The sequence below is a fragment of the Rhamphochromis sp. 'chilingali' genome, assembly GCF_963969265.1.
Source record: "Rhamphochromis sp. 'chilingali' genome assembly, chromosome: 15".
NCBI lineage: Eukaryota > Metazoa > Chordata > Actinopteri > Cichliformes > Cichlidae > Rhamphochromis > Rhamphochromis sp. 'chilingali'.
In genome coordinates this window covers 15,868,269-15,934,921 of record NC_137942.1, presented here as the reverse complement: position 1 = coordinate 15,934,921, position 66,653 = coordinate 15,868,269, and the positions used below count along the sequence as shown (strand labels likewise).

General features: G+C 41.0%; 6 protein-coding genes across 7 annotated transcripts; 3 read left to right on the top strand and 3 right to left on the bottom strand.

Annotated features, from left to right (window-relative positions):
• Nucleotides 1-5,984: 5,984 nt before the first annotated feature.
• sdr42e2 (short chain dehydrogenase/reductase family 42E, member 2) lies at nt 5,985-17,007 on the top strand. Its single transcript, XM_080905881.1, has 12 exons — nt 5,985-6,107; nt 6,699-7,137; nt 7,777-7,872; nt 9,435-9,492; nt 10,626-10,744; nt 10,926-11,001; nt 12,536-12,618; nt 13,207-13,344; nt 13,450-13,515; nt 13,641-13,704; nt 13,806-13,879; nt 16,279-17,007. Exons 2-12 carry the CDS (start codon nt 6,706-6,708, stop codon nt 16,525-16,527), a joined length of 1,455 nt encoding a protein of 484 aa, XP_080762007.1. The 5' UTR covers nt 5,985-6,107; nt 6,699-6,705; the 3' UTR covers nt 16,528-17,007.
• Nucleotides 17,008-20,263: 3,256 nt separating this feature from the next.
• On the bottom strand, nt 20,264-27,783 carry cdr2a (cerebellar degeneration-related protein 2a). Its single transcript, XM_080904219.1, has 7 exons — nt 27,370-27,783; nt 25,193-25,305; nt 23,746-23,894; nt 23,422-23,598; nt 21,851-22,165; nt 21,420-21,696; nt 20,264-21,284 (listed from the first exon to the last, which is right to left on the bottom strand). The coding sequence occupies exons 1-7, from the start codon at nt 27,650-27,652 to the stop codon at nt 21,009-21,011; spliced, it is 1,590 nt and encodes a 529-aa protein (XP_080760345.1). The 5' UTR covers nt 27,653-27,783; the 3' UTR covers nt 20,264-21,008.
• A 121-nt stretch (nt 27,784-27,904) lies between these two features.
• mfsd13al (major facilitator superfamily domain containing 13a-like) lies at nt 27,905-36,009 on the top strand. 2 transcript variants are annotated; one of them, XM_080904220.1, is made up of 7 exons: nt 27,905-28,418; nt 29,762-30,076; nt 30,160-30,588; nt 32,154-32,308; nt 32,415-32,498; nt 32,989-33,132; nt 34,381-35,992. In XM_080904220.1, the coding sequence occupies exons 1-7, from the start codon at nt 28,251-28,253 to the stop codon at nt 34,520-34,522; spliced, it is 1,437 nt and encodes a 478-aa protein (XP_080760346.1). In that variant the 5' UTR covers nt 27,905-28,250; the 3' UTR covers nt 34,523-35,992. The 2 variants fall into 2 exon arrangements, with proteins under 2 accessions (XP_080760346.1, XP_080760347.1); XM_080904221.1 differs by lacking the exon at nt 27,905-28,418 and adding an exon at nt 28,546-29,096 and having other exon boundaries at nt 34,381-36,009.
• Nucleotides 36,010-36,186: 177 nt separating this feature from the next.
• Nucleotides 36,187-37,964, bottom strand: LOC308410681 (uncharacterized protein). The gene is made up of 6 exons (XM_080904222.1): nt 37,840-37,964; nt 37,436-37,732; nt 37,258-37,355; nt 37,109-37,156; nt 36,784-36,894; nt 36,187-36,654 (listed from the first exon to the last, which is right to left on the bottom strand). Exons 1-6 carry the CDS (start codon nt 37,922-37,924, stop codon nt 36,601-36,603), a joined length of 693 nt encoding a protein of 230 aa, XP_080760348.1. The 5' UTR covers nt 37,925-37,964; the 3' UTR covers nt 36,187-36,600.
• A 1,635-nt stretch (nt 37,965-39,599) lies between these two features.
• Nucleotides 39,600-44,751, top strand: LOC308410682 (ER lumen protein-retaining receptor 2). Its single transcript, XM_080904223.1, has 5 exons — nt 39,600-39,841; nt 41,884-41,984; nt 42,082-42,240; nt 42,357-42,609; nt 44,288-44,751. Exons 1-5 carry the CDS (start codon nt 39,751-39,753, stop codon nt 44,320-44,322), a joined length of 639 nt encoding a protein of 212 aa, XP_080760349.1. The 5' UTR covers nt 39,600-39,750; the 3' UTR covers nt 44,323-44,751.
• A 6,303-nt stretch (nt 44,752-51,054) lies between these two features.
• On the bottom strand, nt 51,055-53,529 carry LOC308411784 (lipid droplet assembly factor 1-like). The gene is made up of 5 exons (XM_080905814.1): nt 53,388-53,529; nt 53,019-53,132; nt 52,738-52,906; nt 52,504-52,649; nt 51,055-51,930 (listed from the first exon to the last, which is right to left on the bottom strand). Exons 2-5 carry the CDS (start codon nt 53,109-53,111, stop codon nt 51,862-51,864), a joined length of 477 nt encoding a protein of 158 aa, XP_080761940.1. The 5' UTR covers nt 53,112-53,132; nt 53,388-53,529; the 3' UTR covers nt 51,055-51,861.
• Nucleotides 53,530-66,653: the final 13,124 nt, after the last annotated feature.

Here is a 66,653-nt window from a genome sequence, read left to right as displayed (position 1 = left end):
TACCAGCCTAACACTGAGCTGTAAACACACTGAAGTAATGTGATAATGTTTGCATTTAGCTATAAAGTGCAGTGTCTTAGTTCAGCTCCACAGAGTGACCGCATGTGCCTAGACTCCTGCTTTCTTCTGCTTCCGTGATCCTCCGGTTCACGATCCCAAACGCTGCTTCACGATAATCGCCCGACTCTCTAACCTCTCCACCGTGCACAGCTTCCTTTCTCCCAGCGCCCCACTTTCCATCACACAAGTCATTGAGGGAGGTTACGCATAAAGTCACGCTAATTGATTTGGCTTAAAATCCTCTCGGTGCACTCTCCGTTCAAACAGCTTTTTCTCCCATGTGACCTCGCAGCTCCTGTTTTCTAAAATGAGCATGAAATGAAAGGATTATAAAGGCTTTTTTGAAATAACAACCTTCACTTAAGGCTTTTAGCAAGGATATTAAATCGCTGCTCTATTGTCTAGTAGATTGTGGGCATCATTAAATGGTGGTGTGTTATTGTCTCTCACATTGTAAAAGTGCAAACGTTTTCTGCATTTCTTTGGAAAGAGAAAATGCTCTGATTTTGCCTTTGATATTTATCTCTTTAGTATTTTAGCTGTCACTCGCGAGCTCCTGCAATATATACTCCTGTGCAGCTTGACAGGTTGGGTTTCAGAAAACCTTCCACCCACATGACACAGTGGCTCCATCATCCAGCGGTCATCTTCCTAAAGAGCTCAGAGCTGTCAGAGAGCTGCTTCACGTGCTTCTTGCTCTAAATTCATCACTTCAGCTATTTGAATCTCATTCATTATAAATCACTGCTGATGTTTTCACTGAAGTCCTGTTGAACAAGAACGTCGTTGTTTTTTTGTTTTGTTTTTTGTTTTTTTTTCTTAAATCAATACCCAAGAAGTAAACACATCACCCATACACCGACCTCTGCCCACGTGGTCACTTCTTTTTCTACAGCAAACAGGAGAAACTGGTTTGGCATCAGATCGTCTTCTCACAGAGTGACTTTAAGTCGTATCATTCAGTATCAAGTGAACTTAAAAAGAACAAGAAACCTTTTTGGCCTTTAAGGCTCTGGGTGTATTTATAAGCTGTTGTCTAGCGCCCCCTGCTGTTTGAGAAAACCTGTACGCCTGTTGGTGTTTTCTGGTGGATCGGTAGAGCCATCCTTTCCAAAACAAGTGCATTTGAGTAATATGTGCAAGCACTTGAACTAACAGCTGTTTCAGCTTCCCCCAAACCACCTAGAGCATCACCAGCACACATTTACTTTTCATTCATTTTAATCTCTTCTTGGTGTCACAGGAGAACTCCGCACAGGCTTTGCTGCATAATTTCACTCATGTTGAATCCGGAGTTTAACCAGCAGCCTCCTTTATAAATGGACAAACATCCAGTCACATCTGTAAAGAATCACATTCACACACTCTCCAGTGTGTTGTTGTGTGAGAAAAAGCACGCTGCTGGTTGTCTTTGCTCAGTTTCTAATCTAATTTATGCTGGCTAGCCTTTAGCTTTATTACATATTCATGAAGGTGTCTTGTTCACTTCTTACAAAGTGTCCAATCTACAAACATCCCAGCTTCACCAGCCATGATTTCACCTCATGACTGATGACATAACTGGCATGCCACTCGTTTGTCTTTTACTGTTTGCCTGTTTTGATGTCATCAAAGTTAAAGTGGAGTTATATATATACCAGAAAAATATTTTTATTAGTAGCTGTCCAAGAGGGAATTTGTCTAATCGTTATGCACACACACACACAAACACAGACGAACCTTTTGTCCATGCATACACACTTTCTCAAACGCACCTTTAACAGTCCACTGTGGACAAGCTTTATTATGACGTTTTGAACTCTTAAATCTTAAGATTACAGTTGATTTACATTTGAATTACACTGTCACTTGCAGATTTGACATATCTCCTTCTACTTTACATCCTACCGCTGTCCCTCTGCTCGCTGCACTGGAACTTTAATGAGCTCCTCATCCTATTTCCAGTCCTCGCCGTGAACTTCACCTCAGCGGAAAGCTCGGCAAGGTTGCAGACATGAGAGGTCTGTCTGTACCACGGCGCTCCTTCCCCTCACTGCTGCAGCAGGTCAGACAAGGTGAAGGCTCCCTGCCGACTGTGATTCATGGCTGTGCTGGACAGACTTTAATGAGAGTAACTCAAGCCTTTTTATATCACAGAGAGTGCTGAAATAGCAAATGAGCAGCTGGGGAAAGACGTACTCGTGTTGTATGGCTCGCTTTATGGTACTGGTTAAATTTCTTTTCTTTTGTTTAAAAAAAAAAGTAATTCTGAGCAAATGCACACCGACACAGACAATAAATCAAAGATTTATGTAACTGCAACTGGACTTCTTTGGTTCACGAAGAGCAGGTAAGAAGTGAATGACCGTATGCAATGCTCCCCACCTTTATTCACCCCTTTGGCTCAGAGCGAAAGGCGCGACACCATTAGGGATAAAATATCTGGGAGTCCTCATCAGATTGTTCCTGAGCGTCACAATGCTGAGGTCAAGGTTTCGAAAACAGAACTTTTATATTACGCAGTTTTTTTCCCCCTAATGCAGCTTATTCACTAGTCTTTAATGGATGATATATGTATAATAAAAATATTAAAAGCCACAACAAACTCCTTCACTCACTTCAACCACTAACAACTGTAGATACCTGCTACCCTCAGGCACAGGCCGCTGTAGCTGGTACCTCACCTACACCTGGGGGTAGCAGTCGCCTTCATTTGAACTGTTGTTGGATGACATGCGTTGTGGATGTGCTAAAAAAGAATCATTACCAGGTCTGGTTTGCTGATGACACGACATTACTCACTGTTACCTGGATGGCAAACAAAAGGTATGGCCTCTGTCCAGCGGTCTGTTTTTTTAATGGCTTTTGTTACGCATCTATACTTGCATGTAAATAAATAAATAAATGAATAAATAAGTAAATTTTAAAAATGGGTCCATGCTTCTACAAAATCATACAAAAAGCACCACAATCCTTTTAGTTTGTCTCCAAATTGCCCCGACACCAGACAGCTCCGGTCGTCTCGGCAGCTGCTTGAGACTTAAATAAATGAATAACTTAGTTAACTTTAGAAAATGTGTGCATGCTTCTACAAAAAGATACAAAAAGCACAGTCGAAACTTCAGTTGAACAAAATGAGGTCTGAATTAAATCAGCACATAATGCGCTCTTCTTTAAAAGACAAAGTAAGTGCACCACAATGCTTTTTACTGCAGCTTGTCTCCAAATGGCTCTGATATGAGACAGCTTCAGTCATTCGGCAGCTGCTTAAGACTCCTCCTCCCCACCTCTTTAATTACGTTCAGTGTATTCAATGTCTGCTAAATAAGAAATGAGCCCTCTATTTCTGTCCTCTCCAAAAGCCCAGGGCGAGGAGTGAGTGTTTTACCTGACCGGTTATCAAGTTAGAGATGTCATTCGATGCCTGACCCCACATTTTCTCTTTCCCTTTTTCAATGAAAATATTTTCTGTTATTTTCTCGTAGCGATCTGACTCACATAGGTAAACTCAAAGTGTTTGAATGCTTTACTCTCACTGTAATTACATTTTTATGGTTTTTGTGAGTTGTACCTGTCATTTTACACACTTAAAACACATTTATTCACTAACACTCAAAAATGTATTTGTTCAGACGTTATTGTGCAGCAGAAACTGAGGAACTAATGAACATTCGTCCACTGATGAATATTCATTCATAATAAAATTGCTGCCAAATGTCAGCTTGAGGAATTTCTTTAAAAAAACATAGGCGTTTACTACTTTTATTTATGTATGTATGTATGTATGTATGTATGTATGTATGTATGTATGTATGTATGTATGTATGTATGTATGTATTTATTTATTTATTTATTTATTTATTTATTTATTTATTTATTTATTCATTCATTCATTCATTCATTCATTCATTCATTCTGGTACCTTGTTCTAAATCCTTCCAAGTCTCTTTAATCTTGTCTTATGAAAAACCATAAGTTTACTACCAGCCAGTGAGTCTAAAACATGTACAAATAAATTCACAGTGCCTTTTATGACTCCTAGTCTTTATAATTAAGGAAATTTCTGATTGTGGGGATACAATACTAAATAATGGTTTAACCTTCCAAGTAAAGAATTGTTGGCAAAGGTCATTTGCTGATATGTAAAGCAGGTGCCCCTACTCACCGTGTACTAGAAACAACTCCTTGCATTTATCAAGAGATAAGACTTTCCCTTTTCTTTTTGTCCTTGATATTTATGCAGACTGCTGACTTACCGCTGCAATGACGGCAGGATGAGCAAACGCTCACCAGAAAATACACTTCCTGGCCACTTTCTTAGGTACACCTTGATAGGATGGATCACTTCTGCCTTCCTTACTCTCTTAATTCTGCATGGCACAAATTAAAAGGTGCTGGAAACATCATCAAAGGTTTTGATCCATGTTGACATGATAGCATCGCACAGTTGCTGTAGACTTATCCATGCTGTGAATCTCCTGTTCCATCACATCCCAAATGTTATCCTGCTGGAAGCAGGCATCAAAAGATGGGCGTAGGGAAATCTGATGTAAATTACCCAAAGAATTTTCTGGCTTACTTTCTATGAGTGCCATCGCTCTATTTTATAATGTCTCTTTTTTGGGAAAACACTGTGTAGGATGTGTCACGTCAAGCGGGTAAAAAGATACAAATTAAACTTCCTTCTGTGGCACTGAGTTAAAAAGCCTGTGCAACTTGACATCACCAGTCCACACCATTGTCACAGAAGGCAAAACAGGACAGCCTGGTTCATCTTGTGCTCTATCAGATGTTATTTCTTTTACTTTACTCGAGCTGCTCACAGATGCCCTGCAGAGTGTTTGCAAGTAAAGGAGGCAGCAAGAACACAGTTAGCAGTTACTTTTTTGGTTAAGTATTTGTTGATCCTTATTGCCTCTATCAGTTAGCCCTCAGAGCTGTATGGACAAAGTGCAGGTAAGTGGCTGTAGCTCAGGAGGTAGAACAGGGCATCTACTAATTGGAAGCTTGGTAGTTCAATCTTTGGCTGCTGAAATCTGCATGTCAAATATCCTGGAACCCAAGTTGCTCTTCCATGTGCCCATTGGAGGGTGTCTGTTAGACAGAAAGCACTTAGGCATAAAAAAGTGCATGTGTGAATGGAATATGTTGTAGAAAGAGCTTTGTGTACTCAAGTAGAGTAGAAAAGCACGATAGAAAGAACCAGTCTATTTACCACAAGACAGAAGGTGACCCTGGAGCTTTTAGATCATGAGGGAGGAATTAATTTTCCCAAGGGCCACATTAGAAACTACAATTTTTTTAGTTTTTGTTTTGGAGGACTTGCCAAGAAGACTGACTAATTTCAGCTCAACAGTAACATTTAATTTTATCTCTCTCTGACTGAAGACCTACTTATGGTTCATTTAAAAGTAGAGTGGGGGCAGAGCCTTCAGCTCCCACTTTGGATTCGGGAGACAGACGCCTCTTTTTATGATAAAGCTTTAAAGGGCTTCCCATGATGCACTTTGTATTTCTTCATCATTCACTTCATTTCACTCTCCTTGTGTGTATAGCCACTCTGCATTTAATCATTAGTTATTATTAAGCTCTGCATCCAAATTCTCACCAGAGGTGTTCCTCACAATTAATTATAATGTTTAAAATAATAAAAAAATATGTTTTTTGCAATCTGTAAGTGAAAATGTTGGGTTATTATATTAAAACTTTCTATTTGTAACTAATTTAAGTGTCACGTTTTTTCGCGTGTGTGTGGCAACCCCCCCCCCCCCCCCCCTCGCGTGTGTGTGTGTGGCAACCCCCCCCCCAACAACTTCCGTACATAAAAAACTGAAATGAGGTGCTTGCTCGTCCATCCGGCGCTTCTAGAAATGTGATCCTCGCTGCCGCGGGCCTGCGCACTGCCTGCGCACTGCCTGCAGACATTACGGTAGCAGATGTAAAGTGCAGGTGTGTGACAGGTGAGAAAGGTGACGCATCGAGAGGGCCCGACGGCGAGGTATAGACTGTATTATTGCATGAATCCACCAGCACGGGTACGGATGTGCGAGGAGGACAGGAGCAATCGGGTGAGTAGATGTGACATATAGAGATGACTATCAGGAAGGTATTTTTATTTAATTAAAGAGTGCACGTCATCGCTGTCGGACCTGCGTTTATTCATAGATTAGGCTCGTTTATTTTAGCGAAAAACACGTGATATTCTGCCTAATTTGGCGAAACATGAAGGGGTTATTAACTACAGGCCAAAAGCAAATAAAAAATACATATACACACATACAGTAAAAATATGTATCAGAAATTCTTCTTTCAGAATACCTCCCTCCCCACCCCCTTAAATATCCGTGTGTTATATGCAGTCTATAAAACATAACGTTATTATTTATGAGTGAAATGTCTGACCAGTTGTCATCTCTGACATCTTCTTTATCAAAACTCAACAAAGAGAAAAAAGTGGTGTTCAGGAGCACTGAGCTCTATTTTAAATAATGAAAGACTCTGAAGTGGTACAGCTGTCGGAACTTGAATGATGTGAAAACAAAGGGATTATAAATGACAGGACACTTTCAGAAAGTTAAGATAAATACTCATTACCGGTCAGTTTTTAATGATTCCGAAACAGTGAATATGCATTTTATTCCTCTTTAAAATCCCATCAGAGCATCCATGGAGCTGTGCAGTCCCAGCATGACTGAAAGCGGAGGCTCTCTGTGCCAGGTGAAGCAGTTTCCCTGCCAAAGCGTCCCCATTTGTCGCCTGCAGACCAACGGGCACCACGGGCACAACATCGCCCACCTCGCTCAGCAGCCGTGGGTCATCCATCCAGCCCCAGCAGTCGCCTCCGGCCCCTCTGTGGCTGTGAGAAACAGAGTAAACACCGCCACCGCTGCTACCTGCAGCAGCCCCGACTGTGTGGCCTCCAGACTGGGAGAGGAAAAGCACCGAGGTGTCCCAAAGGGGAAAGTGGTAGTGACGGGAGGAGGGGGATACTTTGGTTTCAGGCTTGGGAGACAACTGGCAAATGAAGGGTTTTCAGTAATCCTTCTGGACTTGAATAAGCCTCCCTGTGATATTCCCGATGGAGCGACATTCTATCAGGTATGGCTTTACTCTGTTTACCCCTCTTCTCCACACATTCCTTATAGCTTTGCCCTGGAGAACACTTAATACTATACTGCAGTGTAACAGCACAGGACACCTATTGTTTGATAACATCTTATAACACATGTCAGGTCTCTACATGGTGATGAAAAGCCATTTGAAGTCCAGGTCTGAAGCCTGTTGTGTCACTCATAGCACAGGTTTGGGTTATAAAGGTATGGTTTGTTTCCACCTAACTGACACAACTTCATGTGGAGACGAGGAAATGAATTCTAGTATTTCCTCGTGTTAGCGTGCCTCTTCGGTCCGTATGTGTCTTGGCTGGAAACAGACACGGGTGATTGATCTGTCTCGGCGCACCAGCTGCTGCCTGGGTCAAAGAGGGTGGAAGCATGATTCGGGTTTCACCTGTACTCCTCTTGGCACACTTACCTTAATTATAACTGTCCTTTCAGGGGTTAGATATTGACCATTTTACATGAAAAGCACTGGGTGTTAATGTTTTGCTGTTGTACATTTCAAGCAAATCAACAGTACAAGCCTACCTTCATCCTCCCAGAAGAATCTGATTAGGCATCTTTTGTGTCCTCAGAGTTATAACTAATTATCTGATTGTCTTGTTCTACTTTCTTACAGAGTGACATTCGAGATTATTCTTCCCTGTATAAAGTGTGTGAAGGGGTTGACTGCATGTTCCACACGGCGTCTTATGGCATGTCTGGCCCAGAGCAGGTGACTTCATGCCTTCCTCTGCTTTTTTTCCCCAACAGCCAGTCATTCAAACAAGCCATGTTTCACTTATTAAACCTCCTGTGGAGGAACAGCCTTGTTTGGTATGTCACGCTTTCTGTTCAAACCGTGAACACATGACAGGCTGACCTGCACGACTGGTTGTTTTTCCATGCTCTCTTGATGCAAATCATAGGAGCTGCTTAAGGCTACTAGCAGCAGGAAAAATAGCACCTCAAGGTTCATCCTCAGACTAAAGACAGAAAGTCAATATTTTAAAAACACATGTAACACCTGTTGTAAGTTTTAGCTGTGTAAGTCAAAAAGTGTTAAAAAGTATGAATTAAGTATGTACAAATAAATGTGCCCAGTGTTGCATATTAAACACAAGCTATGTAATTTTTATTTTCTATTTTTCTTTTACATTATCTAATATCATGCATCATATTTTTGGTGTGTACCCCGCCTTTCAGGAGTGGGTGTCAGTGACAGGCTCCAGCCTCCTGCCGCCCAAAAGCTGGACAAGTGCTTAAAAAATGTGTGGATATCCTCAATAGTTCATACGCTTATAAAGGATTCCAGCTGTGTGCCATAGCTATGAAATGAAGTGTCTGTTACGCATAAGATAACTACCAAGTCCTCAAAAGAAATGAGACTATATTTTGCTTTCCATAAGTTAAAATGTTGTTTTATTTTCTCAAATAATAACCTAATAACACAGAATTTCAAAGGATATTATGGGGGTTAATCTTGAGTTATTTTCTTGGCATTTCAAGTCAGTAAGTAACGCTAATCCTAATTTCAAGTTATTCACTTGAAATTTTAATAACAACCCCAAATTCGGACTTATGGATGTCTTTTTTTCAGTGAGGGAACCAAGTTTCCATAAAAAAACAGCAAAGCTCATAAACAAAGAACATTTATAAATGAGTACTCCTCCCGTTTAGCCATTCGGCTTCTGCTTTAGAGCTCATAAACACAAAACAACATATGACCACAAATTTCTTTTTTTAAATACTGCATTGCCCACCAAACAGTTTGACTGCAAACAGTTCAGTCTGACAGCCAGATAGCTCAGCTCTTTAATGTCAGCTGATGTAGCTTCTGACTTTTTCTGAGGCTGCTCTTTATATTGCTTATGCCTTGTTTTCTTCATCTACAGTGGCTAGCATTGATGTATACAAATACGTAGTTCATCTTTAGTCTCCATAGCCTTGGATTCCAAATCCAAATATAAAAAAGTCAGTGAGGAAAAAAAAATTGCCATCACATGGACACATTTGTTTGCTGCAGACTTGTATACTTGTATTCTTGCTCTTCTGTTGTACATCACTCAAAATCCAATCAAATTTTTCCTATTTTTGTGTCTATTTTTACTATATTTAATGCTATTTGGCTTCTATCTGCTCTCAAAGTTGATTTTCTTTCAAATCTAATATGAGAGCCTAAGTGAGATGGATGTAAAGTCATTATTGTGCAGAGGTGGAAACAAGGGCTGTATTATCTATAGAAGAGAAAATATGCAGTCAGGAGTAACAGCCTTCCTCTTTGTCTCTGGCTTTTAGTTGAGGAAAGAGCAGGTGGAGTCCGTCAACATTGGTGGAACCAATAACGTCATAAATGGTAAGAAAATTTTCTGTTTTTGCTGGTGTGCCCCAGGGTTCGGTACTGGGGCCTCTTTTATTCCTTATTTACATGCTTCCACTTGATCACATATATAAAAAATATAATATTAACCATCACTGTTACGCAGATGAGACTGAGCTGTATATTTCTTCCAAACCCAATTTCACCCTTCCACTCATCTCCCTTTGTGACTGCCTCATGAAGGTCAAATCTGGTTCACCTCCAATGTTTTCAAACTCAAGAGTAATAAAACTGAAGTTCTACTTGCCTGCACAGCTTCCACATTAACCAAATCCCACAAGTTTCCCATTAATATTGACAACTCCTCCATCCTTCCCTCCCATCAGGTTAAGAGTCTGGGTGTCATCCCCGACAGCACTTTGCCGTTTCAGTCTCATATTAATCACATCACCCAGTTCGCCTGCTTCCACTTACGCAACATCAATCGCCTCCGTCCTTTCCTCACCTCCCATGCTGTTGCTATCCTTGTCCCTGCTTTGATTGATTATTGTAATTCTCTTCTCTTTGATCTTCCCAACAAGTCCCTTTACAAATTACAAATTCTTCAGAATTCTGCAGCCCAGATCACAACTCGCACACCCTCCAGAGAGCACATCACCTCTGTTCTTCAACAGTTTCACTGGCTGCCCATAGATTGTAGAATCACTTTCAAAATATTGCTTTTCACATTCAAATGTATCCATATCCTGACTCCTCCCTTCTTGTATTATTTACTTAGGTCTTCATCCACCACTCACCTTATTATTCCCTCTCCCCATCTCGCTACTATGGAGAACAGAGGTTTCAGCTGCTCTGGAATTCACTTCCTCCTGATAGCAGGAATACTGGCTTGCTTCCCTTATTCAAGTCAAAACTCTAACCCCATTTTTTAATACTGCCTTATTCTCTTTAAACATTAAATCCAATTATTTTCTAATACTGCTTTTTTATTATCCTTTTTACTGTTTGTCTTTTATGCTTTGTTCGTTGACCTTGGGTTTTAGAAAGGTGCCTAGAGAGTGACATTTTATAAATGGATGCACACCTGCATAATACATTGTGGCATATTGAGCATTATGTCAGCATTCATAGATTTGACTCTCTTTGTTGTGATCCTCTGTCTCATACAGTGTGTAAGGAGAGGAGCATCCCCAGACTGGTGTACACCAGCACCATCAACGTGGTGTTTGCAGGGAAACCGATTGTGGATGGTGATGAGGCTTCGGTGCCATATGTGCCCCTTGATGCTGTGAGTACTTAAAATAACTGCATTCTCACCACCCTAACGATAACAAACCACATCACTAATGTTCCAGCAAAACCTTTGTCACACCAATAAAAGCTCTGCAATTCTACTAAATACACGTTTGCCAGCAATTTTCTGCACTTTAGGGGGAAATAATAAGGCGGTATTTATGTTTCTGTTGCAGCATATTGACCACTACTCCAGAACTAAAGCGATTGCGGAGCAGATGGTCATCGCAGCCAACGGGGGCTCCCTCAAAGGTTGTGAAATTGATAGCTGTGCCTCATCGCTGAATTACATGGGAAAGGACACATTGAGAGAAAATTGCTTTCTGTGTTTAAAAAAACCAAAAAGCAACAAAAATGTGTGTTTGAAAGAGTGAGAGAAAATAGACAGAGGCAACAGTTTCCATGGAGACTCGGTGTGCAACTCGATCATACAACAGTGATTGTGTTTTAAACTCGGCGCTGGCCAGAACAGTCTCATTAGTGCAGCAGTCACTTGACATTGATGTCTTAAACACACATGTAAAGTATATATTTGAGTGTATATAATGGCTCATTTTCTCATACAGTATTGTTGCTTTTTACATTGTGATTTATAAAGCCTTTCCTTCAGTGAAACCTGCACGCCAACAGTGAGCACCAACATGCAATTAAGCTTAAAAGCATGCATGTCTCATTATCTACTGCAGCTGGTCATGTGTTTGTGTGCGTAATAATAATAATAATAATAATAATAATAATAATAATAATAATAATAATAATAATAATAATAATAATAATAATAATAATAATAATAATAATAATAACAGGATGTCTGTACTGATGTCAGGAACAACCTAAAAGTCACTGAGATTCTAAGACTGGGTCTGCAAACTTTTGTTTTGATTCAGTTGATTCGCTGAGATTGCAAAATAAGTTTCGAATCCTTATTAATGAGAAGAGAGAGAGAAAAACCCCTCTGCCCTCCAGCTGACTCCATCCCTAGTATTGGCAATCAGGTCCAATCATGAGACCAACCACAAAAAATGAACGTAATCAAACACAAACACCATTTAAACATCTAATGAACAGCATACACATCTTTGTCTTCTTAAATTCATACGTGACTCCTACAAAGCCATTTTTAAGTAAATCTGCTCCACTGCACCTGCTCCACCTGATTGAGTCTATATGTAAGGTTTACTTAAGAACACTTCACAGGCTTATTTAATGTTCAGCCATAGTTGTTGTTTCTCCATGCTCTCCTTTTAATCGTTTTCTTTCCATTCACCTGCCACAGCTTCTCACTGGTTCTGCTGGAGGTTTATTCTTGTTAAATGGGAGTTTTTAATCCCACTCTTACCATGTCCTGGCTAAAAATTCTTTATATTGCAAAATTCCTTTAATTGGCATGATATAAATACAGTGAATGATATAAACATAAAATACATTCAAATTTATCTTGCAGAAGTTTTCTCCTTCTTTGCTTCTTCCTTATTATTATTATTATTGTTGTTGTTATTGTTGTTGTTGTTGTTGTTATTTGCCTTAAATCTGTGTTAATTAATCACACAACATATAAAACTATCTTGATACATTATAAGTATCATATAAATACATATAAATAAGCACAAGTCTTAATGCAGCCCTTTTCCTTGTTTCTGAGTATTTTAGTACTTGTAACATTGGTATTTTAATGCATGTACTTAGTCCACTACTTCTAGAGGAGAAAAAAAAATCCCAATTAGATTTTAATAAAGAAAAGCTTTAAAATATTTATGAAATGACATTTTGATCTTCCTTTGTGAAGGTGGAGGCCTGCTGCGCACTTGCATCCTGCGGCCCTGTGGCATCTACGGACCAGAGGAGAGAAGACACCTACACAGAGTGATGGTAAGGGACTAAAGCGAGCGTGTCTTATAGTGATGATGAATTACTTCTGTGCTGCCACTGGAAAAAAATGTTCATCTCGCGGTGTCTGAAGCCTCGCTGGCAGAATTATTCCTGTCTGAAGAGTTTGCATTATTGATGGAGCTCTTCTGGCATCCAGTTACGGATGCCTTTTCTTCCAGTGTCTCCTCTGCGAGGCGGCTGTCGGCACAGTCTGGTGAAGGGCTGCAAGGATTACATTATGTTCTGGGTTTACTACCGGCCAAGAGGCCAGAAGCGTTGACTTTTAATGTTCTGTCGGTTGCTTGTCTCTGTAACCACTAGTCTGGAATTGATGTGAAATAAAATGTATAATTAATCTGTATACATGTGGACTTAAATATTAGCAAACCCAGAGTTAGTAAAACTGACAGTAAAACACTGGGTTGAACATAAGGTTTTGAATTAGACCCATCACCTTTGTTGCAACTCTTCTCCCAGCTTTTGTGCAGATATCACCATCCAAAATGTTAGTTTGACACATTTTTGGGTTTAGTGTCCATGTTTAAATCAAGAAAACGATGCAAGACGAGCTTTTTGTCCCTTGCTCAGATGAACGTGGAGCGTCGGTTGTTCAGTTTCCGGTTTGGTGACCCCCGGGCTCAAATGAACTGGGTGCACGTAGATAACCTGGTACTGGCCCACAGGCAGGCAGCTGAGGCCCTCACGCTGAAGAGGAGCTGTGTCGCTGTGAGTCCACCTCAGAAAATTTAAACAGTAAACACGATGAGTTCCACTGCTCCGGCCTCACAGCTGCTTCGGTCATTTTTAACATGTTAACTGTTCTTTTTGCAGAGTGGACAGGCCTATTTTATTAACGATGGCGTTTCGGTCAATCTGTTTGAATGGTTGATGCCTTTGGTGAGTTGATGCCTCCGTCTGTCAGCAGACTTAAGGAAAAAGCTAAAACCAGCGATTACCTGAAGAGTAACTCTGATTCTGAAAGCTGCTCTTACCTCTGTTTTGAATTCAACTTTCTGTTGCAGTTTGAGAAGCTGGGCTACAGCCAGCCGTTGATAAATCTGCCGGTTTCACTCGTCTATTCAGCAGGTAGCTCTTCTCTCTTTCACTTTCACTATAGTTGAGTGAAACTTTGGTGAGCTGCTGCTAAATCTGTGTGTGTGTGTGTGTGTGTTTCTTCCTATTTCAAGCCATCCTGGTGGAATATCTGCACGTGGTCCTGAGACCGGTGATAACAGTGCCGCTCCTTTTCACCAGAAGTGAGGTAATTATGCAGCTTTCTTCTTCTATAAAGGTTAAGTCTGATTCTGAAAGCTATTTTTAACTCAAGATGTCACTCTATACTGCAGAACGTTACAGCACCGGCAAGCTCGGTACATATATCTACCTTGGAGATGAAGTTACCCGCTGTCTGATGAGAACATTCATGTTTAAGTCTCTCCAACGACAGAGACTGACTCCATTAGTATTTTCCGATCAGCCCCCCCAGCCCCCCCCCCCCCCCCCCCCCTCATCTGATGCTATCTCTTGCACATGAATTATGAAAAACTAAAGTGAGCCCTTTTTTAAATTCAGCAGATAAACGAACACTTAACTTTTAATTCTGTCTTTGTATCTGTGATGGTTTTGCGTACATTTACTTGACTCAAAAAACTATAAAATTAAAGGAGCAGCTTGGAGTACGACACGTCTTAAGGCGCCTCCATCACATGGTAAATGGTAAATGGCCTGTATTTATATAGCGCTTTTCTAGTCCCTAAGGACCCCAAAGCGCTTTACATATCCAGTCATCCACCCATTCATTCACACACTGGTGATGGTAAGCTACATTGTAGCCACAGCCACCCTGGGGCGTACTGACAGAGGCGAGGCTGCCGGACACTGGCGCCACCAGGCCCTCTGACCACCACCAGTAGGCAACAGGTGAAGTGTCTTGCCCAAGGACACAACGACCGAGACTGTCCAAGCTGGGGCTCGAACCGGCAACCTTCCGATTACAAGGCGAACTCCCAACTCTTGAGCCACGATCGCCTGTGAGGTCCTCATGAATGTGTGATGAGACAGAAACCAAAGCTGAGCACCATGGGCCTGCATGCGCAGCTCTCTCTCTCAGGCAGCTGCTGGCCGTGGGGATCAGTGGTTGCCCTGTAAATAAAACATAAACTGCTGTGGGTCAGACCAGGAAGTTTGAGGTGAAGTTTACAGGAAGTGACATCACTGCAGAGGCGGTTGCTATGGCTGTGCCACCTCTCGGCCGGTCTCAAATGATCCCGGCAACCCTCAGGTTGAGGCACGGTGTGATGTGCAGAGATTTTCCTCTTCCTGGTCTGTGAAGGCACATAGGAAGACAGTTTCAAAATTTGAATCAATCTGTTGTAAGGAGCAACTAAGCATCTGGTTTTATTCTTATATCTTATATAGAATTTCAAATGAAGTACCTTGAAGTGAATATTTTAAAATGTTGCCAACAGAAATGAACTGTTTGGTAAAGAAAAAAAGACAATGCATGAGACAGAGAAGTTTTACTGCTCAATAAATAAATAAATAAATAAATAAAAAAAATACAAAGTCTAAAAAGTTACACAAATACAAAGAGCACAAGAAACTGAGAGAAAAGCAGGCAGATGGGCAAAAAAAGATTCTGGTGCAGGATGTGAGGGACAACTGAAATTTTAAATAAAACAGGAAATAATCAAAAGACAAAACATGGTGACACAAAAACTCACATTAAACATGTATGAAAAATTTTAAACTAACACCACAGCAGGAAACCATCTTAACAAAAACTAAACAGGAACCACAGCCGAAATCACACTTAAAATCTAAAGCTCAACATCACCACAGCTGTAAGAGATCAAAGCAGGAATCCAAAACTCAGTCTGCAGAATGTTAAAATCAGAAAAAGAATTGAAAAGATTAACTAGGAATTCAAAACCCCAAAACATCACAAAACTACAAAACCATGATGAAGCACTAGTAAGAAGCCGAGCAGCTGCAGAAGGATATGTGTACTTTGTAAGATGTGTACTTTAGCCCAGAGAATACAAATGCATGGGTCACATTTCAGCTACATTTGATTATAGTCTCTGTCCTGGAGTGGTGCCTGTGGCAGCGAGTTACTCCTGGAAGACAAGATGTACTCCATGTGAGACAATCAAGGAAAAATTGAAGGCTTTTCGAAATGCACGGAGAAAAATACTGTATATAGTCAGGATAACTGTCAGGTTTGGCAGGATAATCAGGATTCAGCAGTTTGGTCTTAATGTGTGGATACACAACAGATTTGAATGAGTCATGCAGGAAAACTCCAAAGACCTAAAAGGTGTGTACCGACTGAAATCATTAAAGAAAATGTGACTCATGGATGGAAAAAAGAAAAGGGACAGTAGGAACTCTTTTTTGTCTCACCGGTGTCTGTTTGACCTCTTCTGTCAGTCTGTGTTCACATGCTGAAACCTTAGACTCAGAGGAAAGAAGACACAGTAACTGGAGGCATCCGTCAGTCACAGGTTATCACAATGTAAAACTAAGTTTGCCAAACTGAGGCTAATGTGAGCCGTTAACCTGACAGAATGACCTTTAACTTGGACGACTCTGATCGTATTAAGAAATACAAAAAACAACAAAAAAGAAGCTATAAATGCCTCATCTCTTCCGCTGCAGGTCAGGAACATCGCAGTGAGCCACACTTTTAAAATTGACAAGGCCCGCCGAGATCTGGGCTACAGCCCGAAGCCTTACTCCCTTGCAGACTCCGTGGAGCAATACCTGAAGTCTCGACCGCCTCGCAACACCTCGTCGCTTTTCAGCCTGTCCCAGACCTCCCGGCAGCCCCGGCGGCTTTTTCTGCTGCTTCTGATGGGTTTCAGCGTGGTGATACTCATGCTATGTTGCGTAATTTGTCAGAACTAAACATTCCTTCACTGATGCTCCGCTGCACTGCATTCATCTCAGGCATTGCAGTTTCAGATGAGAGACTCTGCTTTTACACAGCTTCTGTTAACTGATTACAGTGTGACAATGTAAGTGGTGACTGACTGATAATAACAAATCACCAGACCCAGCTAAACGTGCTCCAAAAATACGTCTCCAGAATACCAGGCTATGCAAGTTCTGTGTTTCCCCTTTTCAAAGACAGCCGCTGTTTTTATGTTTAGACCTCAGTGTGTGTCTGAGTTTAACGTGAGTCTAGCAGGCGGCTGAAAACTATTATGTATTATGTGAATGTTATTGACTTCTCTGGAATTTGACTTTATTGTGGTTTATTTTAAAGCAAACATTTAACTTTATATCACAAAAAGAAAATTATCTGAACTGTAAGTCGTTGTATTTAAAGCATGCTTCCAATTTGTAACATAAAGACTTGTGATTTCATAGAGTTCAGTTATTATTGTAGCTGCAAATTTTGTACACTTTTAGAAATAAAAGCATCTAGAAAACTCCAGAGACCATATTTACATATACTGTATTTGTGCAAAAGAATTGAGTCACCCTTAATTTCTTTGGTTCAAAGACATTATTATAGTCTTTTGCTGTAGCTATGCACAATTTATTTTTTCAGGCTTTCTGAAGGTTTTTCAAACTTTTTACTTGCACGTTGGCTTCCAGTCCTTGTACCTGACCACATTCACTGGCTTATGAATCATTCAAGCATAAAAAAGGCAGCTAACTCAAGAGACGAACGAGTGTTGTGTGAACACATAACAGACAGTATTAAATTGTATCGTCAGGACTTTGTTACTAGTAGCCTGTCATACAAAAACACATCATTTGTTCACATATCTTTTGCTGAATCTATTTAAATGGCCGAGATAACACTATCTGACCGACATAAAATAGTATTTGTGGACGAACAAGTTGATTCGTGAAGAGGTATTAGGGGAAAAACTGCCATATCTCAGCATGGAGTGCGGTCAGTTTTTAAGGAAATATGAGTAAACTGGTCAAGTCCAGAACGAAAGAAGTGGGAGGCCTAAAAAAATATGTTCAGCAGATGAACTGTATCTCAAAGTCTGCAAAGATCTGACAAAGGACCCGAGAGATACAACAGCTGCTATCAACTGTTCACTGAAGCCTCATCGAAAGTGGTCTTAGTGGAAGGATGGCTGTCCTTCCACTATCGGGATCAGTGTTGGTTGAAAGCTCAACATTGTCATGTTTGAAGCTGCCACATGGGGGAGCACTTGCACTGCATAAGAATGCCAAGGGTTACCTGCAGCGTTAAAATTCACATCGTCGCTTGGACATTTAATATGTTATTGATGACATCCGGTCCAATCTACCTGTCTACGGCCTTCCACATACTCAACTGAGTCATGGCTAATCCAGAAAATAATACATTCTTGGCAGCGGTGGGATTCGAACCCACGCCATCGAAATGACTGGAGCCTAAATCCAGCGCCTTAGACCACTCGGCCACGCTACCACACCTTTAGTTCTCGGATACTTAGATTTAAATAACACGTCGTAAGGTCGTGTAACCTGTGATGCGTTCGCGTCGTTTCGTCACGTCTTTCAGAAACGTCCGCCTTTCTATGCCGCAGAGAAAAATAAGGTGACAAAATAAAGGAAAATGCATAAACCCACGACACACTGAAGCCCTCTGGGGGCTCTGATATGCAGCACAGGTCATTTTGCTTTCATGATTTATGTTCAGTTCATCACTGCAAATGATCACAGTGGTCTGATGGAAATTAAAATAAGAATCATATGATAGGGAAGTTGCAGTCAACCGATCATACAGACAACTTTGATGGACAATGTTTACCACTGTATTGCTCATTAATTTACAGACCCCTGGGCCCACATGTTTGATGGGCTCCAGCCTCTGATATTGAACAGAAAATGCAGCAGCCAGAGATAGTTCATTAGTTTGCCATATGACTACAGGTGTACTGAGCTATCTACACCTGTAGTCCTTCTCATATCTTTAGGGGGTTCTTGGCATCTGCCTGACGAGCTCCTATTCTTCTACATATCCTCTAATAAATATCATCTACCAAACACACTTGGATGGGTCCCCATGTGACACTGACTCCCTACCCATTCAATATCTGTCTTATTCCATTCCAGATGAAGGAATAGTGTGAGGAGAGACCCAGATCCAGAGACTAATTACTGCCCCGATGGCTCTTTGGTAGCTCATGGTGGTCCATAAACCTTAACAATGCACTTTATGTTGCTTTCATCTGTCTGTATTTTATACACTGTTGGATGTTTCAATATTAAATTTGTTTTAATCTACTTTATCTTAATCGACCAGGTAACTGCAGCTGCCAGCTGCAACTCCTTTCTTTTTTATTTTTAATATGGAAGTTTTCAAGTAAAGTGTGAATGTTATATGTACTCAATCAAATCAATTATATCATCTGGTGCAGATCAAATGAACTTTTGTTGCTCAAAACAACACTGGATTATGTTCTTGTGAAACTGGCTGACCACCCCCAAAATGATGGAAACTACTTTGCTAATGGTGCCAATACAGTAAAAGGTCATTGTTCAAACAGTGTAAATCATTTCAGGAAAAAAAAGATGATGCTTCCTCCACACACACAGTTCATTGTTAGCCAGCCATTTCTCTCTGTACCATTTCATTTTCACTTGGTCTAGTTTTTCCACACAGCCGTCTGCTGCCTGCTTATCTGATGGCTTTGTGAGGTTACCACGTGCATGTCTTGCTAAGACCTGTCCCTTAGGGCGAGCATGGTATGCAAACCTCTTGTTTGGAGGTTTAAAGGATTGGGAACTAGTGGCAAGTAGGGTAATTATGAAGAGAGACAAAAGGTTGTTTAATTATTTGCTGTGCCAGCGTACACAAGGTCTCAGTGACCTTTAAGAATGAGGGCAACTCTGAGCTTTGCAGAAAATATGCTTCACTACTGTTGTGTGTGTTGATTCGATTTTCTCTCCCACAAAAACAGCAGCATTACAGATAACGGAGTTTATTTTTTACGGTTGCTTTTATAGCAGTGTTCACTTTATTAGGTAACAGAAGTTTAAGAGAGGAAAGAAATAAGAGTCCATATGGTACATACTCCTAAGGTTGTTTTTCATCTGCTGATAGCTCACAATTATGCACTGAAATGAAGAACAGGTTGAAACATATCTGCTCAAAAGCAATGCAGTGATGCCATCTCTTAGATGTATGAAGAAAAAAAAAAAAAAAAAAAAGCATGCTGCAAAACAGTCTGCACCTTTTTAAAAAAAAGAAAAAAAATATAATTTTTTTTTTCTGTGCACCTCCTAACAAGAGGTTTGCATACCATGCTTGCCCTAAGGGACAGGTCTTAGCAAGACATACACGTGGTAACCTCACAAAGCCATCAGATAGCAGGCAGCAGACGTCTGTGTGGAAAAACTAGACCAAGTGAAAATGAAATGGTACAGAGAAAAATGGCTGGATTGCTGTAGGTAACAATGAACTCTGTGTGTGGAGGAAGCATCATCTTTTTTCCTGAAATGATTTACTTTGCTAATTGACACCATTAGCAAAGACACACAAAGACACACACACACACACACACACACACACACACACACACACAAAGACACACACACACACACACAAAAATAGTAAAAACAGCCACATAGGAAGAAATGGTCCAAAGGGAGAAAAAAAAAAAAACAAAAACTAAAGACAACATTGATTTTATTTTTTTTTAATGCTTTGTTTAATTTTGTGTTTCCACCATAGAAGAAGCACCGCATTGTACATGAAGTTTCACTTTGATTAAATTTTCTCAGAAAAATAAATAAACATTTAATCATCTCTAATCTTTTGTTATTAAATAAATAAAACTGAACTCAGTCATGAAAAGTGCAGAGCCTTTCTGTGTCTTTCTGGTGTTAACACACTCGTTTTCCAGTGTCCACTTACTGTACGTTTTGCTCTTAGTGTGCCACCGAACCACCACTGGTGAGCCAACTAATGCCAACTTCAAAAAACCTACTTACACTAACAATTAAACTCCTTAGACTTCCAATATTACAACAGTCCAACTTCTCAGTTTACACAACTCTGACTCAACCGCCATCTTATCAAACACTGTAACACAGCGTAACACCCTTACATGTGCCTCTCTCTTCCAAACACCAAAGGGCCCAGTGGTCACGGGGCAGCCATTACAAAAAAGAAAAAACTGAATACTATTGCAGGCGGACGTAATACTTTTGGATTTAAGTCAGTCTGCATGTGAAAATGTGCTTTTTGTTCATTGATCCAACTATAAATATTTCTCACAACAAATATAATACATCTAGCTACTTTTTGCCACTTAATTTTTGATAAGGACGCAACAGGCATGTCTAAGACTTTGAGGGCCTGAAAGCATTTACAGCACCTGCACCCTCTGAACAGTGTAACAGAGAGCAAGTCATATTGAGATGAATAACATTCAGTTGGAGGATTCATCGTCCCTGACCGGTTGTTCGTTTCCGCTGAGGTCCTCTTTGGTCTTTTGGATGCAGGTGAAGATCTCCTTGAAGAGAGCCTTGTACTCCGGCTGCTGGCCGTCTTCAAGAAGCACGGACAGATCAGACAGAGCTGCAGAGCTGGACAGGCGGCGGCGGGAGCGGCCGCTGGCAAAGGGACTGCTGGATGTCTGGACAGCTTTGTGGCTGAGCTCGTCTGAGGCTTGCTGGCATCGCTGTAACAGCTCATCGTATTTCACCTGGAAAACAAACATATTTTAGGGAAATCTTTCTTCAGCTTTCAAACAGAACAAAAAAAACCAAAAACTTTTGCATCAAACATTCTGACATAGAAGATATTTTTTTAGGAATGCTCTGTGCCACAGATACACCACCTGCAGTGCGCTGTACTGTGCATCCACCTCATTGAGCAGAGAGATGCCCCTCTTTTTCACAGCCTCGGCTCGACGTATACATAGCTGCTCGTGACTACGGAGAATTTCATCTGGGTTTGTTGCCTTCAACACGCTGTCACTGTTGCACCTCTGTCGGCCGTATCTGCTCTGCTCCTCGACAGTTTCAGTCTTCTCCTCTGGCTTGCTTTGCTCTGGGCAGGGCTTGTCCTCCGAGGCAAAGAATACGGTGTCAGGCACCAGCAGCTCGTCAGGTTTCCTGACAAGGGTGAGAGTGAAGGGGAACACGCGCATTTAAAAAATATAAAATAATAAAATTACACACTTTGGCTGAATGTCAACAGCAATATCAGAAATAGAGCTAAAATAATTTCACAGTTTGAATCTTCTCCATGCATAACATCATCATCAACCTTTTGGTGCAGTCGGCGCGCCACAGAAGCTGCAGCTGTTCTACTTCGGCCTCCAGCTCCTTTTGTCTGGCCTGGTAGCCTGACAGCTGGACCAGCTGCTGTTCCAGGGTGCTGTTTTCCCTTGCTGTCAACTCCATCTCCTGCTCTGCAGCCTCCCTGCGGCTCCGCTCAGCAGCTATCTGGCTTTGAAGCGTTTGGATGGAGCGCTGGAGAGCAGCGTTCTCCTCCTCTGGGTCTGGTTGCTTTTTTCGGTCTTGAAACGAGCCATAAGGTGACCAGAGTCCATCCACAAGGTGACTGCCATTGGCTTGATACCTTAGGCAGTGATTAAAGAGCTTATTAGAGCATCACTTTGAGAGAACAAGTAACAAAAGCGATACTGAGGTGAGTTGTTGAGAATATCCTGAAGTGATAAGTGCTGCCAGCGTTACTGAAATATTCTTTGAACTGGATCTAACATGGTTGGACTCAGACACTAACAAACTCTCTTACAATGTGAGAATGAAATGTTTATCATGGTGAAAGTGATTTTTCATTCTTCTTAAAAGGTCCAATTTGATAGTGTAGGAAATTATAAAATATTGAAAAGACAATAATAAAAAAAAAAAAAAAAAAAAAAAAAAAAAACAACTTCATAATGCAAAGTAGATATTGTCATATTAATTTAATTAAACATTAGGACAGGTCTGAGTCATTTTTGCTTCTAAGGTTTTTAATTTAACGTCCTTCTACAACAAAGACATTTTATGACCTTACATTTCTCAACAAAATTTAATACCCAAAGACTAAGAATCTGCAGAACTCCCGTTACTATTTTGACTTTTTCAATAAAACTGTGTCCTCAAAATCTAGTTCAGAGAAGCTCTGAGTTGAATTACTACCATACACTTCGAGCACTTAAGCTTTATTAGCAGCAGAGAGTAAATTTCCCTGTCCTCTTGGCAGAGGTTACTTGGGTCTCTAAGCAGTCTGAGAAGAATCTTTATTGTAATTTTTAATGCATTAATATTACATAATTCTTTTCAATGTCATTTAAAGTCCACTACACCTAAACCATTAAATAAATTTCTAGACAGATCGTTCAAAATTTTTAAAGGCGACAGTTCTACAAAATACACCAAATAAGTGACGTGAGATGCAGCAGCCGCATAAGTAAACAGTGACAATGGGGGAGGATTAGCTTCCCTCCCTCATGGATTATAGCTAAAGTAAGCTCTCTGGGTGACCTGAAGATGTCAAGTCAGCATACGTGACATGAGACAGCAGCGTACTGAAGGTACCACAGCATGAGAAAACGGACCCCAGCTCTCAGTGTTGAGATGCTTTCAGCTTCCCTTTTCTTCTTTGCTTTCATGTCAAGGAAGAAAGACGCTGAATCATATTTCTTGGTGTTGCCAGATAATTTGAGGCCATGTTTCATTGATGCTTTTTCCAAGAGTACCGAGACAACTCACTGTCTTTAATCCACAATGCTAGGTACAGTTTACCACACCATTTCCTCTGTGAAAACAGTTCCTCTAAAGATGAGCTATTAGCATTGTGTTGCTAAATGTGGATGATGAAAATAGTACCTGTCATGGTGCAAGTCATACAGCTCTTTAAGACAGGACACGCTCTGTGCTCCAAGGCTGCGCCTCTGCTCTGCCAGCTCTCTCTTATTTCGCTCTGCTTCTGCAGTCTTTAGTTCCCCGACTTGGGCCTGCAGGTCCTCCATGAGGGTCTGAAGCGCTTCGATGGTCTCAGTTAAACTGAAGGAAAACAAAAAAAACAAACAAAAAAAACCAAACACCCGACAACATGTTAATGTGGTATATTTTTTATTGGAAGCTGACTGGGTGGATAATTATTTAAAACACAATTTGAAAGGGTAATTCACAAATAACTGGTAGACTGACTTTTGGATCTTGTGTTGGGCCATGCGGTTGTCCTGCACCAGCCTCTGATTGCCTTGCTCCAGATCCCTGGCGGCCGTGTCTAGCTGCTCATACACTTTGGCATGCTGGTCATTCATCTGACGCAGCAGCTCCACTTGCTTGGTTAAGTACTGGTATAGAAGAGAGGGAAAATAATAATAATAATAATTTCAAGTTGGAGTAGCACCACTCCTTAAATTTTTCCATGTCCCAACTTAAAATCAAGGAAGAATTTAATGTTCCAAGTTCCTACTCATACCACTCAACGAGTTTCTTTACATTCTACTAGGAAAATGGGAAATACAGCAAACTAAGACAGTTAAGACCTGTTGCCACTGATTTCCCATTCAGTTCTCCCTGTTTCTCTTCTGTATTAATGGCCTTTAGACAGCCACCTTTCCACTGAGACAATTTATAATAGAGCTTTATTAAACAGCACATGGATCAACTGAAGGGTCAGATGCATCTCTCGAGGTCTGTGTGAGGTTCTTGCTTCCCCCCCTCTCATTTCTTAAGGACATGACTTTCAGATCATGTTTATCTGCTGTTAGTGCTTCTTTTAAGGCTGCCACTTCTTTTGCCAAGTTTTCTCAATTTCTTTTAAGGACATATTGCACACCATGCTGAGTGTGCAATACAGGCCTGTAACCTGTATTTGTCTGCCGACCAGCTTCATCAATAGGTCAACCGATGACATCAGCATCAGCACTTGGCTTTTCAAAATGCTAGACTGGACTCGTGACAGTTTTCTTTGGCAAGCATTTCTCCAGACCTTTTGTAGTTTCGTGAAACAAAAGCACACCTCTGAGACTGGAAAGGCGGGTAGCCAGTACAATGTGGGTCAAAGAGATGTATTGGGATTACCAAAACAACCTCTAGAAATCCTTACACCGAAGACGTAAACAAATTAAGGCTCTTATGTGTGCTGACCTTCTAAGTGCCGTGTCCTCCAACTCAGATCATCAGCAGTTTACGCATGCGCTGTCTTAGAACTAAAATATGAGTCTCTCTGCTATTGGATGTTTATTATTTTTAGAATACAAAAACAAAATTTTATTGACTCTAACACAAAATCAAAACCAGGAACAGTGTCCAAGTAAAACAGTGGTATTCTGTTACTGGAAAACCAGTGAAAGTCTTCAAATAATTAGGTAGACAAATGATCTGCTCCTTGCCAAAGGCTTATTAGATCAGACTGGGTAGGATTAGCTTTTACTCCAACCTATTTTCAGCTGTGCCAATTTCACAATGACTTTCCAGTCGGACAGCTTTTCACATGTCTCAGCATGGACTTTTCTCAATGAGCGACCTCTAATCATGGACTCATTCACGTAAAAATCAACCAGAATCTGCATACACTGACAGACAAATTCTGGAGCACATATTGAGCCTTAAAAACTCAGATTAGTTCCTTCCTAAAATTTATCACCTCGATTTCCTGCAGCTGCTCCTGGTTGGTGGAGTACATCTGCTGCAGGGCCTGCTCCAAGTCATGGTTTCTGTCGAGGAGGGTTTTCCCCAGCTCTGCTGCCAAATGAAGATCTGTACAAAAAAAAAAAAAAAAAAAAAAAAGGAGTCAAGTAAAACACGCAAACACAAGTTTCGGGATGGACTCAGTGCCCAAATACAGACAGCTGAAAGAATTAGGCAAGTGTGTAAGCGTAGCCTTGCGCCAGTGCCACCCACAACAACAACTCATTGTCCCTCACCGAGGAATCTAAGGCATGCCTTGTGACCCCTTTCCCCTACTAAATTCTCATGAGTACTGGATCTTGGCCAGCCATGTGAAGCTGGTCTTTTGTGGGACTACTAAGTGCAGGGAATAAAAATGCAATTAAACCAAGCCAAGATAAACTTTAAATGTCACTAACAGAGATGGCAAAATTAACACATTTTTCATTCAAGAAGGACAGGAAATTGTGTTTGAAAAGGGCCTGGCAGAAGCTGAAGTACTGATGCAACCTCTTTACTTACGTAAAAGCAAAAAAAAGCACAGAGGCTGAAGTGTACTCAAAGTATAAATTTAAAAAGTAGCTACTCAAAGGACATTTATCCTTTCCATTTTTGTGCAACGCTCATGTACTTTTGACACGTTTTTGTGTTCACTGCACACGTTTTACATACATACTTTTATTTCTACATCTTCTAGGTTAAGCGTGTGCAATCAGAACTAACAGTGCGTACACCAGCAGGATTATAAAGTAACGTTTTGTGGGGAACAAACGTAAAATAAACAAGTGAACTACCTAATAATCTTAAATCCTACTCTGAAGCCCATAAAGTTGGTGGAGGAGATGAAGTGGCATACATTTCTTCCTAAATCTCTTCGTGTAAATGCTAAGCATTTTTGTTGTTATCCATGCCCACTGAGGAATGCTACAGGAAGTCATTCTTCCCGCCTGCTTCCAGTGAAGGCAGCAAATTTTTCCTACAAGTTCATCTATTCAATCATGATACTAAATGATTAACAATTCTCAGTTAGTAGTTGTTGTTTTTTTTTAGCCCTGGGATAGACTGGAGACCTGTCCAGGGTGTGCCTCTGCCCTGTGCAACCCCTGAAATTGAACAAGCATAAGAGACTGGACAGATGGATGGATGTGATAAAATATACTTGTAAGATGGGCAGCATGATTTTCCTCATCCCAAAAGGAAAATCTACTTTATTTTAGGATATAAATTACAAATAAACTTTAATTGGTTGGTCAGTCATCTATTTTCAACTATCTGGCCATTTCACATCACTAAATTATAACCTAACTCTGGTTGCATTCATATAACAATGCAAACAATGTAAACAACACATTCACAGATCAGCCACACCACACACATAATTATGTTCAGTGTCACAGCTTCCTCTTCCTTACTCCTTCTTATTCACAGTGATATTGGTTAGATGATCTGTGTGGCTCGCTTAGAAGCACAGACAGGGGTCATGTTAGTCTGAAAACAATAAACACAGAGGTGACAGCCTCAGGAAATCCTGGCTGTGTAGGAGACCTCATGTGGATTGCATGCCTATTGTGGGTCTGTGCCACAAGGACTTCAATTTCAATTTAATCTGTGAGCTCTTATTTAGGGGCTTTTCTCACTGTTTTTCCTAAGGCTCTTACAACTAACATTAGTGATAACACTTCAGCTAATAGTAAAATTATTTCAAGTATATTTTTGAACAAACCTAAAACTAGTGTTTTAGGTTTTAGGTTTAGTGTTAGTGTTGGTCAATTTGAAGTGATCAACAAGCATGAGGAGGCCCTGATGCAGAAGTTTATTGAGACATCCTCATGGCTGTGAGTCAGTTTTACAATGAGTTGTGTTTACATTACTAATACCTATTCTGGATGTGTTAAATATTACCTCTACCAACTAATTTAACACTTAACCTAGCATAAAAATAGCATAACTAAATAAAAACTCAACTTTAATAAGCAAACTCACTCTGGAGACTAACTGAAACTTAACTAAAAAAATAGCTACAATAGGCAGACAGTAGCAGTAACGCTCATTAATTTACTCATTTACAATAAAACATAAAACTGGAGTAACACAACCTGCCCACACAGACACAGTCAGAGTTAGGGTGCGACCTCAGGGCTGAGCGGCTCTTACCGTGTTCGAGCTCTTGCTGGTTGTACCAAGACTCTCCATTCTTCTCAAATTCTTCCTCCAAAATCATGTCGGTTAGCATTTTCAAACCGAGGGGTGACCCAAAACTCCACCCGACAGAAGCCCCACACACTCGAGTTTGACGGCTAGAAGCTGACCGCAGTCCACCGCCTCGAGTGGTCAAACGTAACTCACATCGTCCCCGGTGTGTGAGAGGCTTTAAAGTCTGTTGTCTACAGCAACGTGGCAAATCACCCCAGCATCCGGCAGGAGGCAGAAAGAGCATATACGAAATTTAATCGATTAATTAAAAAACGCACTGAACACATTTTACTTGTTTTTTATCCTTATGCACAGTTAAATAAAGTTACAATAAGGAATGACAGTTAAATATTTTAAAATCAGGTTTCACTGTCGTAACGTCCCACGTTGCCTGACGGAGATTTGTATTGACGAATTACGAAGCAGTAAATATAAGGAAGGAACTTTTTATGCCCAATCAGATCGTGTTTCTTATCCTGAAGTCCCGCCCGTTGGTGACTCTAAAACAGCTTCGTTGGGGTAGATTTTATGTTTTTTACAATGCTTGGGTAAATATTTAGCAAGTGTTACTTCCTAACAAGTGTACATTCATGGGAATTAGTGAACAGGAACAATATCCGTCTCATTACCAGACTCTTTTTTTTTTTTTTTGCCCTGTGGAATTTTGCTATTCTTACAGCAGTATCGTTAGCAATGCTAAACAGCAGTAGCGTTGTAAAACCGGTGCTGCAGGTGACAACAACTTCTCCTCGCTCCTTGCTCGTTTAAAGACACATTTAACTTGGTTAAGCTCTCGTGGGCGTGAAGGTGAAACCTGTCTCGAGCGTTTCCAGACCGGAACAATGAATGTCTTCCGACACCTGATAAACTTTGGGGTGAACCCTGCAGCGCTGGCTTATGCCATGACCACTCTGGGGTCTAGCATGATAAACAATATGTTCAGCTTCTACTATGTGAAACTCTTCCTGAATAGGTACAAGATATCCGAAGGAGCGTTTCACCAATCACAAGTGAGTATGTTGACCTGTCCTTCTTGACCAATACTCTGTGAGTTGCACAGTTGTAGAGTACAATTTAAAGAGCCGGTTGCTTAAAATAAAAAAACAACTGGCTTCTGAATTCTTCAAAGCATCAAAAAGAAAAGATTACCCATAAGAATTTCTATGGAATTTCTATCTTCATAAAATCACTTCAGTATCTGTGAAGTGATTCAGTTGCAGTCAAGAGGGCTAATATAAGCCGATGTTGATGTCGATGTCTAACATGCATGCCCAGGAATGACTTCTTTTAGTAACCTAACGATTACTGATTATGATTGAATAGTAATTGTAGTTTCTCTCTACCACTATAAAAAGGATTTGCTTGATGGCACTCAGTGGAATAACAAATACCTAGAACAATGGGAAAGTCCAGAGAGCTGAGTGAATATTTAAGCAGGAAAACTGCTGATTTACACAGGATGGGAAGGTCTCTTGGAAACATTTCTAAACAAATGCAAATTCCAAGATCATCAGTTTAAACAAGTTATTCAAATGCAATTTGCAGAGGTCTAGAAGAACACCCCAACTGTCACTCTCAGATGATAGGAAATGGGTTATGATGTTCAGGAAAAGCTCGAAAACCACCAAAGCTGAAGGCTACTGTGAACTGGAAACTGCTGGAGCACCAGCGTCACCGTCCAGAGTGAAGTGAGTTTTACATCGCCATGGACTGCAAGTGTGTCAACCGAGATAGAAAGCCCCTCCCCCAAAGTCTGCATCTTCAAGTTAGACTGAAATCTGCAGCTGCTCACATGGACAAGCCAAAAAAAAAGATTTAATCCTAACCTGGTCAAACAAGGCAAAAAAATGGAGTTATTTGGACACAGTGGCAAGGAATTTTTGAGAAGTAAAGTTGAGGCTTTCAATCTTAAGAATGCTCCATCAGCTTTGGACATGGTGGTGGTAGCATTATGCTGTGAGGCAGTTTTGCGCCCAGTGGTACTGATATGTTGCACAAAATGGGTGGAATAATGAAAAAGGAGGACTAGCAGGAGTCACAAAGACAAGGATCGGCTTGGTAAAGACTTTGATATGGACCAAGGGATAGATGTGGAAAATGCAAAGAACGGCATAGGTTTTGGGCTTAACTCTTTTTTTCACAAGTTTTACAGCTTTTCCTGATGATAAAAACCTCCAACATTGTCATACATAATACAAGTTCATAAGTGATTAACCAATGGATAAACAATTAAATGGCAGTAAAGTTCCTGTGTTATTTATTTATTTTAAAGTTTACTTCTTTTTTTTTTTTAAATTTCTGACAGATTTACTTGTTGTTTTTATTAACACTTTTACATGCTTCCTATCCACAGGTGGTGTACATGGTGTGGAATGCAGTTAATGACCCTCTCTTTGGTTACCTGCAAGATAACTCCAGGGTACCCTGCTGCTCTCAGCGACGTCTCTCCATCCTGTACGGCGCTCCCCTCTACTCGCTAGCTTTTCTTTTAGCCTGGTTCCCATGGCGTTCCTACGCCCCTGGCGACTGGTTGAGTGGTTTACACTTGACAGTAGCGCTGTGTGCTTTCGATGGCATGCTAACTTTTGTGCTGTTGGCACAATGTGCCTTGTTTGCAGAGATTTCCAGCCATCATCAGAACAGACTTAGACTCATAAAGTACAACCAGGTAGGCCCTTCATCCTGACGTCTATTCTCTCTATGTACCTAAGCACGTCATTCTTTTCATATCCCTTCTTATTTATTTCCCAGGTGGCTTCTCTCATTGGCTCATCCAGTGTCCTCTTCTGTGGTGTGGTTTCCAACAACATGGAAGACTTCTTGGCCTTTCAGGCATTCGCTGTGCTGATTGCTATCCTGAGCTGTGGCTGCATGCTCTACACAGGCTTCCACAGCAAGAGCCGCTTTGACAATAAAGCATCTCAATCAGATGCTCCCGCGTCTGTTGATCAGACTTCGCATCCATTGGCATGCTCCTTCTCCACGTTGAAAACGTTGACATGGCAAATCCTGACCAACAGGGACTTTCAGCTATTTGTACTAATGAACTTCTTCCAGGTGTTCATGCTGGCCTTCTTTAATAATTTTACCATGATATTTACTGAGCACCTGATTCCTCCAGATGTGCTTCCATCATTGGCAAAGAGCATCATGTATGGAGCAGCATTCATCTGTCCACAGGTATCGTCCCACAGTGTTAGTGTTTTAGTTTTTTTCCCCATAAAGATTAGAATAAATGCTTTAAAATACCACACTGATTGCTTTAGTCCATTACAGTCACAGGTCCTGAACAGTGAGGTACAAAGATCATTTTCAGTTGATATTTACTGCTGACTGCACTGATAAAGGAATTTGTAAGCTTGGAAAATTTGAAATCCGTACTCAGGTGGTGCCAGTTTTCAGTTCTCAATTTGGAACAAATACAGGGGATATAGACAATGTTAAATGGACAGTTTTTGTAGTATTTTGGGCAGAAATATTTGCAATAACTACTTAACCTCTGGGTGGTCTTGGGTCGATTTGTGGCTATTTTCAAATTTTGATTACATGCCATTTGCACTGTGTTGAATGGAATATAGCGAAAGTCTGCAAAAAAAAGTTTGGTCACATTTACTGTTAAAATTTCAGTATGACTTCCGGAAATTAGCTTCAGTGGCTAAGCTACAGACAAACTTACACTATTGGTCTTAGTGGTCGATTTGTGCCCCATTGAAACCCATTATAAACGCTATTTTTCACGGCAAAAAAATGACGGTCAAATCGATCGTGATCGGTTATGTTTCCGTTTCCGTTTGCAGTACTGGCCTTAGAGTTGTAATTTTTTTATTTGTCCACCGGGTGGCGCCCTTGCTCCACATTTGACCCCGGGCTGGAAAACAGCGGGCTGCTTAAACAGACCTGCGGGAAACGAAGCCTCATTTCCGGCGTGCAGCAGCGGCTTCGCCCGCTGATCGGGCGGGACCATTTTCGGCCCCTAGGACCGTTTGAGGGTGCTTTTTTTTTTTTTAAATCAACAGGAAATGACGTATTTGTTGTGACGTGTACCGGACGTGTGTGTTGGAAAAAGGGGTCCGACGCAACATGCCCCGGTCATCGTCGGGAGTTAACCCGGGAGGATGCACTGATTTCGGCCTAGAGGAGGAGCATTTGCCGCCTGGAGACCATTTTCTGGTCCTGAAAAAAAAAAAAAAAGGCGATCGAAATGAAGGTTGGTGCCAATCTTTAGTCCATCTAAAGGCCTAATTATAATAACAATCAAATATTACTTCAAATGTTTTTTTTTTTTAATATTTCGTTTTGTTTTGGGGGGCTAAAAAAAACGGTGCGCTCATGTAATTAAACTGCGATTAAAAGGGTTAAAATCCGCGAAATGTAATTAAAACTTGACATGAATATTTCAAGGAGAAGTAGGTCTAAAAGATTGGCTAATTTAAAGTGGAAAAAAATATTAATATATAAATTTTTTATAGCACTTTTTATGGCGTGGTCGATTTGTGGCTCTAAGACCAATAGTGTATGCATTTTTCTAGGACCTCCCAGAGGTTAAAACCATTTATTTATATTCGTTTACCACATAGTTCATAAATAGAGCTATTCGGCTGCCAACTCTCCACCTTGCTCAAATGTCAGAGGTCTAAATAAACACCTGAAAGCACCGAAAAGGAAAGGGTTTTAAAATACTTGCAGCTTTTTAATCATCTGCTTTGCCTAACCCAATGTCTTGTTCCTGACTGTCCTCATTTTAGCTTTTAGTGCTGAGCTCTCAGAGTCTGCTGCATAGGCATGGCTACTACAGGATCATCCTCTTCATCTTCTATGTGGAGGCTGGAATGGCAGCTGTCATGCTAGCAATTGGTCCTCAGCACTACTATTTCATGGCATTTTTCCTCACCATTAACATGTAAGAAGTTACTGCTGGGCTTGTTTGTCTTGATATGTAAAAAGATTTTTTTCTTTTACTATACTGCATTGATTTTATTTCTTTTCGGTTTCTATGTTTTATACAGGGTTATAATTCAGGCCTCCTTCAGTCTTTTTGGGTTGCCTTTGGCTGACATTATTGACACTGACCTGCAGAAATACAAGCGCAGGTAAGAAACACAGTCGACAGTTTGGACACCACTGTCCTTTATGTCATACCGACAAAGCCAAAATTTTAATCAGCCGAGACATTTACCTTGTGCACTATTTCTGTCAGTTATATGTAAGAAAGAACAGCTGAGTTTGATGGGAATATTATTAGTATTTATTTAGTATTTATTCAGAGATGGACCAAACTGGTGGGCCTGCAGACCAACCCTGCCATCCCCTTGACTTGTGTCACTATCATCATGACTATAAATATGAACGTCAGCACAAATGACTAATTCAGTCATTCCCCAGATTCAAATATAAACCACTTCATTAACTCTGGCTGCTACAGCATTGTTTTAAAACCTCCTGATTTTACTACATAAACTAGGAAAATATGCAACATTATTTCATTTAAGCACTCACAAATCTGTGTACTAACACGCAATGAAACAAGTTTATGATTTAATGTGTGATGATGCGTTTTCTTCTCTTCCTCGCCTCCTGTAGTTCCCCTCTCTCTTCCATGGTGTTTGGAACAAATGCACTGTTCACAAAGCCAGCTCAGTCTCTGGCTCCTATGATAGTGTTAAATATCCTGAACCACTTTGGGTATGAACAGCTGAAGGATGTCACAAAGGATTCAGATCCGAGGTACAGAGAGTTTCTTGCTACTTGTTGACTTAATGGGCCCAAATGTTTTTGGAGCTGGTTTTAAGATTATACCCATAAATCTATGACATGTGTCCTAAGTCTGTCTGTTAATACTTTATGTCATAACTTGCTGTACAGTAAGCACTAAAAACCTGAGGAAAAAATAAGAGGGCCTTAGTTGCTGCAGCTGCTGATACCCATGTTTAATGTAGTACGTTTTCCAAAGCGTTCAGTTACTATTCAGCTTTAAGCCTGGGGCCATTTATCCCATTATAGTATAAATAACCCGTTTTTCTATTGAAATGTAGATAATCCATCCTGTATAAAACAATAGCACCATGTAACAAGAATCTAACTTTGACCAATAAACTGTAATGACACTGATGGATTTAAAGTGTGTTTTAGATTTTAAACAAATGCAGAATAAGAAGCTAATCTAAAAAGTTAAAACTGTAAAGTAGTAAAATAAACCACCAAAAATCCACCACTGTGATCCCTTATCATTTCAGATAATCTAAATAGAGGCACATTTAATTTGAAGGAGAACAACATTTTTTTCTATGGTTGCTATTTAGTTTTATTATGCAGAAAATCGACTTTATAGTCAACTGAATAAACACCAGTTTCAAGAGACAGCCTCTCTGATTTGGCCTTTTTTTTCCTAAGGTCACTGTTTATATAATTTTCTAAAATCTGAACCACTGAAACATTTGTTTTCCATCTACAATGTTTTTTTTTTCTTGGGCTCTCCTACAGTGGATTTGTATGTGTCACAGTTTCAATTAATTGTTATATCTTATCGCAGGCCCTCACTTGATCCACTGCGTGAAAATAAAAATAAGCTCCCTTTAGACCACCTTTCTTCTAAGTGGCAACCCTCGTAAACATAACATTTAACCAGTGGGTGGTTAAATTGTGCTCATAGCCATGAGCATGATTGGCCATATTAGGGATAGTGTTTCTCATTGACATCGTTCAGAGCCAAGACCTTGTCATAAACTGTTTAGAGGAATCTGAAGAGTGCTTTTGGCTCACAGCGATTCCTTGCACATAAACTGACTCTTGAAATATCTTAGATCTTTATGGTTTTGTACGTCCACTGATTCCTCTTTACACCATTTAAACGAGTCACAGTCAACATGCACAGGCATGCTTTTGCAGTTTCCGTAATTAGCATTGTGACAGTCAGGATGATTCAGCTGTAAATAAATGTAACTACACCAACACTTTGTTTGTCCTTGTTTTTAGTGCCTTGGAGAGCCTCCACAGAGCCATGTTCTACTTGGTTTGCTTGGTGCCCATGTGTGTCGCTGCTCTGCAAGTCCTGGCTTGGAGGCCGTTTTCCATTCGCAACAGTCACACAGTTGACACAAAGTATATTGATGGCTAATATCAGTATTCTCGGTATTCAAAGAACCTGGCTTAATTGCCTGTAGTTGGGATCTGTAAATGAATAATTTAAAATGAGTATTTTTGTATATTTAAATGAGTGAATATATTGAAATTTTAACAGGGAACAACTGTAAATCATCAAGTACCTTAAAATCAAACAAATCAAGGGGCTTTAAATATTTGAAGTGGAAAAAAGTAAATGTTTTAAATGGCAATTTTCATCTGGGTGCAAATATATCTAGACTTTATCCCACTTACTTTGATTTAAAAGTGGTATTTTACTTCCCATTCTTAAACATTTACTGGTTGTTGGGTTGGGTGGGGCACAAATTCAGCATTATAATAGTTTGTTAGTTTATAATTAGTTTGTGAGATATATTTTTATGACAGAATCCCACCAACTGTTCAGCTACACTTATCAGGATCCTACATTATAAGGTGGATGTTCGGAAGGCCAAAAGGTTCTGAGTAAACAATGAACTTAACTAAAGGAACTTTACTCATGCAAACATTGAAGTTGGATGTTAAATCGCTGCTTTAGCAATGAGAACAAATAGTCGAGACATTCTCGATCCTTAAAGAGTCAACTGAAACACAAACTCAAGCATCTACTTGAAGAGAAGTATTTAGTTAACAGCTTCGCATCTCTGGAACAAAAAACTTGTCATGTGGTTATTTCTTGAAGACTATCATTTAAGTGTCGACTTTGATTTTTTTTGATCATTTTGTACACAAAAAATATTTTGTTTCATTTTTTTTGTCTGTTTATGATGCTTTTATATATCATCTATATAATGGAGAGGGAGAGAAAGGTAAAAACACTCCATTTAGCTTTTCACAGATGCAGACGCATAAAGTGGCCACATAACATCAGAAATTATTGTCACTTAAACTCAGGTCTCACAAGCTCTGGCATCAACAGTGATGATCAATGAAAGGTATTCATCAAGAACAAAAAATTTCATTTTGCCAGTTAATGAAATGCCTTATTTTACCCGATGAAAAAGACAGTTAGTGTCACAAACCTGATGGTTAATAACCTCCATGCAGATTAAAAAAACAAAACATGATTCAAGTGGCTCGCATCACCTGTATTTGATAGTTTACAGTAGAGAGAAGCCCAAACGGGGCAGTTTATGCAGACTTTGAATAAAGGCTGTAAATGGTGAAAACTAATCTAAGGATTATAATCCAGTGTATGAATGGACATTATAATGTAAAATGTATTGAGATTTAGGGGATGGGATATGCTTCACAACTGGCTCAGAATGCTAAACACTGCCTTAATGTGAATTTCTAATAAGTTTACTGTGATTTCTCTAAAGAGAAACAAGGCCCTCTCTTTTCCTATGATAACATAAGCTGTATTTGACATACAGACATGTGCTGTATCTTGTTCTATGTTTTGGTATCAGATTCTATAAATGTGTTGTTTCTAATTAAAAATGGTAAAAAAAATCTATCCGTGGTACATTTATGTTTTTGATTAGATTTTAAGAATGTTTTAAAGAAATTCTTGGTCAATAATGTAACAAACATTAAGCGCTATCAAAAAAGTGCCATGACCCCTTTAATGAGAAATGGCTTTATCATTTCATGTCAGTTCACTGCCAGTAATCGTCGTGATTAATGATTCGTGCAACAAAAGGTGTAACATTTTGCTTTTTGTAGAAGTGAAATTCAGATGTAATTCCTCTAATGTGGATCGTCTAAGTATCCCCCTTTTGTGTTGCAGAAAGTCCTGAAAATAAAATCCTTGGAAAAAGTTGTTATGAGCAACAAGGAAGCTGTGGAAGCGCGGTGGAGACCAACACAACTTCGAATGCTTTGTGAGAGGCGGGTTGTGTAAGAGCCTTGACGTTTAGAGAGGAAATAGTCGCCTGGTCCACGCTGGTTTTGTAGTTTTTATGTCTCATTTCATGAGAAAAGATTAGAAGCACAAATGACTTGCATCCTTTGCAGACTTGCTTGTTTCCTCAGACTCAACAGCATCATCCAGCTGGTGTTTAATGGCTTTACAATTTCCTTTCCGTCAAGATGATGGAGGTCTGAATTCATCAATTCCTTGAATGAAGCTTAGACATTTTGATAGATGTCATCAGAAGAATGCTGCAGGTCGTTGCTCGAGGGCTGAAACGATATTAAAACTTGGTCAAAAACAGTTAAATTGAATTTTGTACAGACATCCTGCGGCAGAAGTTACACAATCTGTCTATTTGACTAAATCTAACCTCAACATGCTGCAACAACAACATTTACCTCAACTTCAGAAGAGCTTCTGCTTGCTGTTTGATTGTTTTTCTCCATGTTTCTCTTCTTGTGCATTTCTTTCAGCACGTCCTGGAACTGTACTTTTTTATTTGCGTTTTTCTATAAGGGAAAAGATGAGTAAAAATTTATTATAAAGCCCTTTTTTTGGAGGGGGGGTTAGGATTTTTTTTCTGCCTTGGTATTTACAGAGGGTTTAGTTCGTTCCTGTTCCTCTTTTTTTTTTTTTTTTTTTTTTTTTTTTGCATCTGTGGGCTTTTCCCTATTTTGAAAACAATGGATTCATCAAACATGAGTTAAAACAGAAGAGAGAGACCTTGTCGTTTTTGGATGTCTTTCTGCAGATGTTCATATTGCAGCCATACTAGAACAGAAAGAGAAAGGTTAATTTCACGTGAGCACAAACTGACTTTCAGTCCGGCTTGTACAATAGATCACATTAAAATAAATGTGTCTGTGATTCACCTTCTTTAGAATGATGAGCGTCACTATAGTCAAGCTGTAGACGGCCAAGAGGACAAATGATACCAACACGATTTTTCCCATCACTGTTTTAGTATTTTCTAAAAAAAAGAAAGAAAGTGAAGGCGTCGTCTTCATTTTAATGACTGTAAAATGAGTTTTCTCTCTAAACAGTCCTTACCTCTCACTACAAGAGTTGCTCCCTCCCCTACAAACGGTGTGCAGCACCCATTCTGAGTTGCTGCGGCACAGAAGTACATCCCGCTGTCACTCGCTTTAAGTGAATTAATTTGAAAAGACGCTTCTCCTTGGTACTTTTTACTCATATGAAGCGGTAGAGAGACATTCTCTTTGAACCAGTAAAATTCTACTGAACACTTGGAAATAACTGTACAATTGAAAACAGCTTCTTCCCCTATTTTCTTCCAGATTATGTTGTTTGACTGTGATATGTTGACATGACATGTATCCTCGCCAGCTGCAATAAACAGGCAAAAGAGAATCAATATGAATCACACCCAGCCTTTTACATATATTTCCTAGAGGAATTATTTACAGACGGCAAAGATATGAAAATGATCTTACCTGTGACCAACAGGTGGGCGAGCAGGAGAGACAGCCAAAACAACCGGTCCATGTCTGCGGCTTGAAAGACACTGAATGATCTCATGATTCCTTGTATCAGCCGTTTTTTTTTTAAATGGCTGACAACATGGGAAGTGGTAGACTGAACTTCCTCAAGTCTACTAGTTCCTTCTTATTTTCCTGTATTGTGCAGCTCTACAGTACAATTAATGGATTTGTATATATTCAAAGCGTTTATTGTATTTATGGTAACATGATATTATGAACTACTGTACTACTAGTATTTACTGTTTAAAATGTAAGTACATTTAATTGATTTCACGCTCTTAAATGAAGGATTGCGAGGTTTGGTGTCACTGGCGATGGGGAATCACAAATAGCCCCATCACCCCTTATTACCCAACATGGGCAACATTTTTGCGTGTAGACACAAATGTCAACTCATGCTGTGCACACATGATGGCGCAATCTAGGAACGGTAGAACAATAACTTTGAATTATTGAGAATGTGTAGAGATTTGGTGACAGGACTCCGGCAGTAATAATATCATGCAAGGTTATGCGGAAAGTAAATAACTCAGTGCAAGTCAATAAAGCTGAATGTGTAGTTTTGGAGAAATATGTATGAAGCAATCGTGCTCACACAAGAGAGTAAATTCTATGAATTTTGTTTTCGCTGATTTTATTTTCCCCACATTTTGTTATTTATGCATCTACACTGCCTTGAAAGAGGATTTACCACATTCCTGACTTCTTAGCTTTTTTGCATATTTGTCACATTTCACGTTTCATAATAATCAAACACAACCTCAGTAAAAACAGAATTACATTTTTAAATGATTCTTTTCATTTATCTATTATCCAAACCTACTCAGCCCTGCCTAAAAAATTGCCCCGCTAACCTAATTATGAGGTTGTGACCAATTTGACAGCAAGTACTGCCAGACACTCATGCCACTTCCCTTCACCCTCTTGTAAATCATTACTTAACTGTGATTAACCATATTTTTGGCCTGACAATTGCCAGACCTGCTGACTCAAGAAATACATATCTGGCACAGTAAAGTGGGGTAGAAATATCCGAAAAAGCCAGCACATCATGCCCCAATCTAAAGAAATTTAAGAACAGGTGAGGAACAGTCATAGACATCTATCAGTCTGGAAAGAGTTAAAAAATAAAAACACGTTTCTGAGGCTTTGGGGCTCCAGTGAACCACCCGGTGAGGACCGTTATTAACAAATGGAGAAAACTTGGAACACTGGTGAGCTTACCAGGAGTGCCCTGTGAGCCAAAATTACTCCAAAAGAGCATTGAGGACTAATTCACAAGGTTACAAATGAATCCGGAATGACATCTAAGGAACCGAAGGCTTCATTTGGCTCAGTTAAGGTCAGAGTTCATGCTTCAACAATAGGAAAGAGACCAGGCAAAAATGGCCTCCATGGGAGGAGAAAACCACTGATGACTAAAAAGATCACAAAGCCTGGTCTTACATATGCCAGAAAAAACATTTTGATGAGAGCATTTCATAAAAAGAAAATCATATCAACAGCCAGTTCTTGCTGCCAAGGATGGCACAGCCAGTTATTAGGTTTATGGGGTTTACAAGTCTGTGATGACCCTCCTCATTCAACCAGGGCTCATGTTCTCAGCGTCGTGCTTGTTGTGGGCGGGTCCTCTCCTGCTGTCACTCATTCTCTGGTCCAATGCAAATCTGGCTATGTGTTTTGTCCCGCCCCCTTCCACGTCGACCTGCACTCTCGCCATATTTTCAAGCCCGTGAATTCCGGTGTGTTGTGCCTCCAAGTTGAGCAGAAGAATCTTTCACACCAGGCAGGATCAAGCGTGACCCGTTTCAAAGTCCACGTTAGCTTCTCAGCTGTGTCTCTGTTATTTTTCTTTTTGCAGCTATGAACATCTTCAGGCTCACAGGAGATCTTTCTCATCTGGCTGCTATCATCATCCTGCTACTCAAAATATGGAAAAGCAGGTCGTGTGCAGGTGAGCACTGGATATAGCTTTAATATAAATGCTACAGTGAGGTTTTCTAATGTCACTAGTTCCGTTTCACTTGTGTTAATCGATAAAAAAAATCTGATCTTTTAAGGCAGCAACCTCTAAGCTACCTACCTAGCAATGCTAACGTTTCCTCTTCATTCATTTGAAGCAGCGGCTAATAGCTGCTGAATGGGCTAACTGATGATGGCAGCTAAAAAGTGCTGCCTGCATCTCCATCACAAGCTACTACTAAGTTTGCTGCAGTTAGACAGTGAAATATTAAAGTTGGTGGAAAATATAACGCAGACACATCAAAGTAACGGTTGACTTTGAAGGAATTCCTTTTGTACGTTAATCGTTCTCCGATCTGTGGATTGAGTGCGGTCAGTTGGGTTCCTACTGCTTACTGGACAATTAAGCACATTAATGGAACCTTTAACAAATATATTTAGAATAACTTTTTGCGGTTTCTGCTTCTACGTTTCAGCACCACCCCCTCCACCTCACATCCATTTACTCCTGCTCGGATAGTTTGACTGTTTAAGTGTGAGGGGCTCGATTTTTTGGGTCTGGCTTCTGACGTGGCGTTCTAGAAAGCGCAACGGAAGTAGATACCTGCTAAAAAGAGTTTGTACAAAGTTTTACTTATTTAAAAATGCATTTTATGCTTATAGACTCACATAAAAATTTAGGCATTAATAATAATAACTAACAACATAGGCAGCAGTGATGCAGTCTATGATTATCTAAAGTCCTAGATAAGTCATAGAAGGGGGCGGTTTTGTGTCCCACTTTCGATAAAGATTTGTGATTGATTAAAAAAGTTGACGCATGCGTTTTGGGTGAAAAGCTAAAACCTGAAGAATATGTAGCTTTGTGTTAAATCTGGAGGTACTGGAAGTTTAAAATATTGATTGATTGATTTATTAAAACGTATAGGTCTTAACAGTCACTTACACGACTCCTTATGGAGATCCCCAATAAAACGAAACCAAGGGAAAATCTAACTTGTGTTGAGGAAGAGATTACTCAAAGTGAATCTGAGAGGCTGTTAATTGAACTGGTCTGTCATTAAAATTGAAAGACAATGAATATGCACTCAGCCTGACATCAACATACAATGAACATACAAAAAATTAGCTTTTTTTCTGAATATACACTCTTAACATATAACATCCTCTGATCTGAGGTCATTGATTTTAATGACCAATAATTTTGAATATTGTCTGCTTGGTAGAAACTGGTTGAAAAAACACGTCTGTTTATAAAGAGTGTCTCCTATTATTTATTTATTTTTATTTATTTCCCCACGTTGCCTGTCTCTTACCACTGCCACCAGTAAATCAGGGCACACGATGACCGACCCAAAATACCCTTAAAAAGTGTGATATCAGTTAAGAATATAAAGAACATGGATCAAAACATTTGACGTTGTTCAGGAAAGATTGTTATCGATTCCAAAAAGACACACCAAACACGCCAAACTCAAACATGCCACAGAGAGTGAAGATGGCACTTGCTGAAAACCCCCGATGTTTATCAGGAAGAATGTCGAGCAAACACTAGTTGAGATTCCTGGAGAATTAGGACCTGATTGTGGTTTTGAGGTGGTGCATCATGTTCTTGCATCATGTGTACCATGTATCATGGGAAGATACAGGGTACACTTTGGACAGGACATGAAGTCTGATAACAGTTTTACTCATGCTCACAGATATGAACAATTCACAGCCACTTAAAAAAATAAATAAATCTAATCTCCATGTATTTGGAATACGTGGGAAAAACTGTCCTATGGGCAAATCAGGACAGGCTGACATCACTCATTATTCCATTAACCCTTTAAAATGAATCCAAACGAAAAGAAACGGTCTTGTTTTTTGAACTCTTGAGACTTCGGAGTTTCATCCTTTTTCCAGCAGATGTCACTGTTCAATAAAGAAAAAACATGATTTGTTTTGCCCAGGCTGTTTGTGAAGCTTTGTGTGAACTGCTGAGGTATATGTCAGCCTAAACTGTGTTTCTGCTTGATATTTTTCTTAAAGGCATCTCTGGAAAGAGCCAAATTCTGTTTGCTCTTGTGTTCACCACACGTTACTTGGATCTGTTCACCTCTTTCATCTCCCTGTATAACACATGCATGAAGGTAAGACACCGCCAACCACACAGCCCTGACCCTCACATAGGTTTCACCATTTCTCCCAGAACACTCCAGTGACAGGCTGTTCTTTGCTGTTTACCAGCTGATCTACATCGGTTGCGCATATGCCACCGTATACCTAATCTACGCGAAGTTCAGGGCCACCTACGATGGAAACCACGACAGTTTCAGAGTGGAGTTCCTGGTGGTTCCTGTCGGGGGTCTTTCTGTTCTCATTAACCATGACTTCTCTCCCCTGGAGGTGAGTTCAAACTGCTGTATCGCAGTCAAATTGTGAGGCACATGATCTATTCCAAACCAGACATTTTGGGAGTAAATGTAAAATTGTGTTCCTGAATATGTAAATGTCTTCTGCAGATCCTTTGGACGTTCTCCATCTACCTGGAGTCTGTGGCAATTCTGCCTCAGCTCTTCATGATCAGCAAGACCGGGGAGGCTGAGACGATCACCACCCACTACCTGTTCTGCCTGGGGCTGTATCGGGCCCTTTACCTCTTCAACTGGATCTGGCGTTTCTACTTTGAGGGCTTCTTTGACATGATTGCCATAGTGGCTGGTGTGGTCCAGACTGTCCTCTACTGTGACTTCTTCTATCTTTATGTCACCAAAGGTGGGTTTAAGCATCGATATTATTCAGATATTGGCTAATTTGTTATTATTTATATAGACGTGAAATATGTGGGGACACTTTAGTTGATGTAGTTGCTCTTCGTGCCCTCGCTGGCCCTGAAATCATTCCTTAAATTTGATGAAAGGGATGAGTGTAAACATCCAGTGTCTTGTTCCCTGGAAAACCCTCATCCTAGAGTTCAGGCTACGCTAATCTGACGTTTCAGCAGCGCAAGTTTCCTGAAAGAAAATTCTCCAAAGTTATGGCTGTTTAAGACACAATTCCCTCCTTATCTTACTGTAAATCGAGTGTCCCGGGAAAGGCATAAAGGAGATGTTGTGCAATGATTTGGAAATTCCCAGCTGGTTTGATGGTTGTTAGCGTCAACTGAACTTGTATTTTATTATTATTTAATATTCTTTCTATTTTACAAAGCCAAATTATAGTGCTTTGAAAACCCACCCATGCATTTCCTTCGGCTTATCTAATTCAGGGTCATGGGAGTGGCTGGAGCAAATCCCAGCTGGCACAAATCAAAAGGCAGGATACAGCCCGAGCAGCTCGCCAGTCTGTCAAAGGGCTTTCAGAGCCATTAACACCAATTCACTGTTTAAACAGCGTTATTAGAGAAAACTGCTGCATCTGTGGAGACACTCGTTTGTCACTACAGAGATCTTTAAAACTCAAATTTGATGTTTTTTGTAAGTTTGTTACATTTTAACTCAACTCAGTTGATATTTTTTAAGTTCCTTTTTTAAATGGATCTCATTTTGTTGGTTGTTAGTTGTAGCTTGTTGATTGGGGCAACTTTGGATGATTTTTTTATCATCCTCATCTGGAACTTTCAGTTGCTCCCTTATTTTTGACCTTTTTAAAAGGTCATCACAGCTGATGGATCCGCATGTTTGATTTGGCACATTGGATGCCTTTCCTGACGCAATCCCAATCTCATTTAATCAGGCTCGTCCCATAGCTTGTGACCCCCTGGGTTTGTGTCCTTTCCCAGAAATAAACCAGGGCTCTCATTTAAGGCATCCATATAAAAAATGATTAGCAAGTGGATTGAACATGAGAAATATGTGTTTTTCATTCATCAACACGTCAGAGGAACTTTTATTCTCTGCTCGGGGGACATAGTTCCTGGAACAGTTTAACTCAAAAGAGCCAGAGGGCGTTCTTAACTGCTGTGAACAAGCTTGACGTCACCCAGAAAATCTCTGGCTTTTCCTGAAAACTCACGCTTGTATTCATCAAATGTGACGGCTGCGCAAAACTACACACTTGGATGTACTTGTCCTTTTGCTCCCGCACAATGGGGGCTCACACATCTTTCTGTTTGCTGTTTAAAGGATTTTTCTAATGATCAATTAACCTTTTTAACATGAAAGCTTGTATCAGGTAACGTCACACTGTTTGAATGCAAAAGAGAGAGTTGCTGGAAATGAAAATGATTCCTTTTAAAATTAATGTTTAATTTGTAGCATTAGTGATCGGTTCATCTTTAAAAGACAGCTTTCCCAAAGCCTTTGAGCCACAAAGAGGGAACACAGACTGAGGAATGGTCCACTTTTAAGTGATCTTACATGTGTAGTGTCAGTGCATAGTGGAATAAATAACGTGTGGCTGCAGGAATAAAGATGGCTCTCACCTGATGACTGTCTAACTTTATATCCCTCAGTGTTGAAAGGCAAGAAGCTGAGCCTGCCAGCGTAAAAAAGCATGGAAGGAGACGGCGACTCCGAGCAGACTCAGGAGGTGTGGAGAGGAAGTCATGGATTCTCATGACCTGTAGTAAAAGACGCCTGAGACAGAGAGCCAACTATCGGGGGGAAAAAACACTAGTCTTCTTGATGATTACTGATGGAACTGGTAAATGCCAACAAACACCAGAGCTGAACAAAGATCAGTCCAGATCAACTATTGGATTTTTGTGTTCAGCATCTTGCCTTAAGCTTTTTTTCATTGCTGTTCAAATAGGAGAAAAGGATTTGGTTTTTTGTTTTTGTGCGTTTTTCCGCTACATGTGAGGTGTATGCGCTTTTTTTTTTTTCTTTTTCTTTTTTAAGTTTTTTTTAAATTTTCTTTTTTTTCCTTGTTTTTTTAAATTTTTTATTTTTTTTTTATTTTTTTTTTAAAGAAAAACATCATCCATGGTGGTCGACTTTGATAAGTACCTTGTTTGACTTGGTAATGAAATGCACAAAATGTACAGTCTTATTAAAGCGTGAGATAAAGAGTGATGTATCAGAGTGCCTGATAAAGTTCTCACAGTTTCTCACAGTATTTTTTTTTTAAATTCTTTTTACTTTTGCATTTTTTTAAGGTATGCATATCCTCTAATACATGTATCGTTTTTTTTTTCTGTAATGTTTAAAGAGGTCAACATAATTTCGCACCAGCATGCTCATTATTTTGTAAAACATGGCTTTCTAAATGAACATTTTAACAGAATTAATGGTTTGATCTTAAATTCAAGAAGTAACCCATGAAATGAATGACTTTAATGCCAGCAATCATTTCATGGCAGGTATCAGTATTTTCCCAATGGTGGCTGTCTCGAATAAGGATGCTTGGTAACGGTTTTTCTTCTGCTCACTGTTCTTTGTTATGTAGCTTCACACAGTCTTGAATAAATGCTGCATCACATTTCTAGATGCCGACAGAGCACAAACTCTCACTGCACCCCGGCAACAAACTCATGAATGCCTTCCGGTGGCGACGCGCCAGTTACATGGATCCTGAAATGTTGGGAATGGGGACAAAACTAACAGCCACTTTTCCCACACTGGGGATGCTTCCCTGTTTATCCTCCAGCACATTGTCACATCTCAGTTGTTACCTGTATGGCTCAGTTATTAAGAAGGTGCGATGGTCACCAACGGGTGCATTGCTAAAAAGGCCTCTCGTTTCTTTTTATAGTAGCGTTCCTAAATAATTCATTTTATTCTTCTTTTTTTTTTTTTTTTTTGCATGTTATCACCTCCATTAAAGATTTTATGAGAATCATATCTAGTGTGTGTGAGTGATTTTTATTTTTCCTTTTTCCAATCAGAATTGTAATGTCTTTTGTTAAATATATAATCTGCAAAGGTACGAATGATGACCAGAGAAAGAAAAAAAAAAAATAGGTCCCGAAGGAGGCAAGAGGAAAGAAATGAAGGAAGAAAGGTAGATGAACTGCCAGAGATTCAATTCAATTTTATTTATATAGCGCCAAATCACAACATAAGTCGCCTCAAGGCACTTCATAGATACAGAGAAAAACCCAACAATCATATGACCCCCTATGAGCAAGCACTTTGGCGACAGTGGGAAGGAAAAACTCCCTTTTAACAGGAAGAAACCTCCGGCAGAACCAGGCTCAGGGAGGGGCGGGGCCATCTGCTGCGACCGGTTTGGGTGAGAGAAGGAAGACAGGATAAAAGACATGCTGTGGAAGAGAGACAGAGGTTAATAACAAATATGATTCAATGCAGAGAGGTCTGTTAATACATAGTGAGTGAGAAAGGTGACTGGAAAGGAAAAACTCAATGCATCATGGGAATCCCCCGGCAGCCTATGTCTATTGCAGCATAACTAAGGGAGGATTCAGGGTCACCTGGTCCAGCCCTAACTATATGCTTTAGCAAAAAGGAAAGTTTTAAGCCTAATCTTAAAAGTAGAGATAGTGTCTGTCTCCCGAATCCAAACTGGAAGCTGGTTCCACAGAAGAGGGGCCTGAAAACTGAAGGCTCTTCCTCCCATTCTACTTTTAAATACTCTAGGAACAACAAGTAGGCCTGCAGAGCGAGAGCGAAGTGCTCTAATAGGGTGATATGGTACTACAAGGTCATTAAGATAAGATGGGGCCTGATTATTTAAGACCTTGTATGTGAGGAGCAGGATTTTGAATTCAATTCTGGATTTAACAGGAAGCCAATGAAGGGAAACCAAAATAGGAGAAATATGCTCTCTCTTTCTAGTCCCTGTCAGTACTCTTGCTGCAGCATTTTGGATTAGCTGAAGGCTTTTCAGTGAGTTTTTTGGACATCCTGATAATAATGAATTACAGTAGTCCAGCCTGGAAGTAATAAATGCATGAACTAGTTTTTCAGCGTCACTCTGAGACAGGATATTTCTAATTTTAGAGATGTTGCACAAATGGAAGAACGCAGTCTTACATATTTGTTTAATATGTGCGTTGAAGGACATGTCCTGGTCAAAAATGACTCCAAGGTTCCTCACAGTGTTACTGGAGGCCAAGGTAATGCCATCCAGAGTAAGAATCTGGTTAGATACCATTTTTCTAAGCTTTTCAGGGCCGAGTACAATAACCTCAGTTTGATCTGAATTAAGAAGCAGAAAGTTAGCGGCCATCCAGGTCTTTATGTCTTTAAGACATTCCTGCAGTTTAACTAATTGGTGTGTGTTATCTGGCTTCATGGACAGATAGAGCTGGGTGTCATCTTCATAGCAGTGAAAATGTATGCTATGTCTTCTAATGATGCTGCCTAAGGGAAGCATGTATAATGTAAACAGAATTGGTCCTAGCACTGAACCCTGTGGAACTCCATAATTAACCTCAGTGTGTGAAGAGGACTCTCCATTTACATGCACAAACTGGAGTCTATTATATAGATATGATACAAACCACTGCAGCGCAGTACCTGTAATACCTACAGCATGTTCTAATCGCTCTAATAGGATATTATGGTCGACAGTATCGAATGCTGCACTGAGGTCTAGCAGGACAAGCACAGAGATGAGTCCACTGTCAGAGGCCATAAGAAGATCATTTGTAACCTTCACTAAAGCTGTTTCTGTGCTGTGATGAGCTCTGAAACCTGACTGACACTCGTAAAATAAACCATTCCTCTGCAGATGATCTGTTAGCTGTTTGACAACTACTCTTTCAAGGATTTTTGATATGAAAGGAAGGTTGGAGATTGGCCTGTAATTAGCTAAGACTGCTGGGTCTAGAGATTGGCTTTTTGAGTAAAGGTTTAACTACAGCTAGCTTGAAGGCCTGTGGTACATAGCCGATCATTAGAGATAGGTTGATCATATTTAAGATCGAAGAATTAATTAATGGCAGGACTTCTTTGAGCAGTTTTGTAGGAATGGGGTCTAAAAGACACGTTGATGGTTTGGAGGAAGTAATTATTGAAGTTAACTCAGAAAGATCAATTAGAGAAAAAGAGTCTAACTTAACATCAATGGTACTAAGAGTAGCTGTAGATAATGTTACATCTGTGGGATGATTATTGGTAATTTTTTCTCTAATGATAAAAATTTTATTTGTGAAGAAGTTCATGAAGTCATTACTAGTTAACGTTAAAGGGATGGTTGGGTCAAAAGAGGTCTGACTTTTTGTCACCCTGGCTACAGAGCTGAAGAGAAACCTGGGGTTGTTCTTATTTTCTTCAATCAGTGATGAATAGTACGATGTTCTGGCTTTGCGGAGGGCTTTCTTATAAAGCAGCAAACTATTTCTCCAGGCTAAATGATGATCCTCTAAATTTGTGACACGCCATTTCCTCTCCAGCTTACGAGTCATCTGCTTTAGGGTACGTGTTTGAGAATTATACCACAGAGTCAGGTACTTCTGATTAGAGACCTTAGTTTTCACAGGAGCTACAGTATCCAGAGTCGTACGTAGTGAGGAGGTGAAATTATTAACAAGATAATCGACCTCTGTTGGGGTAGCGTTCAGATAGCTGCTCTGCTCTGTGTTGGTACAGGGCATTGAAGATGATAACAGTGGGTGGATTATATTCTTAAACTTAGTTACAGCGCTTTCAGAAAGACATCTACTGTGATAAAGTCTACTCTCCACCGCTGTGTAATCAATTATTGTAAATGTAAATGTTATCAGGAAATGATCAGACAGCAGAGGGTTTTCAGGAAACACTGTTAAATGTTCAGTTTCTATGCCATATGTTAAAACAAGATCTAGAGTGTGATTACAGTGGTGGGTGGGTTCTTTTACATTTTGAGTGAAACCAATTGAGTCTAATAACAGATTAAATGCCATGTTGAGGCTGTCATTTTTAGCATCTACATGGATGTTAAAATCACCCACAATAATTATTTTATCTGAGCTCAGAACTAAATTAGATATAAAGTCTGAGAAATCAGACAGAAACTCTGTGTAAGGCCCAGGTGGACGATAGATGATAACAAGTAAGACTGGTTTCTGAGTTTCACAGCTGGGGTGGACAATGTTAAGCATCAGGCTTTCAAATGAATTAAAAGTCTGTCTTGGTCTTTCATTAATTAATAGGCTGGTGTGAAAAATTGCTGCCACACCGCCCCCTCGGCCTGTGCTTCGAGATTTCTGGTAGTTAGAATGACTCGGGGGTGTTGATTCATTTAAACTAACATAATCATCCTGCTGCAACCAGGTTTCTGTAAGGCAGAGTAAATCGATTTGTTGATCAATTATTAAGTCATGTACTAACAGAGACTTGGAGGAGAGAGACTAATATTTAATAATCCACATTTCACTGTTTTACTCTTTGGTTCAGATGGGGATACTGTATTGTTCTTTCTTTGTAATTGTTTATGTTTAAGTTGTTTGTTGCTGGTTTTTAGTTTGTTTTTTGTCTGTTTGGAAGCTGACACAGTCTCTATGGAGATGGGTTTTTGGGGTGGTAGCAGGAGGAGAGAAGCTGCAGAGAGGCGTGTAAGACTGCAACTCTGCTTCCTGGTCCCAACTCTGGATAGTCATATTTTTGGGGGTTTAATAAATTTGTCCATATTTCTAGAAATGAGAGCTGCTCCATCCAAAGTGGGATGGATGCCGTCTCTCCTAACAAGTCCAGGTTTCCTCCAGAAGGTTTGCCAATTAGCTATGAAGCCCACATCGTTTCTGGGACACCACTCAGACAGCCAGCAATTTAAGCAATTTAAGGAGAACATGCGATAAATGAGATAAAAATAAAGACTTAAGATCCTCCACACCTTTGGCTGTGGACAGTTCAAGATGAGCAACAGAAGTTTCTGGCTTGTGACTGTCAACCATCAAGTGTTTCTGAGCCTCATGTAGTTTTAATTTATTAATTTTTTAATTTATTAAGTCATTTAAAAAAGAAACAGGGACACTCCAGGAATCTAAGATGCAAAGGGTACAATTTGGGCCAGCTTTAAGTCTTTGTGGAGTCACATATGTCCTGTGTATAAAAATGAAGGTAGTTGATGATTGTTTAGCCATGTTCCAAACACCAACCCAGTCAAAATTAGGGCTACTACACAAAGTAATTCATATACTTGCTACAGAGTGAATAGAATTGCTTAAAAAACAACCAACCAAAATAGAGCATGTGAGGGAAAGTAAAGCAGCATTTACTTGCAATAAAATTCCAGCATATACAGTTTAAACAAAATGGGATTTGTCAGGATTTCCGTATCACTCACTCTTACTTTTCATATATTCGAATTGAAGATACTGTCGAGTACACGTGGTGTGTTCAGCCTCAGCCTGGACTTTCTCATCCTTGTCCCAGTAACTCTTCCAAGAACAACTCGGGAGCAGGTTTTCCAGGTTTTGGAGATGGTACTGGAAGCATGGTTGCAATGTACCAGAGCCCTTTCTATGCTGTTTGTACTGAAAGAAGGTTGGTGTGAGAGCTTGTTTCTGCCACTGGAAAAATATTTTTTTTTGCCGCCAATAATTCAAAATCTTCAGTTTATTGTATTGAAAGTAAGATATTTTGAGAATTTTTTTCGGTGGTTGAAGCATCCATAGAGTTGGTGTAAACCATGCTGCTTCCCTCCTTTTAATTTCTACTTCTGTCTATAACATAGCCTTTGCAAGTAGCAGACACCATTTCCAGCAGTTATACCTGAGTGGCTGTATCATCAAATGTGATACAGCCCAGGGAGGAATGGTCCAAAACGCCTCTATCACTTCAGCTTTCATAGAAAACACTGGAGAAACACTAACATAGTTTGAGCTACTCCCTTGCCCTGAGGGCGGACAAAATGAATCCACACTTGATTTGGCACAGATTTTACACAAGATGCCCTTCCTGACGCAAACCTCCCATTTACGCAGGCTCGTGACCCCTCCCGAGGCTGCATTCATGTCTTTTCCCAGAAACAAACCAGGGATCAAACAACTAATGAACATCATTATCGCTAAATTCGACAAGAGTTCACTTACTCCAGCTAAAGCCAGATAAACCCCAGATGTGACTTGGATGAAGCGAAGACCAGATGGTTTTTGATAATAAGAGAAGTACAGAAATGTTGATAGAATAGTGAAACATACCATACAGCGTGCACTGGGTTCAGTTTACCCCAACAATGTTTAATCTGTGTTCAGTCATGATGCAGTCTGATGCACAATATGCAGTATGGATAAACATCTTCTCAGTACATGGAGTTTGGCCTCATTATGATTGATATCACACCAATAAACAGCTGTGTACAGTAAATAACTACAACTGCATGTTCTACACAACATTTGTCACCATTCTTTATTTTTTGGAGCGACCCATCAGAATATTTTCACCCCTGTTTGGACAGAAGACAGCGTTCCTCTTCACACGTAACAGCAAACATAAACACATGACAGTCATTTTGGTGCATTTCACTTAACATCAAGTAGCTGTACACTGTAGTCGAACACACAAACATATCGGCATTTCCATTCTAACAAAATGTTCATCTGTAATGAAGTAGTGCATGACCTTTTTCTTTGGAGGGGAGGGGAGAAATAAAGTAACACTTCAAGTGCATGAGTTCCCCCTTTTCTCTAGTTCTTGAAATGAGCCTCACATAAAGCCTCCCTCACTGGTCAATGAGCCCTCACACTGAATGTTTTTTGAGAGCTTTTAAAACTGGACGCTACAAATAAGGGATGGATAAATAACACAGGCACACTACTACACAGCTGTAAGTCTTCACACAATCAAAGGAGTGGCCATTAAAAGAGTGCACATTTAAAACACCTCGTCATCGGCTTCACTCTGCAGATCGGAACGCTGCCTGCGTCTTTGGCATTTGATTAAAACAAGGCTGCTTGACTTAGCAAATGAGGTAGGTTCAATATTAGCTATTCCATGGGTCTCTCTCTTTCTCCACTACAGTGAGACTATTGAAATAATAACAATATTAGGCTTAAGACATACAATAACAATGAGATCTGTTACAACAGCAGATTTCAAACAAAACACCATAGTGCACGTTCAGGAGTCTGTATCACTGCATCGCAACCTCCTGGATTCAGCAGGGCTGACTCAAAACTTCAGGCAGGCAGAAGAAGAAAAACTAGTTGGCCTTCGAATCCTTCTCTGTTGAAGTTTCACACTCTGTCTTCTCGCCCTCGATTACACCTTTCTGTTATCGAAGAGAAAAACTGATTACATCCACTAAGAAAACAAACGTTTCCAATGCAAGCTACAAACTTTTTAACATTACCCGATGATATGAAAATGTATGCCTGTTTATGTCTAAAAAGGACCTGCCATGTTCTACTACTACTAGCGCAGGGTTGGACCCCTGCTTGCCTTCAGAGCTGCCTTAATTCTTCATGGCACAGATTCAACGAGGTGGTGGAAATATTCCTCAGATTTTGGTCCATTATCAAGAAGCTGAAGAAATGTACCTAATAAAGTGACGACTGAATGTATACAGTTCATATTTAATAAGTCAAAAGTTATCTGCAAGCAACACCTGTGAGCCAGTAGCTCATCTCTCAGGCAGCCAATCAGAAGAGAGATGTCTTTAAGGGAGCTAAAAGGTTGTTTCAGACAGTGAATGAAGGTCTGATGAATGTCAGAGCTACTTTAGTAGAGCTCATGAATAATAACATTGAACTTAAAATGAGTATAATAGATCCACTTTAATTTACAACACAAACTTTGTTCCAAACAAGGCAACTAAACTCATGCTTAATTGTCAGTACGTTACCTTTGTCAGATGTGGGTAATAACGGTTCAACAGGCTGAAAGTGGTGACATGCAAAACATTGACGACGGCCGAGGCCACGATGGCGAAGAGGGCGATACCAGAGAGCACCCAGAGCAGAGCCAACCCTCCGACAAACAACAGGAATGCTGAGAGAGCAAACACAGGTGACAGGTTTGTGACTACCAGGTGGTGCGGTGTCATAAAATGCTACAGCGCAAGGGTGAGCACACCTACCCTCACAGAAAACAAAACCCACTGCAGATATCATCATGGTCACAACAGCAAAAGTGACAAAGAGTCCAACAGGCACTGCAGCCATAGCGCAGAACATCAGAGCTGTGAGAGCTACAAACGAGTGGCTGCTGAGGTACCGCCCAAGTCTCGTATTCAGCAACCGTGCTACCTGTAAGAGATCAGGTTTCATTGCAGCTGCAAGACAAACCATCAGCTGATGCACACAAATTAGTGAAAACATAAAAGACTTTGACAAGTGGAGGTGTGAAGTTTTGGCTTACCCTGGGGTCATCTTTAAAGTGTTTCACCAAGGCCGTCCATCTTTTCTTCAGCTGCTCAAAGTCAGCCCCACTCTCACTGCTGCTGCTCTGCATCTTCACACAGGTCTGAAGTGACTGAGAAGGAGGAAAAACACACACAGTCAATCTGGCTGCTTAAATCCCAACACTTAGCTTCCTATTTAAAAGTTACTCCAACGGCTCAACACATCCTCAGTTCAGCCCCAGTAACAATAAAAACTAGCTCAGAAACAAAATCTGGGATAAAGCTAACAACTGTTGTGAACTTCTGTTGCCGTTCACTGGACGAAAGTAACTTTCATTACACACTTTTTAAAACATATAACACAAGTTCTGCTGTGAGGTACAAACCTTAAACGGAGTCTCGGCAGCTCACAACATGAGAGAGAAATCACGAATGTCTCGTGGCTGCTTAAAACACGTCCACGGAAACAACACACCCATTTAAAAACGCACATCTCCTTTCTTCTCGTCCCTCCTCCTCCTTCTTCCTCTTCACAGAAACTCAGAAAGGGTTCTCGATGTTAACGCTGCTACCTAGTGGTGGCCTCAGGTATTGCAGCTCTAGGTGGCTAGCAAGAGCAACGGAGCAAAGAAAATTAAAAACAGTATAATCTACAATAAAGGTAACCTAGTCCCATACTGAAGGCTTTGTCGTGTGAGGGAGTGCATTAAAAAATAAAATATTAATAATTATAACAGTGACAAAATAATACAAAATGAATTTAATTTTTTTTTTTTTTAAATACACTCCTTACTCTGTAAAATGAAACTTTAGCTCTTCCCCACCCTGCACTTTCATTTGTTTTGGAGAAAAGAAATGACTGATGGCCCCAAAAAGTGGATTCTGTTCATCGTTTTCAGTGGGAGAAACGTTGCAGCGTCACTCATCCAAGGGTCTTCTTCACTTGGATTCCTTTTTGGGATTTCCCTACCTGAAGACTGCACATGAATCAAGACACTTTGTGACTGATGATATCACTCTGTGACTCTACCGCAGAATAAAATCTGGATGCAAGGATGCAGGAATCAAACATCTGGAGTGACCAAATATTTGCATTGCCCTCTAAAACCGTTTTTAAAAGATTTAAATCAAGTTAAATAAATGAGAAAATAAATGTGAACAATAGATTTCACTTCCAAAATAATAAACCAGCAGCAACTCCAAAATAAGCATGGCTAGTCACGTGTACTTATTTATTTCCTAATATTAGGGAAATATATTTTTCCCACAAGGAAACATATACAGATAGGTAACCATAAGGCAGTAGAATTAAGTATATAGTAATAAAAACACATATCGTTTGTACCTGACCCTAGACAGACTCATGTATATTTACTGTCCTCTAGTGGCAAAAATGATACTTTGCACACCATAACATCACTGATACAGTCATTTATGTTTAAAATGTAAAAACAAATAATAACTTGATAATAACATGTAATACTTTCATTGCTAATGCATTAATAATGATGTGGAGCTTACGATCACTGCTTCACGTTATATTGATGCTACCTCTTATTTTGCCATTAACTGATTATTGGAACAGTGAAGTTTCTTCCCAGGTTGTTCTCCTGTTCCTTTTCAGCGGTGACATTTCTATACCCTCAAATGTATTTCCACCTGCACAGCTGCGTGTCTTCCCTTCCTCCTCAGACATATTATTCACTGTCATTAAATGATGCAGTTAGTAATTATGATGGATGCCGGTGCCAGCCTTCTCTGCTTCGGCTTAATTGTGCCATAAAACACAAATGGACTTAATTGAGTTGGTTACGAGGTCACGAACGATCAAATGATTTGTTCTTGCCGTTTTGTTTTTATTGTCACGGGAGCAAAACGGAAATCAGCGAAGAATAAACGTGCATTTCTGGAAGTGTGCTTCAGTAGAAAGCAAACACAAGCAGGTGACATCATTATCTGAGGTTACTCAGCACCTCTGATGTGGAGTAACCTCAGCAAACGGTACCTTTTGAATATGCCCTCATATTGACTGCCGAGGCTTTGTAGCAGGTGCTTTATTATCAGCAGTTCCCCTGAGATCCTGCAGGGGGAGTTCCTATTTCACTTAGAGTCTGTCGGGCTGAAATGGCCCTTTAAAAATAATGACCACACTGTTTAGCTCTCAGCTCTGTGCTGCTATTAGATGGCAACAGTAAGATTTCTCTCTGAAGACTGATCGGAATATCAAATGACTGAGCTTCACCCCGCCGCTGATTACTTCCTCGGTAAAAGATAGCAGATATTACCACAGGTGCCCACAAATTACGTTAAGTCCCTCGAGTTTTGGACGGCATTAAATTTTTGTGAGCACATAACTGCCAGGCATGGGCGAGCGAAACGGCAGGGCGATCTGTTCTGAATTACACCAAAGAGAGACACCCCTGGGACCAGTGATGACAACTTATTTGGAGCCTTTATAGCTGCTGGCCATACTAATTAATCACGCTGTTTGGTATTGTGTACAGGGGGAAGGTTCGGTGGGAGAGAAAAAAACCCAGCATCCACCTCTCCAGACTGCTAAACACCGTGAACTCAGTGAACCAAGGCTTTTCAGGAGGCACACAGGAGTTACACAAAAGGAGATTGTGTATGCAGTTAGTGCATCTGCACCCAAACAACAAGGGATTCCCAATAACTCAGCCCTGCACCCTTCACCCCACCCTCTGCAATCTCCTTGAATTTCAGGCTTTCATCTTTATGGCTCTTTCCCATCAGATTACACATTTCATAGTGGGAAACTCTGCAGGCTGGCTGCTGCACTGCATTCCACATAACTTCTGGCTGCCAACCAATGCATGCTTCATTAACACGACCCTGCCTGTCTGCTTGTTGTTCATCAGCACGCCCCTGTTGAACTGCATTAAGCTTCATCTCCTGCCAAAGCTGTGAAACATCTCGCAGGGAGCCTCAAATCTCAGTCATCTGTCAAACACTCAGTAATCAATAAATCATTAAGAAACAAATGACACCTTTGAAGCAATTGACAGCCTATTTTTTGCAAACCTTTAATATTGTTTTGTAGTTGAAGTCAGTTTAAGCAAAGCACCCCCCTTAAATTACAATTATTCAGTAACAAACAACAGGTGAGAACTCAAACAATATTATTCTAATTACTTTTCTCTTTGGATTATCTCCTCCAATGCGTTTTGTCCCCGAGCCTGAAATTGTGCACTGCTGCGCTGCATGCCATCATACAGTGTTTTGTAGTAATGCATTATTTAGGAGGAAACATGTTGAAATCAATCAAATCACCACGGCAGTGCAGCATTCATTTTTCATCACTTAGAGCTGCAGTGGGCAACAAACCTTCAAGCAGCTGCCACCTCTCTGTTTTATGTCCCCTTTCACCAGTACATTATGCTACTCACCTGACCTGCTCGGATCAGTCCTCGCTTACCATCTGGATTAAAAAAAATAAAAAAATCTAGTCTTAAATTGGAGCTAGAGGAGGTGTAGAGGTTTAATCACCTTCAAAGTACATGGTCATTACACAATGCTAGAAGGTAATTATGGGCTTTTTTGCTCATTAGGCCAAAAACATGTGGTTTAAGTCTGCAAAATTAAAGGCACTTTGTTCAGCAGTGGTTTTTTAAAAATATATTACACTTGGTTCAAGCAGTGTGTCTTTTCAGTTTCTTATAAAACCCGTGTACTGATTTTTTATAAGGCTGAAACTACTACTGATGCTGAAATAATAAATGTCAAGCAGAACTAATAAGGGGGTTTCCCTTCTGTGACCAATGTGACTGAAGTGAATTGCCATGCATTTCTAAAACAAACCCTCTTTCACATCTCATTTAAGATCTTTAAGTAAAATATACAACTAAAATGGGATTTAAATGAGGTGAAATCATATTATCACTTTGGTTGTGCGCTAGGTTTAATTCATATATGCTTTGCGCTGGTCAAAATAAGACATCTCGATGCAACAGAGCTGTTCTGTGGCTCTGGAGAAACAGTGAATGACATGTGTGACGAGCAGCCTGCTCTCCCTTGAGCGTAGTTGAAAACGGAATGTTGTTAATATGTCTCATATACATGTGGCACGGAGATATATTTGACTGTCTAAGAGCAAATTGACTGCACGATATGTCTCCTGGCATGTGTCAGGCTGCTCAACAGATTGCAACCAAAATGTGATTGATGGGCTGTCAGCAAATTCCAATTTGCATTCGCTGATTGTAAAAACTAATCACTGCGAGAGGAGGAGCGATGAAGAACCATGAAATAGTTGGAAATCTCCAGTGGTGCCCTGTTAACTGGTGCATGTCCAGCATTTTTTTTTATATCATTTGTTTGCTGATGTCTATCCCTTCGCTGACACACTGCAGTCAGTGCCTTCTGTGCATTATGAGAAAACGCGAGGGACCTGCTGCTTTTACTCGTCTGTGTTCGGCTTGTCCCATTCAATACCCACACCGCTCTCTCACATTTCCTCACTTTGTTCGCCTCTCTTTGAAGTTGCACAGGCGTGTTCGTCCAACAGCTGGCCGCAGGAGAACAAAATGTCTTTGGAGTCTGCCCTGTGTCAAATACGATAGCCCTCATTGTCAGTGGTTGTCATTTTGCCAGATGAAGGGGGTTGTTTGTGCTTCCTGTCCTCCGACTGGGCTGAGTGAGAGGCTCAAAGGGAGCTCCCTGGAGGGTGGTAAAGGGCGCTGCATCAGCCTCTTAAAGCTGACCAACAGCAGCAGCAGCACCACTGCACCCTCCCTCAAGAGGGGACACACGAGGAGATAATGTGTACTTGGTTAAAGCTCTCCATTCGTGGCAATAAAGGTGGTATTTTTAAAAGAAAAATGACCGCAGCAGCCCCGAAGCTCACCAGTTATGCTGAATCCGTAGCCTGAATAATGGACGAAGATTTCCTAACCTACTGGTTTCTCGTATTGCCATTGTGGGTTGTTTTTTTTGTCAGCCAGTGCTAGTAGGTTTGATTAGAGAGCTGAATCTGTCTGGATGTGCTGCACAGATGCATATACCTGGAGCGCAGATGTCTTGGACAAAACACCAGTGTTCTCTCATTGTCAGTGGTTGTCAACAAACTGATTGGCAAGGCTGGAAGCATCACTGGCCAGAATCTGGAGGTGTTTCAGTCAGCGAGGGACAGGAGACCCCTCAGAACAGGAACCTGAAATAACAGTTTGCACAGGCTCGCTAAAAATCGCCAGATATCAATCCAGTAAGATACGCTTGGATGTGATGGAATGGGAGCTTCACATCATGGATGTGCTGCTGAAAGATTTGCAGCAACTGTGTGATATTTAATGTCAATATGGAAAATTTTTCATTATCGTGGTGACTCTATGCCACAAAGAATTAAGGCAGTTCTGAAGAAAAAAATAGGGCCTCCAACCTCGCACCAGCAAGGTGTACTTGATGAAGTGTACATATGAACATTTTTTGGTGCTCTGTATCCAGAGAGACTTTATTGCATCCTTATAACAGTGAACTGTCTGATCCTCAACCACGGTAGTCATTTATTCAAGCATACGGTGGGAGAAGATTAATTTCATGCAGGCGAACTTTTCTCTGATCAAACCGTTGAGTTGCTTAGTACCCAGTTGCATCTGCAGTTAATCCTTACTGTGAGAAAATCAACCTAGAACAAAAACAGTGAGCTTCTTCAGAGCAGAAATTAATGAATGCCCTGACACGCATGTGGAATCAATCTTTTCATGTACCTTCTGGCAATTAAATGCCTTCCCAGACGAGTTAGATTTTAGGAGTCACATGTTGCCTGTTTTCTTCTGTCCTCAGCATGTGCGTCTCTTTTGATAAACCCTAGCATCAGGCTTTTGATTTATCATCAAATACATCATAGACGGTAATTTAATTTGCGATACTTAATCAGTGTTTTCCCCACTTTCAATTACAATGAATCAACACTGTCACCGCAGTCTGTCACTAAACAAACTTTGCCATCAATTCCATGCAAAATCTATGAGGCGTCACTGAATAACAAAGTAGAGTGAATATTATCCAAAGTCGGGTCAGTGGGTTTATGCAAGAAAAAAAACAAAAAAACGAAAAAAAAACCTGTGCTGCAAAATGTTGCAATGTGTTGTTTCTGCTCCTCATCACATATTCAGGTTCTTATTCAATGTCAGTATTTTGATGGATGGCTCTCGGTGCCTTTTGCTCCTGCATTTTGATACACTGTTTGAATTATGATTAAAGAGGGAGTTGGCTAAAAGCAGCAAGAGGATTAGTGACAGCTCTCGAGACAGGAGAGACTATATAAGAGAAGGAAGATGGGCTTGAGAGGTCACCATTAAAGAAAGGTGATGGTAGAGTATATTACCCTCATGCATTATTTGCTTCACTTTTGTGCCAGTCTGACCTGGAGAAGAGAAGAGGAGCGGGAAGGGGGAAAGTAAAGATGGGGGACGAATAAGGATGGCAATAAGGGACTGTTAAACTTGTAGACGTCCTTTTGTATTCCCCATCACTTCACAATGTGCCCCTCAGGAAGGCAGGGAGAGTCTTCTGGCCATATATTACAGCTTTACTGTCAGTGACTGGACTCGCTCATTAAACCTAACTTGATTGTTTTGAAGCAAAGGGAGGGATTTGTGCATCAGTGAAGGATTTGGACAGGAAAAAGAGATGATTTTCTCCTGTGTTTTTTTTGGAGGTTATAGCAGTGCTCCACATGGTGGAACATCCTCTAATCAAACTGCAGGGCAGTGGTCTGTCAGTGTTTAAACAGATCCTTTATGATGCAAACAAATTTGTCAGGTGCATGTGCATAATATCTCGCTTGCACAAATGCGCAGAGAAAAAAACGACAACGCGCGTCTGCTGTAAGTGTCAACTTCACAGGTGACCTTTTGTTTCTGTTAGCTGTTTGGACTTGCAGGTTGTTTGATGCTCTAAACCACCCTGAATTAAGCACTACTCCAACATCAAGGTGGCGTGGTTAGCTAGATGAAAGCAAAGGGCTTACACGGCGGGTAATACATTCAACAGGCGCATATTCACAGCTAGAAGTGAAGCAGCTGGGGAGAAGGAGTAGGCACGATGAAAGTGGATTAGCATGGATTCATCATTCTCTATCACAGAAAAGGCATGAGTGCTTCATGAATCTACTCTGTATTTCCTCGCAGAAGGGCTCAGCAGTTTATTGGTTGCTATAAACACAAAGGAGCATAAAAGTGTCCAATTACTTGTCTTAGCATTTAATGGTAAACATTTTTATACCGCCTTGAAATTTAAATGCATTAAATGCATTGGTTTAAATGCATTTAATTGATTATTTATTCTGACTCACTTCATTAAAAAAAACAGAAGCTGGTTGGCATGTGTGGAACTGATCTGTAAGTCTTTGGTGAACCCCACCTCCCATTTTTCTGGTTTAAGTAAGTAGATTAAAACCACTGAGAGCTTTATGTGTCATGGCCTGGGTCTACGGACCCAGGACTCATGTATTTTAGTTATGTTCGTGTGGTGTTTTGGCTTTCTCTCCTTTTTTCCTCCTGGTGTCTCCGTGTGAGCTTCCAGACGTTTTGGTTCGCTGTGGAGACTGCAAACCCGGAAGTGTTCCTGCACTAGAGACAGCCACACCTGCCGCTCGTCCTCCTCTGCCAGCTACAACGGATTACGCCCGTCAAGGGAGCAGTATTTAAGACTGTAGCTGAGCTGAGGCTGACGCTGGATCCTTGAGTCAGAACTCGTCAGTACAGCCGTGGACTTGATATAAACCTTCGAGAAAGTAGATTCCCTGCTAACCTGTTTGTGTTACCAGGAATCTGGAGCGGTGCGTGTTTTGGAAGTCACGGTATGGGTGTTTTTGGAGTCGCCACTGTTTCACCTTTCACGAACATCTGCACTGTGTGGGATTCAGGGAGAATCGCCACGGGACCACAGTGCCGGGATTTTGTATATAGTTGTGTGTTTTCCACCCCTGTCAATAAATCCACTGTCCTTCACTAAGAGTCTCGCGTTTGGGCCCTAATTTCTCTGCAACTCCACGGTCTGCCATCGCAGCCCGTGACAGAATGTGGCTTTAGGGCACATTTCTCTAAAGAATTAAATATTCATGACTAAATTAACAACAGTGAAAGTTAACTTTAGGGAAACAAAACTTCTTTAAAGGCCCCCTGTGGAGTTTTTTTTAATAGCAGTAACTCTATAGACTGGTGATGTTCTGCTGACTTGGTCTCATTAAAAAAAGGCAGCATTTTAAAATTTCTAAATAGTGAAGAACTCCCACGGCCACTATTTTCTGATTCATAGGACACACAAAAAGAAATCACAACATTTTGCTGCAAAAGAGCGTCAAATTTCATTTAAAAAAAAAAAACCCCACTGAACTGGCTTTAGATATGATTTTGAAAATAAAACATTTAATCCAGTGAATTCACTGAAAAGTCTTTTTTCATAACTACAGGCATAACTGACAATAACTTTGGAGAAGTCTTACTGTCCCACCTACTACTGTTTGTTACCGTGTCTTCTAAAGTCTCTCTCAACTGTGTCTCCATGCTCACGAAGTGTAAAGTATTGAAGCCACAATAGCACTACAACATTATACATCTATAGAGTCTATGTGAGCATCATGTTCTGTATGCCCGTGCAGAGATTAGCTGCCCACACACCCAGTGTTGTGTGTTGCCAGGTTGTGTCATAGATGGTTCTAAATTATATAGTGTTGATTGCGCTTCATAGTCATAGTTCAAGCACAAAGAACAAGGATTTATTTATATTTGTCAGGCTGCTGGAAACTTGATCCAACATTTAGAGTTTACTTTGCATTCATGATTCCTTTTGCTGCATTTTGAAGATGCTTAAAGTTCAAGTTTTTATTCCTGTTTATGTCTCTGAGTTTATTTGTAATTTCTGGTTTATGTTCTCTTGTTTATTGGGTTCCCTTTGTGCCTTTGCCTTCGTCTATCTGTCCCTCGCTCCTTCTCTGTTCGCTCGCTCCCTCGCTCTCCGGGTCCTAGTCACGTCCTTGTGTTTTGTCTCCCTATTCTGTTCCTCTCCTTGTCTTTCATTCCATGTCTCCCCTGTCTGTCATATGCATCCATGTCGGTTTCTTCCCCGAACCCCAGTGTGAAGCCCGTTTGTCTCTGTCTGCATCTCATTGTGTTTCCTGTTTTATTTTGACAGTCTCTTGTCCTGTGTTCAGTTTTGCTTCCCCTGTCTCGTTATATCTATTCGTCTCAGCTGTGTCTCTATTTTGACCCTTGTGTACGTATATATTGTGTCAGTTATCCATTATGCCTTGTCAGGTCGTCTGTTAATCCTCCTTTGTGTCTTCAAGTTGTTCCAGGTTACTGTTCAAGAGTTAGTTTTCCCAGTTTATGATTCATGATTAGTGTCACGGCTGCCGAGGCGAGCCGTGTGGAGTTGGAAAAAAGGACCCAAGAGCAAGCAGTGTATGAAAAGATTAGTGGAGTTTATTTACAAGGTGTCAGTGGCAGGAACAGAAAACTAATAATGAGACAAACTAACGGAAACCTAAACTGGGAAAACTAAAGAGCAACTAGAAATCCACAGGACACGGGGTGAAAGGCAGAGAGACGCAGACTGACGGAGGATACAAAAACGCAGAGAGACACAGATGAATGCAGAAAAGCGCGGACTTACATGGAGTAATACAGACGAACCGGCAACAGGCAGGAGAACACACAGGGCTTAAATACACACACACACCAGTAATCAGGGGATAAGAGACAGGAGGGCAACACAGCTGGGAGAAATCAGAGCTGACGGGACAGGGGAAATGTAAACTGAACACACTCACATCAGACATGAACCTTCAGAATAAAACAGGAAATTAACAGACAGAGAACCAGACAGGACACTGAACTTGACAGGCAGACTCATGAGCAGACACAATAACACCATGGACAGACAGAGGGAACACAGAGAAGTGGGAGCAGGCAGGCAAAGAACAGAAACCTAACAAATGGCAAAATAACAACAGAATACACACTCGGAATGAACAAAAGCATAAGGAAACACAAAACACTGAGTCCTCAGACTCAGGACCATGACAGTACCCCCCCCCCCCCCCCAAGGGCTGGCACCAGACAGCCCAACAGAAACACAAAAACGGACCAAAACCAAAAAACCCCCCCACGAACCAAAAAACAGAAAACGACCCGACCAGGGCGGGCGGTGGGGGTCCAGGACGGAGGGACACAGTCCGAAAAGGCCCAGACGGACAAGGTCAGGGGGCCGACCCGGAGGCCAAAACAGTTCAGTTCCGGGGGCCGACCGTGTGAAAGGCAGCGGCAGTGGGGACAGCTCTGGGGGCTGACCACGTGGAAGGTAGTGGCGGCGTTCAGGAGGGCGTTCAGGAGGGCGTCCACGGTGGCGGAGATGCCCAACAAGCGGCCTGGCAGATGACCGACGATGTAGAGGTGGTAGTAGGGGACCTGAAGGCTGCGTGGCCCCTGCAGCCCCAGACGAGGCGGAAGCCGGACCAGACGAAGCTGATGAGGGCGCGGAAGCCGGACCAGACGAGGGCGCGGAGGCCGGACCAGACGAGGGCGCGGAGGCCGGACCAGACGAGGGCGCGGAGGCCGGACCAGACGAGGGCGCGGAGGCCGGACCGGATGAAGCCAAAGCAGATGCTGGACCAGGCGACGAGGATGAAGCCAAAGCAGATGCTGAAACCGGACCAGGCACACGGGCCTCTGGCAGGAACGCAACAGGACCAGCAGGCACACGGGCCTCTGGCAGGCACAGGACAGGACCAGCAGGTGCGGAGACCTCTGGCAGACACAGAACAGAACCAGCAGGCGCGGGGACCTCTGGCAGAAACAGAACAGAACCAGCAGGCACAGTGGCCCCTGGCAAACACATAGCAGACTTCAGCTGCCCAGAGCGTTGACTCTGCTCAGGCAGTGACAGCTGGGTGCAGTCCTCAGCTGGCTTCTTGACCTCCAGGGATCCAGAGTCAGCTGGGGGCTGAACCCCGGCCTCTGGGGAGGCCCTGGAGTGTGTCGCAGTCTCAGAACTGGCCAGCTTTTGAGGACTGTTGACAGTATTGTTAGATTTGTCTCTCTGCTTGGAGTGGATGGGCGAGGAGCAGTGTCTTTCGGGTAGAATTGACTTGTATGGTTTTACAGGTGGAACAACTGACACAGGATGCAGGGCTGGTGGCTGCTGAACAGGAGGCTGAACTGAGGGTGACTGACATAGTGGTTGTGATGACAACGGTGGTGGAATTAGAGACTGAGCTTGAGGCCGTGCGGCTAACTGAGCTTGAGGCCGCGGTTCAAATGAATAAACAGTCCTAGTATTATCAGAGCTGGTGTTAATGGTCTCTGGGTTATATGTCACAGTTTTAGCAGACCCTGGGTTGGCTGACACGGGTTTAACAGTTTCAGAAGAACAACAGCCCTTTGCTTTCACTGAAGTCTTAAAAATGCCAACCTGGGAGAGATTGGTTACCACGAAGGTAGGTAGGCTTAGCGAATTAGCTCCCACTGACACACCCCGAACAATCCCGGAAGAAAAAGTCTTAAGGTCCGAATTGGAACTGTTATCCTTCCTACTCACCTCAGTCGGCCGCTCTGATATCCTGGGGTCCGACTGTGGTGAGGGGCGTCGACGGCGTGAGTGCTGATCCCCATTTGAAGGCTGGACCGACGGGCCGGGCAGGACACTCTCCGTCGGGTCGGGGAGTGAAGCATGAGTTGCAGGGTGGGTGGTAGCAAGGGGGAGAAGATGAAGCTCGTTCAGAACAAAATTCTGTGTGAGCGAGTGAAGTGAGCTGAGCAACCAGGGGAGACCAGAAAGTAAGCGCTGTAGCCGAACAGCTATGCTTTGGCGGAATTCTCTCCCCTCATGCTCCAGCCATATATTAATTTGTCCACTGAGTACATAATGTCCTCCCGGAGCTCCTCGGGCGGGTTGACTGCTGCTGGGTCCATAGTGGCCGGTTCGTACTGTCACGGTTGCCGAGGCGAGCCGTGTGGAGTTGGAAAAAGGACCCAAGAGCAAGCAGTGTATGAAAAGATTAGTGGAGTTTATTTACAAGGTGTCAGTGGCAGGAACAGAAAACGAATAATGAGACAAACTAACGGAAACCTAAACTGGGAAAACTAAAGAGCAACTAGAAATCCACAGGACACGGGGTGAAAGGCAGAGAGACGCAGACTGACGGAGGATACAAAAACGCAGAGAGACACAGATGAATGCAGAAAAGCGCGGACTTACATGGAGTAATACAGACGAACCAGCAACAGGCAGGAGAACACACAGGGCTTAAATACACACACCAGTAATCAGGGGATAAGAGACAGGAGGGCAACACAGCTGGGAGAAATCAGAGCTGACGGGACAGGGGAAATGTAAACTGAACACACTCACATCAGACATGAACCTTCAGAATAAAACAGGAAATTAACAGACAGAGAACCAGACAGGACACTGAACTTGACAGGCAGACTCATGAGCAGACACAATAACACCATGGACAGACAGAGGGAACACAGAGAAGTGGGAGCAGGCAGGCAAAGAACAGAAACCTAACAAATGGCAAAATAACAACAGAATACACACTCGGAATGAACAAAAGCATAAGGAAACACAAAACACTGAGTCCTCAGACTCAGGACCATGACAATTAGTTTTTGGTCTAGTTGGTTTTCTCATTCGTTTACATTTTTGTAAAATTATTTTTCTTTGTCAGCTAATGGTAAATATTTGGACGATAATACTGATTATGATAACGTTTTGAATTCTTCAACCAGGAGGGAGTAGAGAAAAGGATATGAAAGAATAAAAGCCAGCACACAGTCATGAAAAGGTTTGTTTTAATCGGGTCCAGTTTGTCTCGTTAAACGCTCTTTTTATTTTTGTTCCTGGTCTCTGCTTGCCTTTCTATAAAAGTTCCCACTAGTACAGAGCACACCTTATCGTGACTGTGTGGGTGTGTTTTGATCAGATTTGTTTGACCTGGAAGTGTATTTGTCAAAACACGGAGATTCAAATGCTGCAAAATCCAGATTACCAGATGAGCACAGCTGGATCGGCACAAACGTGCATAAATCTCTCGCGTGAAACAGCTACAGCTGATAAGTTTTGCGTTCAGGCGTCTCATAAGATGACTGATGCAAAAAAAATGTTTTTTAGGGCCTTTCAGGTTGGAAAAATTACCTTATTTCCTCCAGTCTGTACCATATATTCTGTAACACCTTCTTCAATACATTTCCCGGAACAATTCAGCTGATTTGCTCCAGTCACTTTGTTCTCTGAATACAAACCTTTTTAAAGCTTCATCATCCCACTATATAATTTTACCACAATCAAGACATGATTTGCCACCTCCTGCAGTCAAAAAGACTCACAGGTGTGTGACACTCCTGTGACTGTAAACTACTACTGATGTCCCTAATCGTGCTCATCTGTGTGACGAACCTCGTCAGATGAGTCACAAGACGGAGTGCTGTTGTTTGTCTTTGTGTTTCATTTAACTCTGTGCGAAGGCAGGTCCAAACACACACTTACAGCAGTTATTGCTCAGTAAGGAGGATGAGTTGAGTATTTTAGAGAGCGCCTGGAGCAGTGACAGACGCCTACATCACAGACAGATATAATAACAATATAATGCAATCCAATTTGATGTCCCTCTGAAGAAAATATCAGAAACA

Coding starts and splice junctions, on each gene's coding strand:
- sdr42e2 (XM_080905881.1), top strand. CDS start 6,706: ATGGAGCTGTGCAGTCCCAGCATGACTGAAAGCGGAGGCTCTCTGTGC. Junction 7,873..9,434: donor GCATGTCTGGCCCAGAGCAG/GTGACTTCATGC, acceptor TCTGGCTTTTAG/TTGAGGAAAGAGCAGGTGGA. Junction 13,880..16,278: donor TCCTTTTCACCAGAAGTGAG/GTAATTATGCAG, acceptor CTTCCGCTGCAG/GTCAGGAACATCGCAGTGAG.
- cdr2a (XM_080904219.1), bottom strand. CDS start 27,652: ATGCTCTTTCTGCCTCCTGCCGGATGCTGGGGTGATTTGCCACGTTGC. Junction 23,895..25,192: donor AGCAGCTGCAGGAAATCGAG/GTGATAAATTTT, acceptor CTTCTATACCAG/TACTTAACCAAGCAAGTGGA. Junction 22,166..23,421: donor TATGACTTGCACCATGACAG/GTACTATTTTCA, acceptor TCACTGCCTAAG/GTATCAAGCCAATGGCAGTC.
- mfsd13al (XM_080904220.1), top strand. CDS start 28,251: ATGAATGTCTTCCGACACCTGATAAACTTTGGGGTGAACCCTGCAGCG. Junction 32,309..32,414: donor TTTTTCCTCACCATTAACAT/GTAAGAAGTTAC, acceptor TGTTTTATACAG/GGTTATAATTCAGGCCTCCT. Junction 32,499..32,988: donor CTGCAGAAATACAAGCGCAG/GTAAGAAACACA, acceptor CGCCTCCTGTAG/TTCCCCTCTCTCTTCCATGG.
- LOC308410681 (XM_080904222.1), bottom strand. CDS start 37,924: ATGAGATCATTCAGTGTCTTTCAAGCCGCAGACATGGACCGGTTGTTT. Junction 36,895..37,108: donor AGACATCCAAAAACGACAAG/GTCTCTCTCTTC, acceptor TTTCCCTTATAG/AAAAACGCAAATAAAAAAGT. Junction 36,655..36,783: donor GAAGCTCTTCTGAAGTTGAG/GTAAATGTTGTT, acceptor ATATCGTTTCAG/CCCTCGAGCAACGACCTGCA.
- LOC308410682 (XM_080904223.1), top strand. CDS start 39,751: ATGAACATCTTCAGGCTCACAGGAGATCTTTCTCATCTGGCTGCTATC. Junction 41,985..42,081: donor TGTATAACACATGCATGAAG/GTAAGACACCGC, acceptor GCTGTTTACCAG/CTGATCTACATCGGTTGCGC. Junction 42,241..42,356: donor ATGACTTCTCTCCCCTGGAG/GTGAGTTCAAAC, acceptor TGTCTTCTGCAG/ATCCTTTGGACGTTCTCCAT.
- LOC308411784 (XM_080905814.1), bottom strand. CDS start 53,111: ATGCAGAGCAGCAGCAGTGAGAGTGGGGCTGACTTTGAGCAGCTGAAG. Junction 52,907..53,018: donor ACTTTAAAGATGACCCCAGG/GTAAGCCAAAAC, acceptor GATCTCTTACAG/GTAGCACGGTTGCTGAATAC. Junction 52,650..52,737: donor GGGTTTTGTTTTCTGTGAGG/GTAGGTGTGCTC, acceptor TTGCTCTCTCAG/CATTCCTGTTGTTTGTCGGA.